This window comes from Hemitrygon akajei, chromosome 30 (assembly GCF_048418815.1).
Source record: "Hemitrygon akajei chromosome 30, sHemAka1.3, whole genome shotgun sequence".
Classification (NCBI taxonomy): Eukaryota; Metazoa; Chordata; class Chondrichthyes; order Myliobatiformes; family Dasyatidae; genus Hemitrygon; species Hemitrygon akajei.
This window is the reverse complement of record NC_133153.1, coordinates 39,452,563-39,524,651: the sequence shown is the minus strand read 5'-3', so window position 1 is coordinate 39,524,651 and position 72,089 is coordinate 39,452,563.

Sequence of the window (72,089 nt, the reverse complement as noted above, 5' to 3'; positions counted from 1 at the left end):
ATCGAGCCCCTGAGCCTCCGACCATCCCCTCCGGCACAGCCTCTCTGAGCGCCATCCTCTGCCGAGCGCACTACAACGTCCTGACGGAACGGGAAGTCGAATTGAAATGGGTGGCCACTGGGCAGTCCTGCCATTTCCAGCGGATAGAGTGAAGATGCTCAACAAAGTGGTTTCCCATTATGTGTGAGGTCTCACCGATGGAGTGGAGGCCACACTGGGAACACCAGATACATCAAAAGAGACTCGCAGGTGAAGTGTCGCCTCACCTAGAAGGACTGTTTGGGGCCCTGAATGGTGGTAGGGGAGGAGGGGCAGGGCAGGTTAACGTCTGAGGAGTGTTTGATGGTTCTGGGCCTGTACACGCTGGAGATTTGAAGAATGGGGTTGGGGGGGATATCACTGAAACGTATCGATTATTGTAAGGCCAAGTCGGAATGGAAATGGAGAGGATATTTTCCTACAGTGGGTGAATCCAGTGCACAAACTCAGAATACAAAAAAAAAAGTTCCTTAGTAATGAGGTGGAATTTATTTAGCCAGAGGGTGGTGAATCTGTGGAATTCTTTGCCACAGGCAGCTGTGGAGCCCAGGTCATGGAGTATATTTAAAGCAGAGGTTGATAGGTTCCTGATTAGTAAGGGGGTCAAATACTGGAGAATAGGGTTGGGAGGGAAAAGAAATCAGTCATGATTCTATTCTGTTCCCATGTCTCATGGTCTTGTGGTTTTATCAGAAAATGTCCCGATGAAGGGTTTCAACATGAAATGCTGACAGTTCACCTCCCTCCATAGATGCTGCCTGACCTCTTAAGCTCCTCCAGCGTTGTGTGTGTGATGCGTTTCACGTTGGTGTTCTGAGGAGTTGGCAGGCTGCCCGCACTGCCCACCCTTCTGTACTTGTTATGGTCACACATTCCTCAGCACAAGCTGAGAGGCGGGGCGATCCCATGACTCTGCACACTGGGTCGCCCACACCACATTCTTCCCTCGTACAGTTCACAGTACTCTGCAAAAGTCTTAGACACACATATAGGTGGATAGGCGCCTCAGGCTGTTGTATAGTACTGTATTTGCCAATGTGGACCGGAGAGCGAGTGTGTAAATCTGGTGGGAGTGAAGAATGTTGGGAATGGCGAGAGTGGTGTGCCGTGGGAGGGGTGTGGTATAACTGACAGAGAAGGTGTACCGGGGGTGGTGGTGTGGGTGCAGACACACCCAGCCCTGAGACACCAGGCAAGGTCATTTCATTCGAAGAATTGGTTTATTGATCATTGCAGAATGTCTCTCTGGTGCTTCCCACTTCTTCCGCTCTCCCTTCCCCTTTTCCCAACCATGATTTCCCTCTCCCTGCCCCCTTCCCACTCTCAGTCCACAATAGAGACCCAAATCAGAATCAGGTTTATCTTCACTCACATAAGTCTTAAAATTTGTTTTTTTTTGTGGCAACAGTACAATGCAATACATAAAATTTCTACAGTACTGTGCAAAAGTCTTAGGCTCCCTGGCTGTATATACATATGTGCCTAAGACTTTTTGCTCAGTACTGCACACAGAATACAACTCAGGTTTGTCCTCCCACAGGCAGCCACGAAGCAAAGAAACGCCTCACGTCTTGATAAGCTGGTAAGGAAGGCGGGCTCTGTCGTGGGCAAAGTACTGGAGAGTTTAACATCGGTAGCTGAACGAAGGGCGCTGAGTAGGCTATGGTCAATTATGGATAACTCTGAACATCCTCTACATAGCACCATCCAGAGACAGAGAAGCAGTTTCAGTGACAGGTTACTATCGATGCAATGCTCCTCAGACAGGATGAAGAGGTCAATACTCCCCAATGCCATTAGGCTTTACAATTCTACCTCCAGGACTTAAGAACTTTTTAAAGCTATTAATGCTTTTTGAGACAGTGATTTAGATGCATATCATATTTTTTTTACTGAGTTAAGTATTGTATGTAATTAGTTTTGCTACAGCAAGTGTATGGGACATTGGAAAAAAAGTTGAATTTCCCCATGGGGATGAATAAAGTATCTATCTATCTATCTATCTATCTATCTATCATCGAACCCATTCCTAGAAAAATATCAGACACCCAACACACAAAGAAAAGAACAAATTGCTCAAACGGCATTAAGCAAGTGAACACATAAAATATCAACAACGTACCAGGTGTCCAGGAGTATTCAGTTTAGTTCAGCTCAGAGACGCTAGCCAACGGCAGGCTGCAGAACCAGTCTTCGACAAAGCGCCCCAGTCCTCACCAATTGCCCCAATCAAACCACTCAAAAACTGTAAAAATAGAGGAACAGAATCCAGTAACACAGGTAACATTTTTTTTTGTGGCAGCAGTACAGTGCAATACATAAAATTACTACAGGACTGTGCACTCTCACTATATATATGCACTTTAGACTTTTACACAGTTCTGTAAAAGAGCAATGTGTCAGATGAATCTAGTTGTGCCAGTTTATAAAAGCCAGCACTAATGTTGATGGAATAAGCAGTAGTTACTAGGCAGCCACTCAAAGGACATTATCATGCCATAGTAATCATCAACTTTTGGGGTGGATGTTTCCTATTGTGGGATAGTCTGAATATTTCTCTGTCAAAGGGGCAATTGTTCTGACTATTATGCTGAAGAATTAGTTTTGTCTGAACTTGCAAAGCACATACTGTGAAAACAATCGGAGCTGTTGGAAGGGAGATGGTGGGAGTGCACAAAATGCCATAAGGAAGCCAAAGTCTTTTACTCCTCCCCATTAACAGTTGTGGCCTCAATGATGTTGAAGGAAGAACGAGGTATACAAAGTTATGAGGGATATAGACAGGGTAAATGCAAGCAGGCTTTTTCCACTGAGTTTGAGTGAGCCTAGAACTAGGGGTCATAGGTTAATGGTGAAAGGTGAAATGTTGAAGGGAAACCTGAGGAGGAACATCTTCACTCAGAGAGTGGTGAGAGTGTGGAACAAGCTGCCAGAGGAGGCGGTGGATGCCGGTTTGATTGCAAAATTTAAATGAAATACATGGATGGGAGGAGAATGGAGGGCCCTGACTCGGGTGCGGGTTGATGGGACGAGGCAGAATAACGGTTCAGAACTGACTAGATAGGCCAGTGCTGTAGTTTATGTGCTGTAGTTCACTATGACTCAATGATTCTAGTCTGCAGACCATAAGACTATAAAACATAGGAGACAGATTAAGCTATTCGGCCCATCAAATCTACTCTGCTATTCCATCATGGCTGATTTATTTTGCCTCTCAACCCCATTCTCCTGCCTTCTCCTGTAATCATTGACAGCCCTTACTAATCAAGAACCTATCAATTTCCACAGAGAACATTTATTTATGTATTTATACAGCGTAGAATAAGCCCCCTTCTAAAAAAATAAGAAAAAATATATATAAAAAAAGAATAAGCCCTTCTGGCCCTTTGAGCCACACCGCCCAGCAACCCTCGATTTAACCTTGGCCTAATCATGGGACAACTTACAATGACCAATCGGTACATCTTTGGATTGTGGGAGGAAACCAGAGCATTCAGAGGAAACCCACACGATCATGGGGAGAACGTTTAGTCTCCATACAGACAGTGGCGGGAATATACCCAATGACCTGGCCTCCACAGCAGTCCGTGGCAATGAATGACACCCTCTGGCAAAAGAAATTCCTTCTCAGCTTTGTTCTAAAGGGACGTTCTTGTTTCCTGAGGCTGCGCGCTCTCTTCTTGCACTCTGGGATGACCTGATGTTAGCAGGTCAGGTGTTTGTCGTGGGAAGGAGTGTCATGACTTGCCCCAACCATCCGCACAGGAAAAAGTGATTGAAGCAACAGGATCAGGGAAAGGAGAGCAGGAAAGGGAGTGAAGTTCTGATGCGGGGCTTCAACCTAAAATACTGACAACTCCTCCCCCCACCCACCACCTACAAATGCTGCTCGACCTACTGAGCTCCTGAAACAGACTGCATGTTGCTCCAGATTCCAGTGTCTGTAGTCCTAGAGAAATAGGCCCTTCAGCCCATCTAATCCATGATGAACTATTAACCTGCCTAGACCCATCAACCCTCACCCGGTCCAAGCCCTCCATACCCTTCTCATCCATGTACTTATCCAAACTTCTCTTAAATATTGCAATCGAACCTTTATTCACCACTTCGTTCCACACACACCACCCTCAAGTTCCCCTTAAACATTTCACCTTTCACCCTTAACCTATGACCTCTAGTTCCAGTCCCATCCAACTGCACTGGGGAAAAGCCTGTTTGCATTTACCCTATCTATACCCCTCATAATCTCTATCACATCTCCCCTCATTCTCCAATGCTGCCGTTTCTCATGTCTCCAGTGATCTTTGTTTTGTTTGTGCACTGCTGTGCAAAAGTCTTACGCACATATTTGTCAAAGTGGAGCAGAGCGCGAGTTTGTAAACCTGGTGGGAGCAAAGGATTTGGGAATGGCGGATGTAGAGCACCACAGGAAGGGTGTGGGACAAGAGGCAGAGAAGGAGTGTCAGGGGCAGGGGGTGACGTGGATGCAGACACATCCAGCCGTGGAACACCAGGCAAGGTCAGTTAATTCAAAACAATTGGTTTATTGATCATTACAGAATGTCCTTCCCGTGCTTCCTGCTCCCTCCCCTCTCCCTTCCCCTTGTCCCAACCATGATTCCCCTCTCCCTGCCTCCGTTCACAACACAGACCCATTATCAGAATCAGGCTTATCATCAAATGAACACCCCTTAGGCTTCCAGCTGCATATAGGTATTGCTTTTAACCAACATTTTGATGACAAACTCTGCCATCTTCATCAGGGATGATGACTGGGCAAGCTTAGTCCAGTGGTATTTATACCTGATGCACCATCAATAACTCTCGGAGACGGGAGGTAAACGATAGGCTTTTATTAGCAGCAAAAGGGAGCATGGCATCTCGGAGACTGAGGGAGGAGCAGTGCCTCCAATCACCTTTATACAGGGGTCTGCGGGAGGAGCCACAGGAGCAGTCAGCAGAGGGGCGTGCCCAGACAGGTATACATAGTTTACCACAATACCCCCGATATCCATCCCTACTGATTAGTTAGTCCTCATCCAATCAGTTTTCCACTGTCCCACCTTGTTTATAATCGAATTCCAATTCTTACTTACAGCAAGACCTTCATCATTGTTAAAATTCTTTTCCTTTAGTGTTATTTCAATGTCTTTCTTCACCAGGCGGTCCCAAAAGCCATTGGCGTGGCACAGTAGTTCTGTGCCATCAGAGTCAATCCGCTGATTTCTCCAGGTAATCCAAACGGATACACCTCCTGTGCTCTTTGATGTGGGTTTCCACTGTGTGTCCCATCTGGCCTGTATGCAGTATGCTACTCCATATTCAGAGGGAATGCCAGCCAATGGAGTCCCAGGTCATCTTCGACCTGCATCAGCTGTGATTTGAGCTTCCATACAGGTGTGAAGATGGGTCGTTTCCTTTTCAGTCCTGTTGAAGGAACTTAGCCCAAAGCATGATCTGATAATTCCTTCCTATAGATACTACCTGACTACTGAGTTTCTCCAGCATGTTGTGTATGACCTTTGGTACTGTGTTTTGCACCTTGGCCCAGGAGTAATACTGTTTCGTTTGACTGTAATCATGGGTATTCATGTATGGTTGAATAACAATTAAACTTGACCTTATACTTATGTTGGCATGCTCTGCCTGGGTTGTATACAGGACTGTGCAAAAGTCTTAGGCACATATGTAAAGCTAGGGAACCTAAAACCTTTGCATAGTACTGTAGTCATTTTATATATTGCACCTTACTGTTACGACAAAAGAATTTATGACATATGTGAGTGATAATAAACGTAAAGAGAACTTTTATAAACAAACAGACAGAGTGGCCATGGGATCGTCCTCATTGCCAACTACTGCTAATTCCTCCCTGGAGGACTTTGAGGGGAGGGCTCTGAGTTAATTGCCCTGATGCCCCAACATTTACACTTTTTCAGTGACATCTACACTTCATTCTGCATGGTTATTGGTTTACCTTATTCTGGCTCAATGCACTGTGTAATGATCTGATCTGTGTGAACAATACACAGGGCCAAACTTCTCACTGTATCCTGGTACATGTACCTCCAAGAGGACCACACCCTTACCGTAGGGTTTGGAGGCTTGCTTGCCTCAGTGATCCGGTGAACTATGTTGGCTGGAGTCAGGGTGTTATGCTTTGGTAGGGTCACTCATGCTAAACAAGTCAAAGGGTAGAGGCCAGACTAAGAGTGGTCCATCAATCCTCCAGGTTTGGGGTTTCCGCTCACGACTAACAACCCTGACTGGTCAAACAAAACTGTTACAGAAACAGGAATGAAGATTCTTTCTACATCTGAGTGCGACGGTATTCCTAAGACTCCACTTGGATTTACATGACTGGCAGCAGTGAAAACTGAGAGGAAGCTACTGAGGTGATGAAGGAAGCTGTGAACACTGCCAGAGATGGAGGACCTTCATTGCTGCTAAATGACAGAGGCGTAAAGGGCAGTAAGTTAACTTCAGGTGTATGACAATCATCATCCTCGTCATCAGGTGCCATGGCCAGTTTGAGCTTCGACTGCCATGGCCCACACACTCCTGTTTTGGGTCAAGTGGATCAATTCATTGGTATCCATTTCCAGTTCTCTGGCTGCTGTCTCCATCATCATTTGTCTTTGCCTTCCTCTTGCTTTCTTCCCTTCAATCTTTCCCAGAATTACTGTGCATTCTAACTCCTCTTTCCTAATCACATGTCCAATGAAGTTACGTTGCCTTTTCATGATCTTATACATTATTTCTCTTTTTGTGCTTGATCTGTTCATGACATCCTCATTAGATATTCGTTTCATCCATGATATCCTTTGCATCCTCCTCAAAAACCACATCTTTGCTGCTTCAATTCGTTTCCTCACGTTACTAGACGTGTGACAATAGTAAACCATAAAGTCCCTCCTTTCAACTATCTCAGACATTGTATGACTATCACCGTCAGGGGTTCCAAACCTGGGGTCCACCGACCCCTTGGTTAATGGGATATAATCGGTAGCCTTAGACAATTTAAGTTAACAAAATCAATACTGATTACGTAATGAGCAAGATACACAAAAAGCTGTAGGAACTCCTTAGGTCAGGCAACATAACGCCATTAGGTAAAGGAGCAGAATTGGCCCATCAAGTCTGCTCCACCATTACATCATTGGCTGATTTATTTTCCCTCTCAACCCCAATATCCGGTCATCTCCCCGTAATTTTTCACGTCCTGACTAATCAAGAACCTATCAACCTCCCCCTTAAATATACCCAATGACCTGGACTCCCCAGCTGCCAATGAATTCTCACTGATTCACCATTCTCCGGCTAAAGAAATTCTTCTTCATCTCCATTCTAAAGCAATGTCCCTCTTTCCCGAGGCTGTGCCCTATGGCCCTAGACTCATCCACTCTATCTAGGCCTTTCATAGATAGATATCTATGGAGACAAATAAACAGTCGACGGTCAGGACTGAAAGGTCTCGGCCTGAAACTTCTTGCTTCCTGATTGTGGTAACTTCTACTTTACAAAAAGACCACTTGACAACTTGATGGCCAAAAGAGCATCTTTATCTGGGACGGCAAATGATATTTACAATACAGGGGCTTCCCGGTACCTCGTGCGGCATGGGTGGAGGAACTATATACAATGCATACCGGGAGTAAAAAGAGCGGAAGTAAAGACCCCGCCAACCCCCGGTAGTATTAACTTACTTTTAATAATACTCACATTACAACACTGATGAAGGGTCTTGGCCCAATATGTCAACTGTTTAGTCCCCAGCATAGTTGCTGTCTGACCTGCTGAATTTCTCCAGCATTTTGTGCATGCGTTGCTCTGGTTTTCCAGCATCTGCAGAATCTCTTGTGTTTGTGATCACTGAAAGAATGGTTCACTGCCTAAACTACTGCTGAACAAAAGGCTTTGAGGTCGTTTATAAACTTATTCTAAACTCAAACCATTGTCTGTGTGGTAAGACCATAAAAATTCCAAAGGAAGTTGAAGAGGATCTGGCTGGGTTTGCGTGCACGGTGATTCAGTTCCACTGCACATCCTGGCTGCATGGTTGCACAAATACTGAACTCTGTGCTATGTTCTGAAGATAATTTTCCATCACTCCCAACCACAATCCAGATCTAACAGTGAGAGAAAAGAAAGTGGTTTTAACCTCCGAATCCCATGACCAATTATTAATGGAATAACTACACAGGACATATCGGAGAAAACCATTTAGTTCTATAAATTGGCAGCTGGACTGAAGATGGCGTGTGACACAAGAGACTGCAGATGCTGGAACGTGGGGCAACAAAGGAACTGTTGGAGGCACTCAACATTAAATGTATTATCGAAGTACGTATATGTCACCATGTAGAGCTCTGAGATTCGTTTTCTTGCAGGCAATCACAGTAGATCAAAGAAATACAATAGTGATAATGAAAAGCTACCCCCAGTCGTTGAGCACATTTTCTTAGAGTATTGTCACAGCACCATCCAGCACCGGTTGCCTCCGTGGCCCCGCACTCCCCGGTTGTCTCTGCAGGCTTGCAACCCCCCAGTGCTTCCACCTTCCCGTAACACCCAGCCTCCCCCCCCCCACACACAGGTTACCTCTACATCCCACCCGCAGATACCTGGGCAATTGGTCAACCTTCCACCACCTCTGAGGCTGAGTACTGTTTTAGACATCAATAAATATCCTAAAACCCTCAAAAATGTGTTGAAAAAGACTTCTCAAATCTGCTAAAATTATTAAAAGACAATTAAAGGCAACTTAAATCAATTAAATCACATCAAAAGTAAATTGCCACGTGTTTACCTTACTGTTGGCAGAAATTTCTTCCTTTTGAGATCAATGGGCTGGTTGGCTCTCTGCCATGTTATTAGTCTGGTGCTGTTTTCAAAGTAGAATGTTGCCCAGCAACAGCTTTTTAGGAGCTGGCAATTTCCAGAAACGTTTCAAGAATCGTCTCGATAAAGTCATGTGGAGGCTGATTACTGGCTGTAAGACATCTGTAGTCTGGCACTCCAATCTTCCTGCTGCGAAAGCCAAGACACCTGTGAATGTCTGAATCCGAGTTCAACTCCGTGAGCTGTCTAGAGGGGGACCGAAGGTGTCACAGGGCTGGTGATCAGCTGAACCGAGGCTTCCAGGCGTGTGTTCCGCCCCTTGGACTTATCAATACGATTCCACACAGGAGGCAGAAGAGGACAAATGGAACTAGGGTTAATATACTGGTTAAAGTTGAGAGATTGTTAACAAACATTGAATAGGGGGTGGTACAATGGGACAACTGGCTCAATTCTGATATCCAGTACTGTCTGTGTGGAGTTTGCATGTTCTCTTTTTGACCATGTGGATTTCCTCCGGTGCTCCGGTTTTCTCCACATCCCACTGACATGCAGTTTGATTGGTTAATAAGCAACAGTACGTTGCCCCCTGTATTGGATATTTCTACCCTGGTCCAAAGATCCTGACTATCTATGCAATATATTCCTCTCATAATATTATATACTTGTACCAGGCCTCCTGTCATCCTCAGAGAAAACAGCACTACTTTGTTGTATTACAGTACAGCTCAAAAGTCTTAGGCGCATGTAACAACATTGGTAAAGATGCTTTCAAAATATTGAAATGAAAAGGTTATAAATATCAAATAATTTATTATGAAAGCAGTAAACTGTAAAAACATAATCAGATCAATATTTGTTGTGACCACCCTTTGCCTTTAAAACTGTACCAATTCTCTTCGGTACACACTCATGCAGTTTTATTAAGAAAATCGGCTGGTAGGTTGTTCCAAGCATCTTGGAGAACTTGCCACAGTTCTTCTGCAGACTTTGGCTGTCCTGCTTGCCTCTGCCTCTCCAGATAATCCCAGACAGCCTCGATGATGTTGAGATCAGGACTCTGTAGAGGCCACACCATCTGAAATCAAATAAAAAAATAGCTTGCATAAGACTTTTACACAGCACTGCACGTACTTCCTTATAATCATCTATATGCACGTAGTTGTTCAGTGATTCTTCCAGTAACTATGATACAGCTGCTTCTGTATTTTTCTAGAAACTTCTTAGTTTTCTGCAGCAGGTGTCACACTACTTGAAACTGTCTATTTTATAGGATAATTGTTGTCAATGGAATTTTTGGTTATCTCTAGCCTGAGTATGAGATGGCCACAATTGTTTTTCCTTTGTCTTTTCTTTGTTCATGTAACATTTTAATGAGCTTAATGCCTCATTCTTGACTTTCAGAGAACCTCTGGATCACAAAGGGGCATCAGGGTTCAGAGTTCAATCCTGGCATCCTCTGTAGAGACTTTGTATATCCTCCCAGAGGAATGCAAGGGTTTCCTCCAGGTTAATTGGCCATTGTAAATTGCCCCATGATTTTGTGAGGTTAGATTTGTTGGTTACTGGCGGTGCAACTCGAATGACCTAGTTTGAGCAGTCGGTGATTATCACAAGTCCTGGTTATGCGACCACTGATGCCAGGCAGACAATCTCTGAAGAGTATTGATAATGGCTGGGGTCACCCGTCTTGTAAAGACACTGCCCAGAAGAAGACAATGGTAAACCCACTTCTGTAGAAAAATTTGCCAAGAACAATTATGTTCATGTCGCCTATGTCATGTGACAGGGCACATAATAATAAGGAGAGGTAAGTTTTTTACACAGAGAATTGTGGAACGCTCTGTTGGGGTGATGGGAGAGGATTGATAACACAAGAAACAATCCCTTATTGCTGATGAGGAAAACAGCCATTAAAATATTGTGCATATTAGGGAATATCACATAGTCTGCTAAACGGTTTGGCTCCAGGATTACTGGAAACAATGCCGGAGAAGATTTTGTCTGTTGTAAAATAAAATTAACAATTTGGAAAGTAGATTAAATTCTGAAGTTCTGTCAATCCATCAGCGGGATAAGTAGATCAATACAGCAACTCCAATGCAAGATACTAAAATAAAAGTGACAGTTACAACAATGTATGGACACAAGATGCTGGTGCTGGAAATCCAGAGTAACACACACAAAAACCGCTGCAGGAACTCAGCAGGACAGGCAGCATCCATGGAGAGGAATAAACAGTCGACATTTTGAGCGAGTCCCTTCATCAGGACAGGAAAGGAAATGGACAGAAACAGGAACAGGATGGTGGAGGGAGGGGAGGAGTACAAGCTGGCGGGTGATAGGTGAAGAGGAGGAGAGTTGAAGTGAGAAGCTGGGAGGTGATAGGTGGAAAATATGAAGGGCTGAAGGAATCTGATAGGAGAGGACAACGGGCCATGTGAGAAAGAGAAAGAGAAGGAGGACAGGAAACAGAGGGAGATGATTGGACAGTGAGGAGCAGGGAAGGGCTGAGAGGGAAACCAGAATGGGAATTTGAAAAAGAGAGAAGGGAGAAGGGGAGAATTATGGGAAGTTGGAGAAATTGATGTTCATGCCATCAGGTTGGAGACTAACCAAACGGAATGTGAGATGTTGCTCTTCCAACCTCACAGTGGCCTCGTCGTGGCAGTAGAGGAGGCCATGGACTGAGATGTAAGGATGGAAATGACAAGGCATTAATAACAACGCTCACATCAGAGTGCAAGATCCAGGCAATGCTACACGCAGCTCAAAACATATTCTTCAGTGAGGAAACAGAGTGCTTGGAACATATTGTGACTTCAATGATGTGAAGTAGATTCCTTGTGGACCTTCTAATCTAGTAGAGTGATAATTGCGGGGACCAAAGGAAAAGCCAAGCCCAAACAATCCAAGCTGGCGTCGGAGCATGCCAGGAATTTATTCACAGGCCGTTGGCCAACTGCTTTAGCAGACAGCTGAGAAATCTGCTCAGTTTTCTGGAACTGTTCAACCAGAGAAGAATGTCCTGGAGCTGGATCATCTCCATCGTTAGAACATAGAATATAGAACATACAGTATACGACCTTTGGCCCATGATGTTGTGCTGACCTTTTAACCTAAGCCAAGATCAATCTATGGCAGCGTAGCATTAGTGCAACTCTATTACAGCTTGAGGCATGGGAGTCTGGATTTCAATTCTGATGTCATCTGTAAGGAGTCTGTGTGTCCTCCCAGTGGAATGCGTGGGTGTTCTCCGGGTGCTCTGGTTTCCTCCCACAGTCTAAAGGTGTACCAGTTGGTTGGTAAATTGTCTCGTGATTAGACTGGGTCGATTTGGCGGTTGCGGGTGGCATGACTCGAAAGGCCAGAAGGGCCTATTCCATGCTGTATCTCAATAAATAAAATACAACAACTAAATGAAATCTAACCCTTCCCTCCTACATAACCCTCCATTTTTCAATCTTAGAGTTTCTTAAATGTCCCTAAGGTATCTGTCTTCACCGCTACCTCTGACTGGGCGTTCCACACACCCACCACTCTACGTGTAAAGATCTTACCTCTGATGTTCCTCCTGTACTTCCCTTCAGTCACCTTACAATTTTGCCCCTTTTTGTTAACCATTTCCACTCTGAGAAAAAGTCCCTGTCTACTCGATCTAATGCTTCTTATCGTCTTATAGAACTCTATCATCTTTCATACTCCTTTGCTTTAAAGAGAAAAACTTAGCTAGCTCTCCTTATCTTTTTTTTTACAAAACTATAAAAGTTTATTTACAACACATATACACAAGGTACAGACATTCAATATTTACAAGACAGTAGGTATAGTTATGATAATATGATTACTGCTGTCTATAAAAGAGTCAATACCCTGGGGGGGACCACCACTCCCAGAAGTCTCCCACTGTACCCATTGTGACCACGTGCTCCATCTCCAAGGACAGCTGGGCACGAATGTATCCTTGGAAAAGGGGAAGGCAGTTGGCGTGGGCAGTGCCCTCCACTTTCCACTGCCTAGACCCGTGAGTGACCATCTTGGCCAGGCCCAGGACCAAGCCCACCAGGAGGTCCTCCTCATGCCTGCCCGCTTCTGAACTGGGTGTCCGTATATGAGGAGCGCGGGACTACAGTGCAGCCGGAAACTCAGCAGCAGCCCCTCGAGAAACTCAAAGAGGGGCTGCAGCCTCGCACGTTCCGTGTACAAGACAGGCCCACCAGTGCAGGCAGCATCCTGCTAAAACACCTCTGTACTTCCTCCAAAGCTTCCACATCCGTCCTATAATGAGGCGACCAGAACAATATTCCAAGTGTGACCTAACCAGGGTTTTATAGAGCTGACGGCTCCTGAGTTCAATCCCTGTACTAACGAAGGCCAACACACCATACACCGTCTTCATCTGCTTGTCATTAGGAACCTTCTTAAGCATTAAGAACCTTCTGCAGAGACTCATTTTGAGTGCGGTTGCCTTCCATCACGCTGTGGCAGTGGGCTATTAACTGTGAGCCGTGAGTCATACTGTGGCATTCAGGAGCAATGGGTGGGAGGGGTGACTGAGCGGTGGCTGTGTCAGGCTGACTCAAAGATGAGTGATCTGCATATGGTTTAAAATGGCAACGTTTAACCCGAGGTGAGGTTACTCACCACAAGATCACGTCCGTTAGACACCAGCACTATGCTCTGATTACCCTGAAAAAGGCTTTGAGCCGCGTAGATATTGGCAGAATAACATCTCACTGCAGAGTCAGAGTTATGGGCATCTCTCCCACATTACTGTCAGCCTGTAGCACTGTGACTAAGCCTCTCACCCTTAAGGTTGTGGGTTCAAAACCCGCAAGGAATGCCAGTTTAGGTTTATATTCCAGCGTGTTTCTCTCACACGTCAAAACATTAAGCCAAGCTCCTTACACCGAGAGTGGTGGGTGTGTGAAACTTGCTGGCAGGAATGGTGGTAGAGGCTGATACTTTAGGGGCATTTAAGAAACTCTTAGATAGGCACATGAATGATAGAAAAATGGGGGGGGTAGTTATGTAGGAGGGGAGGGTTAGATTGATCTTAGAGAAGGTTAAAAGATTGGGCCGAAGGGCCTGTACTGTGCTGTAGTGTCCTGTGTTCCCTGCTCCCTATCTTATCAAGGAAAATACGTCTGTTGTCCTGCTCTGCAGTTGTTTTCATTCTTCCGGCTATTTGGGGACTTTGCTATGTAAGAGATTATTTGCTGCTTCTGATATGTTACCAGAGTTACAACATGTCTGAGGAATGGCAGTTAGACTGGCAGTTGGTGACTAGTGGTGTTCCGCAGGGATCGGTGTTGGGACCCCAACTCTTTACAATCTATATTAATGATTTGGAGAAAGGGACTAAGTGCAACGTATCGAAGTTTGCTGATGACACAAAGATGGGAGGGAGTGTAATGAGTGCGGAGGACATTGAAACCCTGCAGGGGGACATAGATAGGCTGAGTGATTGGGCAGACATTTGGCAGATGAAATATAATACTGACAAGTGTGAGGTCTTGCACTTTGGCAGGAAAAATAATAGAGCAAGTTATTATCTAAATGGAGAGAAACGGGAAAGTGCTTCTGTGCAAAGGGATCTGGGGGTCCTGGTGCAGGAAACACAAAAAGTTAGTATGCAAGTGCAGCAGGTGGTCAAGAAGGCCAATGGAATGCTGGCTTTTATTGCTAGGGGGATGGAGTATAAGAACAGGGAGGTCTTACTGCAGTTGTACCAGGTATTGGTGAGACCACACCTGGAGTACTGTGTGCAGTTCTGGTGTCCATATTTAAGAAAGGACATACTGGCTCTCGAGGCAGTGCAGAGAAGGTTCACTAGGTTAATTCCGGGGATGGGTGGGTTGATGTATGATGAGAGGTTGAGTAGATTGGGACTCTACTCATTGGAGTTCCGAAGAATGAGAGGCGATCTTATTGAAACATATAAGATTGTGAAGGGGCTTGATCGGGTGGATGCGGGGAGAATGTTCCCAATGATGGGTGAAACTAGGACTAGGGGGCATAATCTTAAAATAAGGGGATGCCATTCCAGGACTGAGATGCGGAGAAATTTCTTCACTCAGAGGGTAGTGGGGCTGTGGAATTTACTGCCCCAGAGAGCTGTGGAAGCTACTACACTCAATAAATTCAAAACGGAGATAGACATTTTCCTGGATAAAAATGGCATTAGGGGATACGGTGAGCGAACAGGTAAGTGGACATGAGGCTAGGTTTAGATCAGCCATGTGATCTCCTGGACCAGTTTTCGATAGCCTGGATGGGTCGGAGAGGAATTTTCCAGATTTTTTCTCCTCAATTGGCAACTCGGTTTTTTTCCCCCGGGTGATCACATGGGTTTGGGCGGGATGAATAATAAAATAAAATGGGCAGCATGGTGCCCTGTTGGTTGGCACTGTTGCCTTGTGGGATTCGGTGAAAACTAGAGTTAAGATTGGATCAGCCATGATCTTGTTGAATGGCGGAGCAGGCTTGAGGGGCCGATTGGCCTACTCCTGCTCCTATCTCTTATGTTCTTATGTTCTTATGTCAAAGTGACCAGTCCAAATGAGGAGAAACATCGACTGTCCATTTCCCTCCATCGATGCTCCCTGACCCGACAGGTCCCTCCAGCGTTTTGTGTGTTCCTCCCTCTATGCCTGTCATCCATGCATCTTTCAAAGCATCTATTCAGTATTGTTATTCTACTTTCTTCACCCTCTTCTTCTGGAAGCTCAATGGGGTGAAAAAGTTCCTGTTAAACCTCTCCCCTCTCACTTTAGCACAATGCCTTCTGGTTCTTAATTTCCCAACCCTGGGAAAAAAGACTGAGTTCATTTACCCTATCCGTGCCCCTTATGATTTTATATACCTCTCTATTTTACTCTCTCTTCACACTACTTATTTATTTACAGCACTGTAAAGTCTTCAGCACAAATATATATATCTAGGGTGTATGTATGGCCTGATGAAGGGTCTCGGCATGAAATGCTGACAGTTCACCTCCCTCCATAGATGCTGCCTGACCTCTTAAGCTCCTCCAGCGTTGTGTGTGTGATGCGTTTCACGTTGGTGTTCTGAGATCAATCCCTTACACCGGGAAGTCTGTGAGTTGGCAGGCTGCCCGCACTGCCCACCCTTCTGTGCTTGTTATGGTCACACATTCCTCAGCACAAGCTGAGAGGCGGGGCAATCCCATGACTCTGCACACTGGGTCGCCCACACCACATTCTTCCCTCGTACAGTTCACAGTACTCTGCAAAAGTCTTAGACACACATATACAAACCCCATTTCCAAAGAAGTTGGGATATTTTCCAAAATGCAATAAGAACAAAAATCTGTGATATGTTAATTCACGTGAACCCTTATTTAACTGACAAAAGTACAAAGAAAAGATTTTCAATAGTCTTACTGACCAACTTATTTGTATTTTGTAAATATGCACAAATTTAGAATTTGATGGCTGCAACACACTCAACAAAAGTTGCGACAGAGTTAAAATAAGATTGAAAAGTGCACAGAATATTCAAGTAACACCGGTTTGGAAGACTCCACATTAAGCAGGCTAATTGGTAGCAGGTGAGGTATCATGACTGGGTGTAAAAGTAGCGTCCATCAAAGGCTCAGTCTTTGCAAGCAAGGATGGGTCGTGGCTCACCCCTTTGTGCCAAAATTCGTGAGAGAATTGTTAGTCAGTTCAAAAGGAACATTTCCCATCACAAGATTGCAGAGAATTTAGGTCTTTCAACATCTACAGTACATAATATTGTGAAAAGATTCAGAGAATTCAGAGACATCTCAGTGAGTAAAGGGCAAGGTCAGAAACCACTGTTGAATGCGCGTGATCTTCGAGCCCTCAGGTGGCACTGCCTAAGAAACCGTCATGCTACTGTGACAATTATAGCCACCTGGGCTCGGGCGTACTTCGGAAAACCATTGTCACTTAACAATCCGTCGCTGCATCCAGAAATGCAACTTGAAACTGTATTACGCAAGGAGGAAGCTATACATCAACTCTATGCAGAAACGCCGGCGAGTTCTCTGGGCCCGAGCTCATCTCAGATGGACCGAAAGTCTGGAACCGTGTGCTGTGGTCAGATGAGTCCACATTTCAGCTAGTTTTTGGAAAAAACGGGCGTCGAGTTCTCCGTGCCAAAGATGAAAACGACCATCTTGATTGTTATCAGCGAAAGGTGCAAAAGCCAGCATCTGTGATGGTATGGGGGTGCATCAGTGCCCACGGCATGGGTGAGTTGCATGTATGTGAAGGTACCATTGACTCTGAGGCGGATATTAGGATTTTAGAGAGACATATGTTGCCATCAAGGCGACGTCTCTTCCCGGGTCGTCCATGCTTATTTCAGCAGGACAATGCCAGACCACATTCTGCACGGGCTACAACAGCGTGGCTTTGTAGACACAGAGTGCGTGTGCTTGACTGGCCTGCTGCCAGTCCAGATCTATCTCCTATTGAAAATGTATGGCGCATCATGAAGAGGAGAATCAGACAACGGAGACCACGGACTGTTGAGCAGCTGATGTCTTATATCAAACAAGAATGGACAAAATTTCCAGTTGCAAATCTACTACAATTAGTATCCTCAGTTCCAAAACAATTAAAAAGTGTTATTAAAAGGAAAGGTGATGTAACACAATGGTAAACATGCCTCTGTCCCAACTTTTGTTGAGTGTGTTGCAGCCATCAAATTCTAAATTTGTGTATATTTACAAAATACAATTAAGTTGGCCAGTAAAACTATTGAAAATGTTTTCTTTGTACTTTTGTCAGTTAAATAAAGGTTCACGTGAATTAACATATCACAGATTTTTGTTTTTATTGCATTTTGGAAAATATCCCAACTTTTCTGGAAATGGGGTTTGTAGATGGATAGGTGCCTCAGGCTTTTGTTTAGTACTGTATTAGTCAACGTGGAGCAGGGAGTGAGATTGTAAATCTGCCAGGTTCAAAGGATGTTGGGAAAGGCAAGGGTGGAGCGCTGTAGGGGTGGGTGGGGTGGAACAGGTCCCAGAGGTAGAGGGTGGCAGGGGGCAGACGCACCCAACCCTGAGGTATCAGGCAAGGTCATTTGAATCCAAACAATTGGTTTATTGATCAGTACAGAATGTCTCTCTGGTGCTTCCCTCTCCCTTCCCTCTCCCTTCCCCTTTTCTCAACCATGATTCCACTCTTCCTGCCCCCTTCCCACTCTCAGTCCACAGCAGAGACCCAGATCAGAATCAGGTTTATCATCACTCACATGTGTCATGAAATTAATTTTTTTTTCTGGCAGCAGAACAGCGCAATACATAAAATTACTACAGTATTGTGCAAAAGTTTTAGACACCCCAGCTATATATGTGCACCCAAGTACTATATATTCCTTATTGTAACTTAAAATAATTTTTTATGTATTTTACTGTACTGCTGCCCCAAAACAACACATTTCACAACATTTATCAGTGATAATGAACCTGATTCTGATCAATCTTCATTTTCCTGTTCTCTCTGATGACTAAAGTCCCAATCTGCTCAACCCCTCTCCATAACACAGTCACCTGAGTCCCGGCAACATCCCTGTGAACCTTTTCTGGACCCACTCCAACCTAATGGCATCATTCCTGTAGCTGCTGCTCCGCTAATCTGGTCTGGGTTCAGTTGTCACTGGTTTAGCAAATCTGCAAAGGTGTGTTGGTCTCATCCGGTGAACTCCTGAAATCCCACCCACAGAACACCCTGACAGACTTTGACAGGGGGCAAGGCAGGGAGGTGGAGCCTCACATCCCATTAAGGTCATCGAGACTTTCGCCATGCTTGGTCCATTGATTTTATTCACCGGCATTCCAAAGCGATTGAACAAGTGAGACACCAGCGTGTAACACAGCGGTAAGCGCGACGCAGTTACAGCTCGGGGCATGGGAGTTCAGAGTTCAACGCTGCCATTCTCTGCAAAGCGTCTCTGTACGTCCTCCCCGTGAACTACGTGGGTTTTCTCCGGATTCTCCAGTCTCTTTCCACAACTCAAAGACGTACCCATTGGCAGGTTATTTGGTCATTGTAAGTTATCCTGTGATTAGGTCAGGGTCACATCAGGGGTTCTCGGGGGTTACTGGGCAGAAGGGCTGGAAGGGCAGATCCCACACTATATCTCTAAATACCTAAATAACTAATTCCTCCTCATCTCTGTTCTAAAATAATGTAAGAGAATTAAATTTTTGACTGAGTTAAATTATTGCAGAACCTGTTCATAAATGTATGCCTCCCCCAGTTTATATTAAACCAGATAGCTCAGCTAACTTACTGCCAAACATTTTCTGCCCACTCTCCATCTATTTGATTGTATTTGTCACATGAATGGGTAACAAAAGAAATTTGTTTTGTTTCCTCTGAATAGGTTGTGAAATAAATCTTCTGTAGGAAGTAACAAATTAAGTGATTCCTTTTCAAAGCAAAAATGATGCAGAATCTGGAAATCTGGAATAAAAATCTGTGTGGTAAAGCCTGTTCCACAGATCCCAATTAAATCTTTCCCCTCTCACGTTAAACCTGTACCATCTCTTTAGAGATACACTGCTCAGCAACCCACCTAACACTTGTCTAATCACATGAGCAATTAATATACCTACTGGTACATCTTTGGACTGTGGGAGGAAACCGGAGCACCCGGAGGAAACCCACACACTTCACAGGGAGAACGTGAAAACTCCTCACAGGCAGCGCTGGAACTGAACTCCGAACTCCGGAATGCCACGAGCTGTAATAACATCACGCTAACCGCTACACTACCATGGCACCCTTATGTTTAGACTCCCAACCCACGGAAAAGTCCCAGCCTGTTCAGTCTCTCCTCAAGCCCTGCAGTCCTGGTAACATACTCGTGAATCTTTTCTGTACCATCTTTAGCTTACTCATATCCTTCCTACAGCAACCAGAATGGTATTCGATTTTCCAAGTGTATTTTAACCAATACTGTGTACAAAATTCCTATACACAATCCCTCAGACAATGAAGGCAAGGACACCATCTGCCTCCTTCAACACCCTGTTTACCTGTTGCCAGTTTCAAGGATCAAAGTTCAAAGTAAATTAATTACCGAAGTATGTGTATGTCATCATATACGACTCAGAGATTAATTTTCTTGCAGACATTCACAGAGAAATAGATTAATACAATAGAATCAATGAAAAGCTAACAAGGACTGGCAATTAACCGATGTGAAAGAGTGGAGAAACCGTGCAAATAAATTCATGCACGCTAGGTGTAGAGAGCTCGAAAGTGAGTCCTTAGCTTGTGGAATCAGTTCAGTGTTGAGGTGACTGAAGTTCTGGTTTAGCAGCCCGACGGATGAAGGGTAGTAAATGTTCCTGAACCTGGTGGTGTGAGCCTTAAGGCTCCTGTACCTCTTGCCCGGTGGCAGCTGCGAGAAGAGATCGTAGCCTGGATGGTCTCTCTTCGTAACGACAGGGAAAGACCAGTCTTGTTTACCTCAGCTGCTGCCCGGTGGGGGGGGGGGGGGGGGTGAGTTTCATTTCCTCCCTGGCCTTTGGCCAAAGAAATTTAATCTAATATTTTGTTGAATTTAACTTCACCATGGAATCTGAAGCCCAGCTGCAAAATGATGAAGGTTGGGCATGAGATTAGCAGCACCATCCCGTTAGGAACCCAGAGCTACAGAAACTGCAACAGAAGCTCATACTGTACCCAGAGAGGAAGTACCTTCAAAAATCGGCCACACCTGCGGACAACTGAAAGACTGGCACAGACAGATGACGCTGGTGAGCTACTGTCGGGGGCACGGGCCCCCGACAGGGTAATGAGCTTAGTTTAGTAAGTAAGTTTGTTGAGGTTATTAGATTGTCTGTTGGTTAGTTTGGCTTTGACTGTGGGCGCTGAAAGGCCTATTTCTGTGTTGTATGATTCTCTGATTTGGTGACTCTATGATCAGTCTGGTGTGGGAGCAAGCCAAGTGAAAGTCAAGTTTATTGTCATCTGCACAAGTCCATGGTGTGACAGGTGCAATAGAAAACTTAGTTGCAGCAGCATCACAGGCTCACAGCATCAGATACACACTATTCACAAGAAAACATAAATTAATCATAAATTATAAACACAACAGATTCTGCAGATGATGGAAATCTTGAGCAACATGCACAAAATGCTGGAGGAACTCAGCAGGTCAGGCGGCATTGATGGAGAGTAAGAAACTGTCAATGTATTGGGCTGACACCTTTCATCAAGACTCATGAATTTTTGGGCCAAGACCCTTCAGTTATGATGAACATCGATTGTTTATTCCTGTCCCTGCCTGAACTGCAGAGTTCCACTTACTTTTAGTGTTGGGGAAGTCCAGAACGAGGGGTCACAGTTTAAGGATAAAGGGGAAGCCTTTTAGGACCGAGATGAGGAAAAGCTTCTTCACACAGCGAGTGGTGAATCTGTGGAATTCTCTGCCACAAGAAACAGTTGAGGCCGGTTCATTGGCTATATTTAAGAGGAAGTTAGATATGGCCCTTGTGGCTAAAGGGATCGGGGGTATGGAGAGAAAGCAGGTACAGGGTTCTGAGTTGGATGATCAGCCATGATCATACTGAATGGCGGTGCAGGCTCGAAGGGCCGAACGGCCTACTCCTGCACCTATTTTCTATGTTTCTATGTTTCTATGTGCTGGTCCTTAAGTAAACAGTATTCAATTTGTTGACTTAAATAGTCTGCTTTACACACACTCTAAGGCAATCGAGTCACTTCGATGAGAAGTGGAAGGGCAGGTTCATAAGTATGCAGGTGACAGGAAGGTTGGTGACGTTGCATAGTCCTGATGAAGTCTCTTGGCCTGAAATATCAAACTCTTTAGTCATTTCCAAAGATGCTGCCTGACCTGCTGAATTCCTCCAACATTTTGTGTTTGTGTGTGTGTGTTGCTTAAACTAAATTACACACAATTATAGATAATGAACCCATTTAGAACAAAACAAAAATGCCCGTTGTATGGCAAAGTAGTCAGAGTGCTGCCATAAACACAAGAGATTCTGAAGATGCCAGGAATCCAGAGCAACACACACAAAATGCCATAAGAATTCAGCTGGTCAGGCAGCATCTATGGAGAGGAATCAATGTTGACATTTCAGGCTGAGACCCTTCGTCAGGACTCATTGCCTTATTGGGGTATTGATTAGGCTTGTGCTGGCTGATTGAAGAACCGAATGGTTGATTCTCGCCTTGTGTTATGTCTCCAGTCAGAGTGAATCAATTTCATGGAAGATTTGCCGCTTGTTGCTGAGTTTTTGGCAGCAATGGTATCAGCTCTTCCCTCCGCAAAGAACAGAAACACAAATTAAGGCTCCGCGTTATTCAGAGGAGGGGGGGGGGGGGATGGTGGGATCAGGGCCAGCCATGATCTTTCATCCATATCAAAGCAGACCTGAGAAGACTGCAGCTCCGATCGACTGACGAAGCTGTGCTGCCCACTGGCTCACAACGGGGGAGTTTCATATTAAGGAAGAACACACTGAGCTAAATTTCTCAGTGCTTTGAGTCGTTTGGTTTTCCTCACCCACCAAAACATTTCTGCCTCTTGGCCAACATTTCCACACTCAGTGTATTCAAGTACGGCTATGGGCTAGTAAAAATGTATGGCTTGTTTGATGGGATATGGCATTCCATCCCACATCCCATTTTCCAGGCTTGCGCCAGATGACAGAGGGAACGCCAGCCAATGAGATCAACTTCCTTGTCTCAGGCTGTTCCAGACCCTCTGTCACACCACAAAGCAGCCAAGTGAATGAACTGACCTAAAAACAAATCATCTTTATACAACATTGACTTCCGCTTTTCCTTCTGGTAATTTTTTTTCTCCTTTTTTTCCCCATTTCTCATCTACCTTCTCTCTTCTTCTATTCTCACTCTGGCCTCTTCCTTCTCCTCACCTGCCTATCACCTCCCCCTGGTTTGCTTCCCATTCTTCTATGGTCTACTCTCCCCTCCTGTCAGATTCCTTCTTCTCCAGCCCTTTACCTTTCCCACCCACCTGGCTTCACCTGTCCCCTTCCAGCTAGTCCTCCTTCCCTTCCCCCCACTTACTTATCCTGGCATCGACCTATCCCTTACTGGTCCTGAAGAAGGGTCTTGGCCTGAAACGTTGACTGCTTATTCATTTCCATAGATGCTGCCTGACCTGCTGAGTCCCTCCAGCATTTTGTGTGTTAGTTTGTACCAGTTAGTAGGTTGATCGGTCATTGCAAATTATCCTGTGATTGGGCTAGGGTTAAATCAGGGGTTGCTGGGCAATGCAGCTTGAAGGGATTTCTTCAGAACTCCTCTGCTTGTTGGAAACATTGGATCAGTCCAAACCCAACAGGGGTAACTAAGGCAGCCCTCGGGGGCTGGTACTGGGAGGGGCGTGGGCAGGGACTTTCAGATGGAGCAGGGCAGGAGCGTTTGCTGAGGGATTCCCCCCCACCCCCCCAGAAGCCTGTCCTCAGCGGTGAGTGGCGTTCGGACTCTGCTGGCTTCAGCGTAAGCGGTGAAACCTGCGCACATGCACATCTGGCGCACAGAAGCAGTGAATCACATGGGTGGCATGCTGGAGAGACGGCAGAGAAGGAGGATGGGAGACAGAGAGAGAGAGAGATCAGGAGGGAGGGACTAACCATGAGAGGTGGGTAGAAAGCGTGGTGCTGCTGGGAATGAAAAGAGAAAAGATTTCAGACATTACATTATTAGACTTAACGCCCATCTCCATCCCTCTGCCCTCCCAATTAAATAAAATATCGACCCTTTAAACAAAGATAAGCCAGACTCTTACAAAGCCACTGAGAAATCAAACTGTCTAATTTGATTCCTCTGTCTGCCGGAGAGGGGCTTCATCACTCAGTGCTGCAACATGAAAGGAGACACACAGCTCCCGAGTGTTTTATTCATCAGCCTGCTTCGCCCTCACCTCTGTACCTCCAGCTCCCTCACCCACCCCACTGTCCTCACAGACCTGTTGTTCTGCGTCCAGTGGCCACAAGATGGTCTGTGCAAGCTGAACTCGGGACTGCAACCAGTGGAAACCCTCCCCCCCCAAAGCACCCCCTACAATCACTCCTCAACTAGCAACCGTCTTCAGAGTAGAGACACCGCGTGCCCCCCCCACACCCACCCAAAGCACCCCCTACAGTCACTCCTCAACTAGCAACCGTCTTCAGAGTAGAGACACCGCGTGTCCCCCCACCACACCCACCCAAAGCACCCCCTACAGTCACTCCTCAACTAGCAACCGTCTTCAGAGTAGAGACACCGCGTGCCCCCCACCACACCCACCCAAAGCACCCCCTACAGTCACTCCTCAACTAGCAACCGTCTTCAGAGTAGAGACACCGCGTGTCCCCACCACACCCACCCAAAGCACCCCCTACAGTCACTCCTCAACTAGCAACCGTCTTCAGAGTAGAGACACCGCGTGCCCCCCACCACACCCACCTAAAGCACCCCCTACAGTCACTCCTCAACTAGCAACCGTCTTCAGAGTAGAGACACCGCGTGTCCCCCACCACACCCACCCAAAGCACCCCCTACAGTCACTCCTCAACTAGCAACCGTCTTCAGAGTAGGGACACCGCGTGTCCCCCCCACCACACCCACCCAAAGCACCCCCTACAGTCACTCCTCAACTAGCAACCGTCTTCAGAGTAGAGACACCGCGTACCCCCCACACCGACCCAAAGCACCCCCTACAGTCACTCCTCAACTAGCAACCGTCTTCAGAGTAGAGACACCGCGTGTCCCCCCACACCCACCCAAAGCACCCCCTACAATCACTCCTCAACTAGCAACCGTCTTCAGAGTAGAGACACCGCGTGTCCCCCCCACACCCACCCAAAGCACCCCCTACAGTCACTCCTCAACTAGCAACCGTCTTCAGAGTAGAGACACCGCGTGTCCCCCCCACCACACCCACCCAAAGCACCCCCTACAATCACTCCTCAACTAGCAACCGTCTTCAGAGTAGAGACACCGCGTGTCCCCCACCACACCCACCCAAAGCACCCCCTACAGTCACTCCTCAACTAGCAACCGTCTTCAGAGTAGAGACACCGCGTGTCCCCCCCACCACACCCACCCAAAGCACCCCCTACAGTCACTCCTCAACTAGCAACCGTCTTCAGAGTAGAGACACCGCGTGTCCCCCCCACCACACCCACCCAAAGCACCCCCTACAGTCACTCCTCAACTAGCAACCGTCTTCAGAGTAGAGACACCGCGTGTCCCCCACCACACCCACCCAAAGCACCCCCTACAGTCACTCCTCAACTAGCAACCGTCTTCAGAGTAGAGACACCGCGTGTCCCCCCCACCACACCCACCCAAAGCACCCCCTACAGTCACTCCTCAACTAGCAACCGTCTTCAGAGTAGAGACACCGCGTGTCCCCCACCACACCCACCCAAAGCACCCCCTACAGTCACTCCTCAACTAGCAACCGTCTTCAGAGTAGAGACACCGCGTGTCCCCCCCACCACACCCACCCAAAGCACCCCCTACAGTCACTCCTCAACTAGCAACCGTCTTCAGAGTAGAGACACCGCGTGTCCCCCACCACACCCACCCAAAGCACCCCCTACAGTCACTCCTCAACTAGCAACCGTCTTCAGAGTAGAGACACCGCGTGTCCCCCCCACCACACCCACCCAAAGCACCCCCTACAGTCACTCCTCAACTAGCAACCGTCTTCAGAGTAGAGACACCGCGTGTCCCCATCACACCCACCCAAAGCACCCCCTACAGTCACTCCTCAACTAGCAACCGTCTTCAGAGTAGAGACACCGCGTGTCCCCCACCACACCCACCCAAAGCACCCCCTACAGTCACTCCTCAACTAGCAACCGTCTTCAGAGTAGAGACACCGCGTGTCCCCCACCACACCCACCCAAAGCACCCCCTACAGTCACTCCTCAACTAGCAACCGTCTTCAGAGTAGAGACACCGCGTGTCCCCCCTACACCCACCCAAAGCACCCCCTACAGTCACTCCTCAACTAGCAACCGTCTTCAGAGTAGAGACACCGCGTGTCCCCCCCACACCCACCCAAAGCACCCCCTACAGTCACTCCTCAACTAGCAACCGTCTTCAGAGTAGAGACACCGCGTGTCCCCCCTACACCCACCCAAAGCACCCCCTACAGTCACTCCTCAACTAGCAACCGTCTTCAGAGTAGAGACACCGCGTGTCCCCCCTACACCCACCCAAAGCACCCCCTACAGTCACTCCTCAACTAGCAACCGTCTTCAGAGTAGAGACACCGCGTGTCCCCCCTACACCCACCCAAAGCACCCCCTACAGTCACTCCTCAACTAGCAACCGTCTTCAGAGTAGAGACACCGCGTGTCCCCCCTACACCCACCCAAAGCACCCCCTACAGTCACTCCTCAACTAGCAACCGTCTTCAGAGTAGAGACACCGCGTGTCCCCCCCACCACACCCAAAGCACCCCCTACAGTCACTCCTCAACTAGCAACCGTCTTCAGAGTAGAGACACCGCGTGTCCCCCCCACCACACCCACCCAAAGCACCCCCTACAGTCACTCCTCAACTAGCAACCGTCTTCAGAGTAGAGACACCGCGTGCCCCCCCACCACACCCACCCAAAGCACCCCCTACAGTCACTCCTCAACTAGCAACCGTCTTCAGAGTAGAGACACCGCGTGTCCCCCCCACACCCACCCAAAGCACCCCCTACAGTCACTCCTCAACTAGCAACCGTCTTCAGAGTAGAGACACCGCGTGTCCCCCCCACACCCACCCAAAGCACCCCCTACAGTCACTCCTCAACTAGCAACCGTCTTCAGAGTAGAGACACCGCGTGCCCCCCACCACACCCACCCAAAGCACCCCCTACAGTCACTCCTCAACTAGCAACCGTCTTCAGAGTAGAGACACCGCGTGCCCCCCACCACACCCACCCAAAGCACCCCCTACAGTCACTCCTCAACTAGCAACCGTCTTCAGAGTAGAGACACCGCGTGCCCCCCACCACACCCACCCAAAGCACCCCCTACAATCACTCCTCAACTAGCAACCGTCTTCAGAGTAGAGACACCGCGTGTCCCCCCCACACCCACCCAAAGCATCCCCTACAGTCACTCCTCAACTAGCAACCGTCTTCAGAGTAGAGACACCGCGTGCCCCCCCACACCCACCCAAAGCACCCCCTACAGTCACTCCTCAACTAGCAACCGTCTTCAGAGTAGAGACACCGCGTGTCCCCACCACACCCACCCAAAGCACCCCCTACAATCACTCCTCAACTAGCAACCGTCTTCAGAGTAGAGATACCGCGTGCCCCCCCACCACACCCACCCAAAGCACCCCCTACAGTCACTCCTCAACTAGCAACCGTCTTCAGAGTAGAGACACCGCGTGTCCCCCCACACCCACCCAAAGCACCCCCTACAGTCACTCCTCAACTAGCAACCGTCTTCAGAGTAGGGACACCGCGTGTCCCCCCCACCACACCCACCCAAAGCACCCCCTACAGTCACTCCTCAACTAGCAACCGTCTTCAGAGTAGAGACACCGCGTGTCCCCCCCCACCACACCCACCCAAAGCACCCCCTACAGTCACTCCTCAACTAGCAACCGTCTTCAGAGTAGGGACACCGCGTGTCCCCCCCACACCCACCCAAAGCACCCCCTACAGTCACTCCTCAACTAGCAACCGTCTTCAGAGTAGAGACACCGCGTGTCCCCCCCCACACCCACCCAAAGCACCCCCTACAGTCACTCCTCAACTAGCAACCGTCTTCAGAGTAGGGACACCGCGTGTCCCCCCCACCACACCCACCCAAAGCACCCCCTACAGTCACTCCTCAACTAGCAACCGTCTTCAGAGTAGAGACACCGCGTGTCCCCCCCACCACACCCACCCAAAGCACCCCCTACAGTCACTCCTCAACTAGCAACCGTCTTCAGAGTAGGGACACCGCGTGTCCCCCCCCACACCCACCCAAAGCACCCCCTACAGTCACTCCTCAACTAGCAACCGTCTTCAGAGTAGAGACACCGCGTGTCCCCCCCACCACACCCACCCAAAGCACCCCCTACAGTCACTCCTCAACTAGCAACCGTCTTCAGAGTAGAGACACCGCGTGTCCCCCCACACCCACCCAAAGCACCCCCTACAGTCACTCCTCAACTAGCAACCGTCTTCAGAGTAGAGACACCGCGTGTCCCCACCACACCCACCCAAAGCACCCCCTACAGTCACTCCTCAACTAGCAACCGTCTTCAGAGTAGAGACACCGCGTGCCCCCCCACCACACCCACCCAAAGCACCCCCTACAGTCACTCCTCAACTAGCAACCGTCTTCAGAGTAGAGACACCGCGTGTCCCCCCCACCACACCCACCCAAAGCACCCCCTACAGTCACTCCTCAACTAGCAACCGTCTTCAGAGTAGAGACACCGCGTGTCCCCCCCACACCCACCCAAAGCACCCCCTACAGTCACTCCTCAACTAGCAACCGTCTTCAGAGTAGAGACACCGCGTGTCCCCCCACACCCACCCAAAGCACCCCCTACAGTCACTCCTCAACTAGCAACCGTCTTCAGAGTAGAGACACCGCGTGTCCCCCCCACCACACCCACCCAAAGCACCCCCTACAGTCACTCCTCAACTAGCAACCGTCTTCAGAGTAGAGACACCGCGTGTCCCCCCCACACCCACCCAAAGCACCCCCTACAGTCACTCCTCAACTAGCAACCGTCTTCAGAGTAGAGACACCGCGTGTCCCCCCACACCCACCCAAAGCACCCCCTACAGTCACTCCTCAACTAGCAACCGTCTTCAGAGTAGAGACACCGCGTGTCCCCCCACACCCACCCAAAGCACCCCCTACAGTCACTCCTCAACTAGCAACCGTCTTCAGAGTAGAGACACCGCATGTCCCCCCACACCCACCCAAAGCACCCCCTACAGTCACTCCTCAACTAGCAACCGTCTTCAGAGTAGAGACACCGCGTGTCCCCACCACACCCACCCAAAACACCCCCTACAGTCACTCCTCAACTAGCAACCGTCTTCAGAGTAGAGACACCGCGTGCCCCCCCACCACACCCACCCAAAGCACCCCCTACAGTCACTCCTCAACTAGCAACCGTCTTCAGAGTAGAGACACCGCGTGTCCCCACCACACCCACCCAAAACACCCCCTACAGTCACTCCTCAACTAGCAACCGTCTTCAGAGTAGAGACACCGCGTGCCCCCCCCCCCCCGTCGGTGATGAGGGAGCAACGCACAGGGATATGAATCCATTCTCTAAACACCCAGAGAATACCATAGAACGCATTCTGTCTGCATCCATCACAGCTTTGTATGGCAACTGCTCCGTCTGTGAACATAAGAAACTGCAAGAGTTATGGACGCACTTCAGTCTCCCCTCCAAAGACTCTACACTTCTCACTGTCTCAGTAAATCAGCCAGTATAATCAAAGACCCCACCGACCCCGGACGTTCTCTCTTCTCCCCTGCTCCCATCGGGCAGAAGATACAAAAACCATTAAGCATGTACCACCAGGCTCAAGGACAGCTCCTACCCCACTGTTACCAAACTCTTCAATGGACCTTTTGTATGATAAGATGGACTCTTGGCCTCACAATCTACCTCGTTATGATCTCACATTCTATTTTGACCTGCACTGCACTTTCTGTGTAGCTGTTACACTTTATTCTGCATTGTGATTATTTTATCTTATTCTAACTTGATGCACTGTGGAATGATTTGATCTGTATGAACAGGATGCACGGCAAGCTTTTCTCTGTTGTCTCAGTACATATGACAATAATAAACCGATTCCACGACTGCAACGGCCTCTCGGGGGCCAGCCTGAGCGGTTCACCCTCAGTGCTGCTCCCCAACAGCGTGGCACTCCCGCTGTGCTACCTGAGAGAATAATAAACCGACACCTGTCAGCTCTGCCTCCTCCACTTGGTGGCTACTTGCTCAGCAGAGGGCTTTGAAGATGTGCCGATGTCAGGCAGAGGCACCTCAGTACTGCGAGGGACAACCATAACACGAGGCAACCCTGGCGGGTGACTCCCCACTCCGAAAGAGCCCCACCCTCACACTACCCTCCGTCATCATGTGGGTGTCTTTATGGAGGTGCCAACACACACAAAATGCAGGAGGAACTCAGCATCTCCATCACGGGCACTATCCTGCCCCCCATCGAGGACATCCTCAAAAGGCAGTGCCTCAGGAAGGTGGCATCTATCACAAAAAAACCCTCCCCACCTTGGACAGGCCCTCTTCTCATTGTTACCATCAGGGAGGAGGTCCAGGAGCCTGAAGATACACGTTCAACAATTTAGGAGCAGTTCCTTCCCCTCCGCCATTAGATTTCTCAATGGTCAATGAACCCATGAACACCATCTCACTAGTTGCATTGCTTGTTCATTTATCTATTCTCAAAAATTATTTTTTTATCTATCTATCTATCAATCTATCTACCAACCTAACTTCTCACTCCCAACTTGCCTTGATGGCACTTCACAGTCTGTATCCTCGTACACGTGAGAATAATAAACCAATTCCAACTCATTCACCGAAGTCCTGATTCTGCTACGTTTGGGTAGTATGACAATAAACTTCTGTTCTCTTCTGTTCTATAGAGTCACAGTGTAACACAGAACAGAAACAGATCCTTTGGGCCAGCTAGTCCATGCTCACCCCACTTGGTGCCAACCAAGCTAGTTCTGTTTACCTGCATTTGGCTCATTTCCCTCTAAACTCGTTCCATAGACTGGCCACCCTTGGTGTGAAGGAGTTGCCCCTCGGGTGCTTTCTAAATCTTTCCTGCAAGAAGCGGAGAAGCTTGAGTTATATGGAGAGGTTGGCCAAGTTAAGTCATTATTCCTTGGAACGTCAGAGAATGAGGGGTCAGCTTATGGAAGTGTTTAAAATTATGGAGAGGCCTAGATAAGATTGGAATGTTATTGTTAACATGAACATTTTAACATTAATATTTTTTTCTTTAAAATCTCCGCGAGGACCACAACCCTGTCATGGTTTGGAGGTTTGCATGCCTCAATGACCTGGAGAGCTATGTTGGCCGGAGTCAGGGCCTTGTTCTTTGACTCATGGTAGGGTCACCCATGCCAAACAGGTCAAAGGGTAGAGGTCAGACTACGAGCTGTCCACTGGTCTTCCAGGGTTGGAGGTTCAAGCTCAGGGCTAACAACCCTGACTGGTAAAACAAAATTGTTACAGCAATGAAGAACCTTTCTACATCTGAGTATTCCTGAGCCTTCACCCAGGACTTGCACGACTGACAGCAGTGAAAACCGAGAGAAGCTGTTGACACAATGGAGGAAGCTCTGGACACTGCCTGAGGTGGAAGACCTGCATTGCTGCCCTAAACACCAGCGGTGTTACAGGCAGTGAGAAGAAAAACATTTGATTTGTTTTCTGATGTATGGTTTTGAACTGAAACATGAATAATTCCTTCTCTGACTGGGTGAAGGAGATCAGAGAAATGGCTGTCCAGGAATGGACTTAAATTGGTAAAACTGTCGGATGTACTGAGATACAGTGAAGCACTTTGTTCAGCATGCATTGATACCGATCATTTCATCGCATCAAGTAGTGCAAGATAAATTAATAACAACGCAGAAAAAAGAGTAAAGTTAAAGAGAAAGTGCAGTGCAGACAGACAATATGATTCAAGGACATGTGAGGTCACGAGTCCGAATTATTGTACCGGGGGGCAGTATGATAACAGTGGGATAGAAGTTGCACTTGAGCCACGAGGTACATGCCTTCAGGCCTTTGTATCTGCTGCTGAACAGGAGGGAAGGAGAGAACATGCATCACAAAACATAAAATAATACAGTGCAGGCCTTTCAGCCCATAATGTTGTGCTAACCCTTTAACCTTCACCAAGATCAATATAGCCATTCCCTCCCACATTTCTGTCAACCAAGTGCCTATCTAAGAGACTCTTAAATGTTCCAACATCTCCAGCAGTGCATTCCATGCACATACCACTCTCTGTGTTAAGCATCTACCCCAATATTCCCCACCCATACTTTCCTCCAATCACCTTAAAGTTATGCACCCACTTATTAGCCATTTCTGCCCTGGAAAAAAGTCTCTGGCTCTCCACCCTACTTACACCTCTTATCATCTTGTACACCTTTATCAAGTCACCTCTCATCGCCCTTCATTCCAAGGAGAAAAGTCCTAGTTCGCTCAACCTATCCTCATAAGAAATGCTCTCTAGTCCCGGCAGCATCCTGGTAAATCTCCTCTGCTCTGTCTCTAAAGCTTCCTCATCCTTCCTATAGTAGTGACCAGAATTGAACACAATACTCCAAGCATGAGAAAGTCTGCAGATGCTGGAAATCCAGAGTAACGCACACAAAACGCTGGAGGAACTCAGGAGACCAGGAAGTATCTGTGGAAAAGGGTAAGCAGTCGACATTTCAGGCCAAGACCCTTCACCAGGACTGTTTGCTCTTTTCCACAAGACTCTGAGTATGGTCTAACCAGAGTTCTATAGAGCTGCGACATTACCTTGTGCCTATTGGAAAAAGTCCCTCTGACTAATGAAGTCCAACACACCATCTGCCTTCTTGACCACCCTTTCAAACTGCACTGCAACTTTGAGGCATCTATGGACGTGGACCCCAAGACCCCTCGGTTCCTCCACACTGTCATTAATCCTGAAGTCTGCCTTCAAATCTGAAGAGAAAAATGAGATCAAGAATGGATCCAGATGGAGCCAAGACCTTACAATTCGGCACAAGAGACAAGTGACCAGTTAATGGTAGCCATAAACACTGGGGCATCTCTCAAACATTACAAAGAACTTGTAGGATTACACGGAAACTTCTGCTGCTGAGGTTGTTCGACACATCTATGGCTGATCTGAATTTACATAATTAAAACAAATGTATTATGATGTTCTTTTAATCTATTGCTGAGGTCATTAGTTGACAGGTCACAGTGACAGTTGGGGTTGATGTGGTAGCGTAGTGGTTAGCATGATGCTATTACAGCCTGGGGCGTTGGGGTTCGGAGTTCAGATCCAGCACCGTCTGTATGCTCTCTCTGTGACCGCGAGTGCTGGTAATGACTGAACCCAGGTGTGGAGGAACTGCAGCTCCAATGCAGAGACAGAAAGAATGTAGAGACATGTTATGCACAGGAATTCCACAAGACCATCGGAGCGATACCATGAGACAAATCATTCTCCACAAACAAAGGACTCTGCACACAGCACATAGCGGGAGTCCACATGAAGTAATCATAGAATGCGGAAAACCCATGCCAGTCACAATTAACGACAAGACTAAACAGAAAGCACCAGGGGCTTAATTAATTACAATTAGTAAATACGGGTGCTTGAGAAACCTGGAAGCCCAACGCTCAAAGGCAGACCACAGTCCACGCCAGGGCTCGTGACAAAGGTTTTCCTCCAGGTTCTCCGGTTTTCTTCCACAGTCCAAACTAACAAACCATTTAGTAGGTTAATTGGTCATCGGTGGGTTGCTGGGTGGCACAGCTTGTTGGGCTGGACGAGCCTGTTCCACGTTTCATCTTTAAATCAAATAAATGAAATTGATAAAATAAACTATAATCAGGAGTTTGAAAACCTATTTAGTGAATGCCAATATCCAGTCTAGTTTTCAAAAGGTATAATTTTCTAAGGCTTTTGTTCCAAGTAAATAATGATTAACGTGTTCCAACTCATGAGGTCCTCTATTGGTCCAGTCAACCATGACTGTTGTGTCCTATCTGTCTGCGTGGCATGCAAGCTGGTATGTAAACCAGGGCAGCATGATATGGAGAGAAAGCTGTTGCCCACGTATTGGCAAATCAACTTACAAAGATGTTGGTTGGATAACAAATTTTGGAGTCAACTTGAAATGGCCGTGACATAACAGTTCAAAATTCAAAGTAAATTTATTGTCAAAGTACATTAATGCCACCAGATATTACCCTGAAATTAATTTTCTTGCAGGCATTCACAGTAGAACAAAAAGTACAATAGAGTCAATGAAAAACTACCAAACTACTACCAAACCTATTGTATCCTTACTTTACCTCAACTTCCCACAGGGATCGCACCCTCTGTGATTTCCTTGTTCATTCGTCCCTCCACACTAATCTCCCTCCTGGCACATATTGCTGCAAGTTACTTAAATGTTACACCTATCCATTCACCTCCTCCCTCACCTCCTTCCGGGTGAGGCAACACTTCACCTGTGAACCTGCTGGGGTCGTGTGTCCGGTGCTCCTGAAGCAGCCTCCTCTACTTTGGCAGGACGTGACCTAGATTGGGGTCAGCTTTGCTGAGCACCCTCGCTCCACCTGCAAAAAGCAGGACTTTCCAGCGGCCAACCCTTTAATTCCTATCCCCATTCCCATTCAGACGTGTTAGTCCATGGCCTCCTCTTCTGCCATGATAAGACCGCTCTCAGGTTGGAGGAGCAACACCTCATATTCTGTCTGAGTAGCCTCCAACCTGTTGGCATGAGTGTTAATTTCTCCAACTTCCAGTAATTTTTCTCCCTCCTCCTCAATTCCACACTATGGCTCCCCTCTTACCTCTTCTCTTCTCCTCACCTGCCTACCACCTTTCCTCAGAGGCCCTCCTCCTTCCTTTTCTCCCATGATCCACTCTCCTCTCATATCAGATTCCTTCTCCTCCAACCTTTCACATTTTCTGCCTATCATCTCCCAGCTTCTAATGTCACCCCTCCCCACCCACCTGGCTTCATCTATTACCTTCTAGCTTGTATGTCTTCTTCTCCCCCCATTTTATTATTCTGGCTTCCTTCCTTTCCAGTGTTGAGGGATCTCAGCTCAAAATGTTGACTATTTATTCATTTCCATAGATGCTGCCTGACCTGTTGCGTTTCTCCAGCATTTTGTATGTGTTGTTCTGGATTTCCAGCATCTGCAGAATCTCTTATGTTTGAAGTAAATACTGTGTTCCGATCTGGTCACCTCATTATAATAAAATCTGTATTAGAAAACAGCTGAAACACGGTATTGGATTTAAGGACCTTGTATTGTTTACACAGCAGGCTCATTATGTTCTGGGGGGAGGGTGGAGGAGAGTTAGATGCTGTTTGTTAGAATTGCCTTTTAATCTTTGCCATTAGATAAACTTTCCTTTCCAATTCAAGTGACAGTTCTTTCCATTTTAATGAAATTGCATGAGTGTTAAACATGAATCACCTCACAGTGTGGCAGTTTTAGAGTCTTTAATCTGCTGTAGTGCAATTACACTCTGTCGCGTTGGGTGCATTCCCTCAGCAACGATCTAGAACATTTTTATAGCGCCGTTAGTGAATCCAAGGACCTTCACAGGAGTGTGACAAATCAACCATTGAGACCAACCATATGAGAAGGGAAAGCGTGAACAAAATGCACTGCTTCAAAGTTCAAAGTTAGTTTACTAACAAAGTATGTACTGTATATGCCACCAGATACTTTGCCCTGATTCATTTCCTTGTGGGCATTCACAGTAGAACAAAACTACATTAGAATCAATAAAACATGACACACTGAGACTGACAATCAAAATACAAAAGAAAAAAACTGCGCAAATAGATAGTAATAATAATAATAGCTTGTTAAATATTGCTGAGAACACGAGTTGTAGAGACATTGAAAGTGAGCCTGTAGGTTGTGGAATCAGTTCAGAGTTGACATGAGTGAAGTTATCCACACTGACTGGTTCAGGAGTCTGATGTTTGGAGAGTAGTAACTGTTCCTGAACCTGGTGGTGTGAGGCTCCTGTATGGCAGCAGTGAGAAGAGAGCCTGGCCTGCATGGAGGAGGGGGTGTCTTTGATGATGGATGCAGCTTTCTTGTGGCAGTGCTCCCTGGAGATGAGCTCAATGGTGGGGAGGGCTTTCCCTGAGATGGACTGGGCTGCATCCAGAAGTCCAGGCTGGTGGGCCAGAGCCAAGTCTGCAACCCTTTGTGAGCTCACTGGGGAGATCGAAGCCTGGTGTCTGCGGGCCCGAGTCACAGTCCACTAAAGGCTGAAGGCCTGCCCTGGGGTTAGAGGGCTGTGTCTGCGTGTGGGTGGGTGGGGGAGGGACTGGGGCTTGTTTTCACTGTCGTTTTGCTTGTTTTTGTTTGTTGCTTCTGAGCTGTTCTGAACATTGTGGACGTGCTATGTTGTCACAGAATGTGTGGTGACACTTGTGGCTGCATCCTCCCTCAAGCCTCCGTATCTCTCCTGCTTTCATCTTTGCAAGTTTTAGTTCTGCAGTTTGGTGATTGACATTTAGGTGAGATTTGGCAACCAAAACTGAGATGTCTGAAATGACTAAGGGAACTAACAGGGGCAGTTCCAGGGTTACTGTAGAGGGCAAAAGGACAGATGAAACACTGGGCTGGAAGAGTGCATGAGGCCAGAACAAAGGTTTTCAGTTAGGGAATTGCAAAGATTTAACATACAACAGCTAAAATGTGTTTCATCCCGTGAAGAGAAAGAGATGGAGAGACAGAAAGTGAGAGTGAGTTAGAGAGAGACTGAAGTATAGAAAGAGGTAGGGAAAAAGGCACACTGATAGAGTCAAGTCAAGTTTACTGTCATTTAATTATATGTATGTATGCTGTCAAATGAAATGTTTCTCCAGATCAGGGTGTAAAGCACTGTAATATACATAACACACAATAACTTATGAAAATAAGGATAAAACCTACAGATGAATGATGTGTAAATACAGTAAAGTGCGTATATTAAATATTGCCAGGTACAGAACAGGTTAACTGCTGGCACTTCGAATGTGATGTGGCAGGGTGTTAGGAAGCCTAACGGCCAGAGGGAAGAAACTGTTTCCCATCCTGACCGTTCTTGTCTTTAAGCATCGGAGTCTCCTGCCTGATGGTAGAAAGTCAGAGAGGATGCTGGATGGACGGGCGGGACCCCACTGTAGCGTAGCGGGTATTGCAACACTATCACAGCTCAGGGCGATCCAGAGTTCGGAAAGGAATCACTGTACATCCTCCATGTGGAGTGCGTGGCTTTTCTCCAAGTGATCTGGTTTCCTCCCACAGTCCAAAGACTTGCCGAGTAGATTAATTGGCCATTGTAAATTGTCCTGTGATTAGCTTAGGGTTAATTGGGGTCGTGGGCTGCTGGGCCAGCATGGCTTGAAGGGCCTGAAGGGCCTATTCCACACTTATCTCTATATAAATAAATATCCCTTCTGCACCTAATAAAGTAGCTGTAGCTCATCAGTTTCAAAGTTCAACATGTTGTGCATGCAGAGATGCTCTTCTGCACACCACTGTTGTAATGTGTGATTATTTGAGTTACTGTCGCCTTCCTGTCAGCTTGAACCAGTCTGGCCATTCTCCTCTGACCTCTCTCATTAACAAGGCACTTTCACCCAGAGATCTGCCACGTACTGGATGTTTATTTTCACACCGTTCTCTGTAAACTCTAGAGACAGTTGTGTATGAAAATTCCAGGAAGATCAGCAGTTTCTGAGATACTCAAACCACCCTGTCTGGCACCAACTATCATTCCACAGTCAAAGTCACTTAGATCACATTTCTTCCCCATTCTGATGTTTGGTCTGAACAGCAACTGAAACTCTTGACCGTGTTTATTTCTCACTCGGGATCAATAAAGTACTTGTTATTATTATGTCTGCATGCTTTGATATATTGAGTTGCTGTAATATGATTAGCCAATTAGATATTTGCATTAACAAGCAGGTGTACAGGTGTACCAAATGAAGTGGCCACTGACTATATGTGTGTGTATATGTATAATAAATAAGTAATGCAAAAAGAGAGCTTGGGTTCATGGATCCTTTCGAAATCTGATGGCAGAGGGGAAGATGCTGTTCCTAGAAAACTGAGAAAGCAAAGAAAATAAGGAAAGAAAAAGAACAAAAGTGAGAAATAAACAAAAGGATAGAGAGAAGAAGAGAGTCTGAGGGAATTAAAACATGAGAATCAAAAGAAAAGAGAGAAGAAGGTGAATGCGAGGATTTGTGAGGAAGGTTGGTGTGATTGTATCAGCCATGCGGGAAACCTGGTGTTCAGGGGAAGTAAGTCCCACTGTGCCTGTTAACAAGTTGTACTGATTTGAAAACTCAGCCTATTACAAGGTGAAGGAAACTAAACTAACAGGGATGTCAACATCTTCCCTGGGGCTGGCAAAGAGTCTTCAGCAACTGAACAGCCTTGAAAGCGCAGGGCCCAGTGCAGAAGGCTGAGAAGTGGTTAATGAGTCAGCCGCAGTCTCCAATTCCCTGCAGTCTTTAGTAAATGTCCAGTGACTTAATGGATTCCACATTTCGTTTGGTCCATTTCCCACCCTCGGTGGGAGGGAGGAGAAATAAACACCATAAGAGGAGAGGTTGGAACAGAGATTCAGGAACAAGACTGCAAGATGCAGAGAACTTAAGAAATAAAAGTGATTTTTCTTTGGCATGGTCTGGCATAGCAACCAAACATTGCAATTCATTCTGTGCTTGGGTTTACTTGTTTTATTTGGGGCTGGTGTCATTCCCACTTCCTTTCATCACTTCCACCAAGGTGAACATGGCACTTGGACTACCAAAAGTCATCCAGCGTTGGGAATTGTCTTCAGTGTAGTGAGTCTGCAGCTGACAAAGGGGCCCTTTCACAGAGCTGTGTCACAGCATTCAAGCAATTGTTTAAACACTAAATTCTGATCAACTGCATCAAAAAAAACCTGCAGAGGCATGATCATCGATTTCTCTAACCACCAGTATTTTCTCCTCCTCCTCCTTCTCCCTTTATCCATTCTCCACTCTGACTCCCCTCTTACCCCTTTTCCACTTCTCACTTGCCCATCACTTCCCTCTGGTGCCCCTCCTCCTTCTCTTTCTCCAATGGTTCACTCTCCTCTCCTATCAGATTCCTTCTTCTTCAGCCCTTTACCTCTTCCACCAATCACCTTGCAGCTTCTTACCTCATCCCCTCTCCCACCTCCCCCTCGCCTGACTTCAACTATCACCTGTCATCTTGTAGACCTCCCCCTCCACACACCCCCCCCCCTTTTATTCTGTCTTCTTGACTTTTGCTGTCCCGTTCTGAAGAAGAGCCTCAGCCTCAAATGTCACTTCCGCTCCCTGGACGCTGCCTGACCTGCTGAGTTCCTCCAGCATTTTGTACGTGTGGCTTTGAACATCCAGGGTGGGTGGGCTCTTTGATTATGCTGGCCGTGTTCCCGAGGTAGCGAGGTGTAGACAGAGTCCATGGAGGGGAGGCTGGCTCCTGTGATGTGCTGAGCTGTGTCCACAGCTCTCCGCCATTTCTTGTGGTCTCAAGCAGAACAAGAAAATGAATCTCTGTGTGGTATATGGTGCCATATAGATACTTTGATAATAAATTTACTTCGAACTTTGAAATTTGTACCAAGCTGTTATAGAACCATAGAACACTACAGCACAGAAAACAGGCCCTTCGGCCCTTCTAGTCCGTACCAAAACTTTATTCCGCTAGTCCTATTGACTTGCACCCAGTCCATAACACTCCAGACCTCTCCCATCCATGTATCTATCCAATTTATTCTTAAAATGTAAGAGTGAGCCCGCATTTACCACATCAGATGGTAGCTCGTTCCACACTCCCACCACTCTCTGAGTGAAGAAGTTCCCCCTAAACCTTTCCCCTTTCACCCTAAAGCCATGTCCCCTCATATTTATCTCTCCTAATCTAAGTGGAAAGAGCCTACTCGCATTGACTCTGTCTATACCCCACATAATTTTGTAAACCTCTACCAAATCCTCCCCTCATTCTTCTACGCTCCAAGGAATAAAGTCCTAACCTGTTCAATCTTTCCCTGTAACTCAACTCCTAAAGACCCAGCAACATCCTAGTAAATCTTCTCTGCACTCATACAATCTTGCTGATATCCTTCCTATAGTTAGGTGACCAGAACTGCACACAATACTCCAAATTTGGCCTCACCAATGTCTTATACAACCTCACCATAACATCCCAACTCCTATCCTCTATACTTTGATTTATGAATGCCAGGATGCCAAAAGTTTTCTTTACAACCCTGTCTACTTGTGACATCACTTTCAGGGAATTATGTATCTGAACTCCCAGATCCCTTTGTTCCTTTGCACTCCTCAGTGCCCTGCCATTTACTGTGTATGTCCTACCTTGATTTGTCCTTCCAAAATGCAACACCTCACACTTGTCTGCATTAAATTCCATCTGCATCATGTATCCAGACTGAATGCTTTTTATGGTTCGTCAATACAAGTTGGTAAGGATATATGTGTTGATCATGATGCCACAGTAAAACAAATCTACCTGCCTGCATGTAGTCCATATTCCTCCATTCTCAGCACGTTAATATGCCTATCGAAATGCCTCTTAAACACCAGCACTGTGTCTACTTCCACCCGTCAGCCATCACGGTGCGGATAACTTCACTCACCTGACTCCACAAGTTACAGACTCCACAGCTCATGTTCTCAGTATTATCAATAACTTACTTATTTTTAATTATTTTTTGTACATCTTTGCTCAGTGTGTCATCTTCTGCACTTTGGTTGCTTGTCCATCTTTGTGTGTAGAGTCATAGAGTCATCGAAAAGTACAGCACAGTAACAGGCCCTTCGGCCCATCTTGTATGTGCTGAACCATTCATACTGTCTACTCCCAACTACCCGCATCTGGACCATAGCTCTCCATACCCCTACTATCCCTGTACCTATCCAAACTTCTCTTAAATGCTGAAATCGAACTTGCATGCACCACTTGCGCTGGCAGCTCATTCCACACTCTCACGACCCTCTGAGTGTCGAAGTTTCCCCTCATGTTCCCCTTAAACGTTTCACCTTTCACCCTTAACCCATGACCTCCAGCTGTAGTCCCACCCAACCTCAGGGTAAAAAGCCTGCTTGCTTTTATCCTATCTATATCCCTTGTTGTAGTATTTATTTATTTATCTTACTTAAAGATACAACACAGAACAGGCACTTGCCAGCTCTTCACAACCCAGCAACTCACCTATTTAACCCTAGCCTAATCACAGAACAATTTACAGTGACCAATTAACCTACCAACTGGTACGTCTTTGGACTGTGAGTGGAAACTGGAGCAGCCGGAGGAAACTCACATGGCCACAGGGAGAACGTACAGACTCCTCACAGAGGGCATCTGTGCACCGATGCCCCAAGCTGTAATAGCATCACATGAGCATCAGGGCTGATGGCTGGGTTCTGGAACAGTTCTGCACCTCAACCATCAGACTCTCAAACCAGTGGGAACAACTTCACCTGACTCATCACCAAAGTGTTCCCACAACCTAGGGACTCACCTCGAAGGACTCTACAGCTCACGTTCTCGATATTTATTACTTTGTTACCTATTAATATTATTTTGTTTTTCCTTTTGCCTTTGCACGATTTGTTGTCTTTTGCACACTGGCTGTCATAGTATGTAGCTTTTCTGTTATGAAGAGCACTGTGAATGCCCGCAGGAAAATGAATGTCAGGGTAATAGATGGCGAGATGTGCGTACTTCCATAATAAATTTACTTTGAACTTTGAACTATCCCCAGCAGCGGCTCCCTTTAACAATGTTCGGTTCTGCCCATACTGCGTGCTCCACTTGTGCCTGTCAACCTTTGCTGAAATATAAAGATACAAGGAAAGTTAATAGCAGAGAACCCTTGGTAAAGCGAATCAATAAGATTGTTAATGTGTGCCAGAGCTGAGTGCTTGTTCAGGAGTTCGTGAGAAACAGGAAAATAAATAAATCGAGGAGGAAAGTATAAAATGTAGCTATCATTTTACCCCAGCCACTCCACATTAGGAGATCAATGCCAACCAGTACTGTTGGCAGGCACAGAATTCATTTAAGACATTAACAAATTGAAGAAGCATTTAAATAAAAACTTGGCAGCTGTTTGACATCTTAGAAATTGAATCAGTTTATAAGGAACAAAAAGATTAAATATTTTATAAAACTGTGGAGAATCTGGGATAGAATTCTGGCCAGAAATCTTGCTGAAACAAAGTTCAGACCCAACAGAGGCCAGATGAAGAATGTTTGTTTGGAAGGGGTGGGTATGAATCACTGCCTTAACACAGTTATGTTACTGTTGGTGTCTGGACTATCCTGGACTCCCTCTCTCCCATTGTTCGTGTATATCTTATATTCCATCTAGGTAGCCTCCAGTCTGACAGCATGAAGACTGACTTCTCTAACTTTCTCCTCCCCCACCCCCTTCTCTATTGTTTCCATTCCTTAATCTGATTTCCCTTTTATCCTTTCCCTTCTCCTCATCTGCCTATCACCTCCCTCTGGTCCACTCTCCTCTCCTATCAGGCTCCTCTTCCTTACCTCTACCACCCACCCACCCAGCTTCCCGCTCACCTGATCTTATGCGCCACCTGCCAGTTTGTATTCCTCTACCCCCCCCCCCCCATCTTCTTATTCTGGTTCTTCCCTTTGCTTTTGAGTCCTGGTGAAGGGTCTCAGCCCGAAACGTCGACATTTTATTCCTCTCCGTAGATGCTGCCCAACTTGCTGAGTTCCTCCAGCATTTTGTGTAGGTTTCTGTACCTCCTGCCTGATGGAGATGCAAGAAGATGGCATGTCTGAGATGGTGGGGAGCTTTGATGATGGGTTTTGCCTTCTTGAGGCAGCATCTCCTATACATGAGTGAGATGCCAGTGATGTGTTGAGCTGAGTCCACTTGGAACGAGATATTACCCAAGTAATAGGTCCTCGGTCAGGCACCTCTCAAACAGTTTGCATATCTTTCTATTGTGGTCCAGTTAAAAACTCTCTGAGCAATTGTATCTGAATGAAAAGAGAGATCTCTAAATAAAGAACCTTCGGATCAGCCAATCACGTGGCAGCAACTCAATGCATAATAGCATGCTGATATGGTCATGAGGTTCAGTTGTTGTTCAGCAGACCGATCATCAGAGTGGGGAAGAAAGGTGATCTACGTGACTTAGTTGGTGTCAGATGGGGTGGTTTGAGTATCTCAAAAACTGCTGATCTCCTGGGATCTTCACGCATAGCATTCTCTAGAGTTTACAGATAATGGTGCAAAATCAAATTAAAAAATCCAGTGAGCCACACGTTACAACAGCGGTGTGCAGAAGATCATCTCTGAACACCCAACCCATCGAACCTTGAAGTGGACGGGCTACAGCAGCAGAAGATCATGAACATACACTCAGTGGCCACTTTATTAGGTACAGGAGATGCATGACAAAGTGGCCACTGAGAGTATTTTACTGCACCATGAGAGCAAGCGCTGCTGTCTTGGAGGAATGTTTGACTGTGACTGGCTGCAGAGCATGTGTTGAGTGTTAACTACCAGATAACTAAGAGCACTTCAACACTGGTGTAAGACCATATGATATAGGAGTGGAATTTGGCCATTCAGCCCATCAAGCGTGCTCCGCCGTTCCATCATGGCTGATTTATTATCCCTCTTAACCCCATGAGTCCTCCTTCTCCCTGTAACCTCTGACACCTTGACTAACCAAGAACCTATCAACCTCTGCTTTAAATCAATGACTTGGGCTCCCCAGCACCCGTGGCAATGAATTCCACAGATTTGCCTATCTCCCTGCAGGTTTTTGATAGACAGTCTATACCACACTGCCTCAGTAAAGTAGCCAACATAATCAAAGACCCGCCTACCCCAGGCGTTCTCTCTTTTCCCCCTTCCCGTCAAGCAGAAGACACAAAAATCTGAAAGCCCATACCACCAGGTTCAAAGGCAGCTTCCACCCTATCCAGACGCGTCATAGCTTTGCACGGCAACAAGTCTGCCTCAGACTGCAAGAAACTGCAGGGAATTGTGGACACAGCTCAGCCCATCATGGAAACCAGCCTCCCCTCTACGGACTCGGTCTATACCCCTCACTGCCTCAGGAAACCAGTCCACACAGTCAAAGACTCCACCCGCCCCAGAAGCTGCCCTTGAGCCTGGCGTTATGTGCTTTCACGCTTTTGTATTTCACCCCGCCCATTGGGCAGGAGGTATAAAGGCCTGAAAGCACCCCACCAGGCTTAGAGCAGCTTCTACCCCGCTGTTATATAAGCACTGAATGTTTGTCTGGTACAGATGGACTCCTGACCTCACAGTCGACCATGTTATGATCTTGCTCCTTATCATCTGCCTTCACTGTACTTTCTCTGTAGCTGACACACTTCATTCTGGATCCCGTCATTGTTTTACCTTGTTTTACCTAAGCACACTGTGATCCTGATGATCGGTATGCAAGACGAGCTTTTCTCTGTACCTCAGTACATGTGGGAACAGTAAACCAATACCAATCTTGGTTCGAATCAAAAGACTGCAGATGCTGTCAATGCTGGAACCACACAGCGTGTCAGGTAGCATTTATTCTGACAGAGGTCTTCAATCTAAAACATTAAATTCCACTTTATTCTTTCCCTGTAGAATCTCGTGGGTCACAAAACACCTGAGATGGGCATCTTGGCTGGCAGGGACCAGTTGGGCCTAAGGGCCTGTTTCCAACCTGTATGACTCTATGACTTGATGATTAATCTTGTTTGAACACCACAGGGCCCTTGAGGAGATAAAAAGAGCTACAGTCAGTGGCCACTTTATTAGGTACACCTGTACTCCTGCTCGTTAATGCAAATATCTAATCAGCCAATCATGTGGCAGCAACTCAATGCATAAAAGCATGCAGACACGGTTAAGAGGTTCAGTTGCTGTTCAGATCAAGCATCAGAATGGGGAAGAAATGTGATCTAAGTAACTTTAACTGCTGTCGGTGCCAGACGGGTGGTTTGAATACCTCAGAAACTGCTGATTCCCTGGGATTTTCATGCACAACAGTCTCTAGAGTTTACAGAGAACAGTGTGAAAACAAAAAAACATCCAGTGAGTGGCAGTTCTGTTGGTGAAAACTCCTTGTTAATGAGAGAGGTCAGAGGAGAATGGCCAGACTTATTCAAGCTGACAAGACAGGCGACAATAGCTCAAATTACCACGTGTTACAACAGTGATGTGCAGAAGAGCATCTCTGAATGCACAACACGTTGAACCTTGAGATGGATGGGCTGCAGCAGCAGAAGACGACAGACATACACTCACTGGCCACTTTATTAGGAATGGAAGGTACTTAATAAAATGGGTACTAAGTATATATTTTATTCTGACTGAGAAGTGCATCAACATTCCTTCATAATCATTGTGTTTAAATGCCGAAATTCCCTTTGAAACACCACAGTGGGTGCAGCCATACCAAAAGGACCACAGAGGGTTATAAAGATGATTCACCATCACAATGAGGATCGGCAATACATGCTGACTTTGCCAGTGGCACTCACGTCCGATTTTGCATATCATTCATACAGATGAAAAGTTCAAAACAGAAGTACATGGAGATAATGCAGAATCTAGCGTTACAGTTACAGAGAAAGTGCAGTGTAGGTGGACATGTAAGATCCAACAACCATGATGTAGGAGACTGAGAGATTAAGAGTTCAGCTTTATTGTACAAGAGATCTGTCTAGTCTCATAACAGTAGAATAGATAGAAGCTGTCCTTGATCCTGGTGTTTTCAAGCTTTTCTATCTTCTGACTGTTACATTTTGTAACTCCAAAACATAAAACTAATTGAAAAGTAAACAGGGGAGCCAAGAGATATGAGTCTTAGTTTGTTTTTACTTGAAGCAAGGCATGCATGTACATGATGTGGCAGCATGATGACGTATGCCATTTACATACTTTTATATATAATCAGCATTGCATAAACAACAAGGAATGCTTAATCAAACAATATATTTACAATATTACTGAAATAATTACACAACACTAATGATGGATGAGGGGAGAAGTGCAATTGAGAGGACATTTGATTACTTTGTTTATTTTGGAAAGTCAGTGGGAAGTGTAGATGATAGGTGTTTAAGTGGAAGGAGAATACAGAGACTCCTGTAGTGGTAACTGTATGAAACATTGGAGACCAGAATGCAGGTATGACATCTCATGGGGGAGGCAAATAAAAAGGAGCAGGAAGGTTAAGAAGGCTTGCTAAAATTCACCATTGTGTTAGTGTAAATGCATGTAAGATTAGTTGGAGTTTGGTTTCGGATCAGCCAATGGGTGACATGGTAGTGTAGTTAGAACAAAGGTTAGAACAACACTTAGGAGAACTATGGCGCCTAACGGCGACACCGTTGCTTGCATCTTTGGAAACAGTTCTATCTTTAATATCTCTAATTTTCCCTTTCAGGGTTCTTTTGAAGACCCTGACCTGGAGTTACACGCTGACTTCGGTTCTTTGCGGGAATGGGACCCGCTCTCGGGGTCTCACGACTGGTTGCTATTCAATATGCCAAAGTCGCAGCCTAGAAGACTAATGTGCCTTCAGAGTTCTGGGATTTCTTGGCTCTGGAGGTGGGTGGACTTGAAGTCAGTGCCGCTGCAAGAAATTGGTGTGTCATGGGAGATGGAAGATTGAAAACAGTGAGCTGGCTGCTGGGTGTGTGCCCAGAGACCTGAGTTCTTTGGGCACAGAGATTGGAAGAAGCGATGCAACAGACTTTTAACACCATAAATTGGCAAGTTGTTTGTTATGTCTCCCCTCTCACTGTGAAACAGGGACACCTCATTAGGGAGAGAGAGAGCCTGTGGTATGTCGAATATCGGGTGAACGAGTAGCATTTGGGGTACTGCAAGTCTGTGTCTTTATTGATGCTTTGCTACACGCTTGAGTGCTTGATGGGGGGCACCAATGTTTTTTTGCTGGTGGGGGTGGGGTCATTGCTTTGCTGCTGCTTACACATGGGAGGGGAGCTGGGGGGGCTTTGGGGGTTCTAACATTTAACTGTTATTCATTCTTCAGGGCACTCCTCTGCTTTTGTGGATATTTGTGAAGAAAAAGAATTTCAGGATGTACGTGGTATACACTTCTCTGAGATTAAACCTTTGAACAGTTTACAATACCGGGCTTCAATTCCCACTGTAAGGAGTTTGTATGTTCAAAGATGTACTGGTTGGCATTGTACATCGTACATTGTAAATTTTCGCCTGATTAGGCTATGGTTAACTTTGGGATTGCTGGTTGGCTTAGCTCAAAGGGCAAAAAGAGCCACACTGCTTCTCAATAAATGAAATAAATAAGAAGGCCCAGCATGTGTTTGGGGTCAATTCAGGAACAGCTTCTTCCCCTCTGCCATCAGATTTCTGAGCACTCCATGAAAACTATCTCAATATTGATTTAAAACACACAAAATGCTGGTGGAACGCAGCAGGCCAGGCAGCATCTATAGGGAGAAGTACTGTTAACGTTTCGGACCAAGACCCTTCGTCAGGACTAACTGAAAGGAAAGATAGTAAGAGATTTGAAAGTAGGAGGGGGAGGGGAAAATGCGAAATGATAAGAGAAGACCGGAGGAGGGGGGGTGAAGCTGAGAGCCGGAAAGGTGATTGGCAAAAGGGATACAGAGCTGGAGAAGGGAAAGGATCATGGGACGGGAGGCCTCAGGAGAAAGAAAGGATGTGGGGGGTGGGGGAGCACCAGAGGGAGATGGAGAACAGGCAGAGTGATGGGCAGAGAGAGAGAAAAAAAAGAGGAGGGGGGAATAAAACCAAATATATCAGGGATGGGGTAAGAAGGGGAGGAGGGGCATTAACGGAAGTTAGAGAAGTCAATGTTCATGCCATCAGGTTGGAGGCTACCCAGCCAGTATATAAGGTGTTGTTCCTCCAACCTGAGTGTGGCTTCATCTTGACAGTAGAGGAGGCCATGGATAGACATATCAGAATGGGAATGGGACGTGGAATTAAAATGTGTGGCCACTGGGAGATCCTGCTTTCTCTGGCCACACCGGGAGCACTGGACGCAGTATACCACACCAGCCGACTCACAGGTGAAGTGACCACACCAGCCGACTCAGTATTTCAGTATTGATTTCTTCATTTTTAAAATGTTTTTATTTGTAACTCACAGTAATTTTTATGCCTTGCATTGTACCGATGCCACAAAACAACAAATTTTATGACATACATCAGTGTTAAGGGCAACAAAGGCTAAGTTCAAATTTCAAAGTAAATTTATTATGCAAGTATAAATATCATATTCAGAATTGTGCTTCATCTTCTTGCAGGCAGCCACAAAACAAAGAAACACAACAGAGTCCTCAAAAAACCCCACACAGCAAAGACTAACAAATATACATAATGCGAGAAAAAAAGCAAATTGTGCAAACAATCGTTAAAAACAAATAATACACAGGACATAAACCACAGAGTCCCTGAAAGTGAGCCCACAGCCACAGCGCCAGTTCGGTGGTGAGGTGTGTGAAGATGATCCAGGAGCCCAATGGCTGTAGGCCGCAGCCAGGGAGCCAGTTCGGCCCTGAGGTGTGTGAAGATGATCCAGGAGCCCAATGGCTGTAGGCCACAGCCAGGGAGCCAGTTCGGCCCTGAGGTGGATTAAGTCGATCCAGGAGCCCAATGGCTGCAGGCCACAGCCAGTTCGGCTCTGAGGCGAGTGATGGTGGTCCTGAGGTCCGACGACTGCAGGGCAACAGCTGCTCCAGAACCTGGCGGCATGGGACCCAAGACTATAATCCTTCAGGTTACAGGGAGAAGGCAAGCAAGTTAAATAAATCAGCCATGATCAAATGGTGGAGCAGAGTGAAAGGGCCGGACGGCCTAATTCTGCTCCTATGCCTTATGGCCTTAAAATAAACTATTTGGATTCTTAATGTTTACAGTTTCCATATTTCTGTCACACCAGTGACATCACTAACACAGATAACATGCTCTTTATAGGAGTTACAGCTGTGAAAATTGATTGCCACGTTTCCTGCCAACAACAGTGACCCTCTTCAGATATCTCCTCTTTGATTGGCATCTGCTCCTGGACACCCCAAGGTTGTGAGAGCTGCTACAGGAAGGCAAGTCTCGATTTTTCTTGGTGGATTAATCTCAAGCTGCAAGAAATATGCTCAGCCTACAAGAGCCTGGTAATACTCCGTGGTAATGAATTCTCCTGGGATGCTTAAAAAGTGATTTTCCCTGTCAGTGTCTCTTAAAAACCAGTACGCTGCAAAGAATCCGTCCCACTAACCGTTATGGTAGCGTAGCAGTGAGCATTACACTTTACAGAGCCACCGATCGGTGCTGAATTCCCGCCACTGTTTGTAAGGTATGTTCTCCCCGTGAGAATCGGGATTTCCTCCGGGTGCTCTGGTTTCCTCCCACATTCTAAAGACGTACCGGCTAGGGTTCATGAGTTATGGGCGTGGCAACACTTATGGGCTGCTCCCAGCACATCGCAAATGGTGACACAACAGGCGCACAAATAAATCCTTTTCCTCGCTGACTTATTTATTTCTAATCCTCAGTTGTTACTAACTCACCGATTGCTGATGGCTGGGAGGGGATGTATTGCCGAGTGGGATTGATGTCCTCAGCTGCGGGGTCGGGGAGTCTACAGACCCATCTAAGTCAACCGTGCGGCCGTCCCTCAATACTGCATCCACCGCAGTCAGACACATCAGGGGTTCCCAAATTGTTTGTGCCGTAGACCAAGGGGTCCGCGTGGGCCAGCATGAGAGCATCCTTCATGGAAGTGAACACATGGAAAGCGTCTGGCCCAGAGTTGGTAGCTGGCCAAGTACTGAAGACCTGTGCTGTTCACTGAGATCTTTAACCTCTCACTTCTGCAGTCTGAGCTACTCACCTGCTTCAAGAAGGCTTCAATCACACCAGGATGTGGTGAGCTGCCTCAGTGACTATTGTCCAGTAGCAGTTACTGCCACTGTGATGAAGGATCTTCAGAGTTTGGTGATGAAGCATACCAACTCCAGCCTGAGGAGCGATTTGGATCTGCTCCAGTTTGCCTCCCATCACAACGGGTCAACAGCAGATACCGGTTCATTGGTTCTTCACTCAACCCTGGAACATCTGGACAGTAAAGCTGCACACATCAGGATGCTTTTCATTGACCACAGCTCTGCATTCAACTCTATCATCCCCTCACAACTCGGCTCCAAGACCTGGACAACATTATCTCCTTGTGTAACTGGATCCTTGATTTCCTCAATTGCAGACCCTAGTCAGCTGGATTGGCAAAAACATCTCCTCCACAATCACCATCAGCACAGATGCACTACAAGGCTGTGTGCTTAGACCCCTACTCTACTCCGAGACTAAGCACAGGTTCAAAGCCATACTTAAGTTTGCTGACTACGCCACTGTCATTGACTGAATCAAAAGTGATGATAAATCAGCATATAGGACGGAGATTGAAAACTGGTTGAGGGACACCGCAACAACAACCTGTAACTCAATGTCCGGAAGAGCAAGCAGCTGATTACTGACTACAGGAAATTTGAAGAAGTTGGAAGTCCATGAGTTAGTCTTCATTGGAGGATCAGAGGTGGAGAAGATCAACAACTTCATATTCCTCAGCGCTAAAATTTCATAGAATCTGTTCTGGGCCAAGCATATAAGTTCCATTACAAAGAAAGTACAGCAGTGCCTTTACTTTCTTAGAAGTTTGCAAAGCTTTGCATGTCATCTAAAGCTTTGACAAATTCTGTAGATGTGTGGTGGAGTGTATACTGATTTGTTGCATCCCCACCTGATATGGAAACACCAATGACCTTGAACAGAAAAGCCTAGAAAAATTAGCGGATACAGCCCAGTTCATCACGGAGCAAGCCCTCCCTACCATTGAGTACATCTACAAGGAGTGGTGTCACAGGAAAGCGGTCACTGATGATGATCAATGACCCCCCACCAGCCAGGACATGCTCTCCTCTCACTGCTATCATCAGGCGGAAGGTACAGGAGCCTCAGGACTCACACCACCAGGTTCAGGAACAGTTATTATCCATCAACCATCAGGCTCCTGAACCAGTGGGGATAACCTCATTCAACTCAATTCACTGCAACACTGAACTGTTTCCACAACCTTTGGACTCACTTTCAAGGACTCTTCATCTCGTGTTCTCGATATTTATTTCTCATTTAATTACTTACTTTTTTAGTTTCCACAGTTTGTTGTGTTTTGCACATGGGTTGTTGTCTTGTGGGTGGTTTATCATTGATCATTGTTTATCGCAAGAAAACTAATCTGGGTTGGATATGATGACATTGGTATATGTACTGTACTTTGATAATAAATTTACTTTGAACTTTTAAGGCCTCTAGAACCATGTTCTCAATATTATTTATTTATGATTGTATTTGCACAGTTTGTACATTGGTTGTTTGTCAGTCTCTGTGTGCAAATTTGCACTGATTCTATTGCATTTCGTTGTTCTACTGTGGATGTCCACAAAAAAGACAATAAATCTCAAGAGCAAACACGAGGAAATCAGCAGATGCTGGAAATTCAAACAACACACACAACATGCTGGTGGGACGCAGCAGGCTAGGCAGCATCTATAGGGAGAAGCGCTGTCGACGTTTCGGGCCGAGACCCTTCGTCAGGACTAACCGAAAGGAAAGATAGTAAGAGGTTGTTTATGGTGACATTTATGTACTTAGATAATAAATTTGCTTCGACCTTTGAACCTTGAATGGATGTAGGAAGAGCCTTTACCTTGGCCAAAGTGGTACTAGAGTGTGAGGTCACAGTCTCAGGGTACAGGGGTGATATTAAGACATCTAGGACCGAGATAGGAAAACACAGAAGCTGTTGAATTCTCCACAACCTAACACAGTGAAGGCCAAGTCACTGAAAATATTTTAGACACACTTCAATACACGAGGCATCAAAGCACTGCATGAACAGGGACATGGTATTGAGATGAATGATCAGTCATGGAACTGCCTGAAGGGTCTTTATGTATTTCTCCAGCTCTGCTGTTCTATACGGATCTACAGTCATAAAGTCGCAGAGTTATACAGTTAGGCCACAGGCCCTTTGGCCCAATTCATCCATGCTGACCAAAATGCCCATTTAAGCTCGTCCCATTTACCCATGTTGGACCATATCCCTTTAAAACAGTGACTCCCCTCCTTTGTTATGCCATGGATCAATGCCATTAAGCAAGGGGTCCATGGCCCCCAGAATGGGAACCCCTGTTCTGAAGGTTCCTATCATCCAAGTGTCTTTTAAATGTTGTTTCCAAGGATCAAGGTTCAACCTTATTTGCCATATGCATTTACGTGCATTAGGAATTTGGTGTGGCGTGTTGGTCAGGGTGCAACATGTAACAAAAAGCAACATTCAACAATTATAAGAATAAAGAATTAAATAAAAGATAAAGTTAGAAGTTGAAGTATGGATATGGAATAAAATGTGCACAAATACATAAATACCAGCCTGTATTTACAAGGTAAACAGCATTATAAAAGGTGGTTTAAAGTGTTTACCGTGCAATGACTGAGGTATTAGATAGAGAGTGACTAACAAGAATGATTAACTGTCACGGGGAATTAACTTTTGAGATGGTGTGAAGTTTTTATTTGACTCGCCCTGTGACACAGTTTACAGGGTGGACAGTGTCCTCAATGATCTTTCCTACCCGTTTCTTTGTCCTGGACACACACAAATCCTGCAGTGATGGTAGACTGCAGCCAATGACTTTTTCTGCTGACCTGACAGCTCACTACTGTTTTTGTATGTCGTGAGAGGATGTTGCACCAAACCAGACAGTAATGGCTGATGTGAGGTGCCTTCCCTGGCCACGTGTTCCAAATACACACCTCTGCATGAAGAAGTTGCCCCTCGGGACTCTTATCTTCTCCCCTCTCACATTTCAGTCTCATGCCAACATCAGAGGTGCTCTCCTACAGAGAGGAGGTACAAGAATCTGAAGACACACACTCAATATTTCAGGAACAACTTCTTCTCCTGCTCCATCAGATTTCTGAATGGACAATGGACGCATGACCACAACCTCAGAATTTTTTTTCCTCCCTTTTTGCACTACTTATTCAATATAATTTTATTTTTTATATATACTTATTGTAATTTACAGTTTTTATCATTATGTATTGTAATGTAGTGCTGCTGCAAAACAACAAATTTTGTGAGAAGTACCAGTGATATAAAACCTGATTCAGAAAGTCATCAGTCTCACTCAAGACATGATAAAGACTGAATGAGTCCCAAGAATACTGATTGTTAATGCAAGCTGGTGCCTCAACACATTACCTTCAGGGCATACTGAGGAGGTAAAAAATTATGTTAAAAATAAAGTTCAAAGGGGGAAAATGAAGTGGCTATTGCTGAAAACATCAAAGCAACAAGTGTCCTGATGAGGGAATGAGGCCCAAGACATTGACTGTTCATTCCCCTCCATGGACGCTGCCTGACCTGTCGAGTTCCTCCAGCTCTTTGTGTGTGTGTGTGTGTGTGTGTGTGTGTGTTACTTCTAGTGTCTGCCGAATCTCTTGTGTAAAGGAACAAGTGAGCCTGTGTAACACTCTCAAAAGACCTGAAATGTAGACTGTACCCTTTTCCACGGAGCGTTTTGTGTGTGTTGCTCAGATTTCCAGCATCTGCACATTTTCTCTTGTTTGTGGTGAACCTGAGTGTCCTTATTAATTTAAGCCGTACGACATGCTTTGTAAATATCTGTTTTACATGGACTGGAGTAGCTCCACAATCTCGTCAATGACAATGATGTTCTATTCTATTCTAAGCTATGGTAGATACAGTCTGTTATATCCCTACCAACAGTGTAAGCTGAGCTCTGCATTTTCAAAGGAAAACTATTTTAAGAATACACCATAGACCCAATTTAATTAAACACCAAAGTTTGTCACACCTACTGCAGCTCCAGTGATGATCACTTTCTGTTTGGGCACATTTCTTGAAGACTATGTTGTGTAATTAGCCGCATTGCATCAACAACACATTCAATCCTTCTGTTCCACTGTTTAATTATTCAGTGGGGTATTGCTCTGGCTGTAACCCCAATTAATTTGGTTTTCATTAACCCGGCTCAGTTTCACAGATCATTTGTACTAACCTTCTCACCGAGACCATTAGCATTAACTCTTTAACTACATACGCACTGGGCTTCTCTTAGTTGTCCATTCACAAGACCAAGCCAACCTGTATTTGTACTGGTATCTCACCTGTGGCTCCAAGTAGCTGTTCGCATGTGACAGTGGACACACCCCGGTACATTGCTTCGACAGGTAAAAATCTTTATGTTGCGTCTCCATCTAAATGTGCCATGTGCAATCATAGTAATTTATAATAATTTATAATAAATAGAACAGTCAATGTAATATAGAATACACTCATATCAGTGTGAGTTCATCAGTCTGATGGCCTGGTGGAAGAAGCTGTCCCAGAAATTGTTGGTCCTGGCTTTTATGCTGCAGTTTTGCTTCCCGGATGGTAGCAGCTGGAACAAATTGTGGTTGCGATGACTTGGGTCCCCCCAGTGATCCTACGGGCCCTTTTTACATACCTGTCCTTGTAAATGTCCTCAACCATGGGAAGTTCACAACTACAGATGCGCTGGGCTGCCCGCACCACTCTCTGCAGAGTCCTGTGATTAATAGAAGTACAGTTCCCATACCAGGCAGTGATGCAGCCAGTCAGGATGCTCTCAAATGTGCCCCTGTAGAAAGTTCTTCGGATTTGGGGGCCCATACCAAACTTCCTCAACCATCTGAGGTGAAAGAGGTGCCGTTGTGCCTTTTTCACCACACAGCTGGTGTGTACAGACCACGTGAGGTACTCGGTGATGTGGATGCCGAGGAACTTGAAGCTGTTCACCCTCTCAACCTCAGATCCATTGATGTCAATGGGGGTTAGCCCATCTCCATTCCTCTTGTAATCCACAACAGGCTCCTTTCACTTGCGACATTGAAGGAGAGGTTGTTTTCTTGACTCCACTGTGTCAGAGAGATGACTTCTTCCCTGTGGGCCACCTTGTTATTGTTGTAGAGTCTTTAAAATGAGTTTGTACTCTTTTCACTCCCCCCACCTTATTATTCTGGCAGCTTCCCCCTTCCTCTCAAGTCTTTTTTCTACAGATGTACCATGGAGCATTCTAACTGGCTGAATCACCATCTGGTATGGGGGTGTTGGGGGGGGGGGGGTGTGGTACTGCCCAGGATGGAAATAAACTGCAGGAAGTTATAAACTCAGTCAGCTCGATCATGGGCACCAGCCTTCTTGACACCTTCAAGGAGCGATGCCTCAGAAAGGCAGCGACCCCCGTCACCCAGATCGTGCCCTCTTCTCATTGCTACCATCAGGAAGGAGGTACAGGAGCCTGAAGGTACACAGTTCAGGAATAGCTTCTTCCCTCTGTCATCTGATTTCCGAATGGACATTGAACCCATGAAAACTACCTCACCACATTTTTGCACTGCTTATTTAATTTAACTTCTTAGTGTAATTTAGTTTTTATTATTATGTATTGCAACGTAGTGCTGTTGCAAAACAACAAATTTCACAACATATGCCAGTGATATTAAACCTGATTCTGATGAAGGGTCTCAGCCCGAAAGGTCGACTCTTTATTCCCCCTCCATAGATGCTGCCTGACCTGCATTTTGTGTGTGCGTGTTGCTCAAGATCTCTTGTACACCCTTTGAATGGCAGAAGCTTGCTAGAACAATGTGCTTATTTGAACGGCAGCCCAACCAAGCACTTGAACAAAGGGGAGCTTCTGGTGCTGCTCGGAGTCCTGCTAATGTACTTTGCCTGGTATGCATGAGCAAGTGAGAACTCTAGAGTGTCTGGTTACATATTTGTTTGCACTGCTAGCCACTTATTTATGTATCTTGAATAATCTTGTTTTTCACATTGACAGTGCATTGACCAAATGGACAAAGATCGTCACCGTACATTCACCACCTTACACTATTTGGACTATACTGGACTTTTGGGTGTATCTTATGGATTTTGGGTTGCTGATCATGAAAACCACATGCAGCTGGCTGACAACATGAAAAGCATGGTGAAAGGTTTCACCGGGACATTGCGGTCATGGAGAAACTGTATCAGGGCAACTGGAATCCATCAATACTGGCTGATTATTGTTGGACACTTAAGCAAGAAGCCTCAGAAACTGAGCACAAGCGAAAATCAACAAAACATTTTTAGCTTAGTTGAATTATTGCAAAGCATCAGCACTGTTATGCAATTAAATGCATTATGTTCAATAAAACAAAGTCAAGAAAATCTGCAAATGCTGGATCTTCCATCTTCAGTCCCAATGAAGGGTCTCGGCCCAAAACGTTGACTGTTTACTCTTTTCCACAAATGCTGCTTGTCCTGCTGAGTTCCTCCAGCATTTTGTGTGTGTTGCTTCATAGTCAATCAAAGTTAATTTCTTGTTTCTCCAAATCGCTGTGTGATACAAGTAGTCTGAAATTATATTTGTATTCAGTTTCAAGTGGTCTATCATAGGGAAAATAAATTCTGAGGAAACAATGCATTCAAAAGAATTTGCTGTCTGGTGTTATCCTTAACATGGTAAATTCTGTAGATGCTCTTCCTCCATTACTTTGCATGTGTTTCTTTGGATTATCTTTGCCTTTCAGGGGGGAGAAAGGCCTAAAAAGGTGAATGTGCCTATATTTTTGGAAGAAGGCACAGCTGGAGAGATTAAAGAAGTGTTCTTATAAATGATGAGGTCCAATAAAAGATGGATAGCCTCAGGGCTGCTGCTCTGAGCTTTGCTTAGTAATAAAGGAATGAGCGTAGAAGGTAAACAACAGCAGCTATTTATCTTTCCGGTTAGGTTGCTGCTTTTAATTTATCTTCTCACCCTTGTGTATGCTTCATGCTGTCACAATCCCCTTAAGGAATGTAGAGGTCTAAACCTTAGAACAAAAATTGTAGATGAAGCTGGAGATTTGGGCATTAACGGCATCAGCCAAGCAAAATTTCTGAGGGTATTTTAGCTCATGCTCCCTCACCGTGGAGAAGAGCAGCTCCCCGGTGAAGATCTGAGTCCGGCTGACTAGCATGGCCGTCCTACGGTGGATCCAAAAAGGCTGCATACATCTAGGTCGGGGTTCCCACCCGGGGGTCCACGGGCCCAGGTAGCGGGTCCATGCCGTAAAAAAAAGGTTTGGGAGCCGCTGATCTAGGTTAGCACAGGTCAGGTGGCATCTATGGAAGGGAGTAAAGAGCCGACGTTTTGGGTCAGTCCTGAGAGTGGTGAATCTTTGGAATACTCTCCCTGGTCGAACAGTGGAGGCTGAATCATGAAAGATATTCAGGGGTGAGGGGAGCAGAATTCTGTTCTGCTGAAGAAACAGAGGTTGTGGGGAACAGGCAGGAAAGCAGAGGCAACTAACTCTTTGACTGTCAGGAGTGGTTACAGGTAGATACCTAGAACACAGAACACTACAGGCCCTTTGGCCCACAATATGGTGTTGGCCAACTTTATAATCTACTCTAAGATCAACCTAACCCATCCTTCCTTAATAGGCCTAAATTTTTCTACCATCCATGTGCCTATCTCTGGGTTTCTTAAATGTCCCCAAAATTCAAAGTATATTTATTATCAAGGTATGTATGCAGTATACAACATTGAGATTTTATCTTCTTGCAGGCAACAACAAAACGAAGAAACACAATAGTACCCATTTAATGAAAACACACAGTAAAGGCACTCAAGCATCCAATGTGCACAAAAGAACAAATCGTGCACACAGTAAAAAGTAAACAAATGATACAGAGAACATGAACGGTAGAGTCACCGAAAGTGAGACCAACGCTGAGAGGTAACGGGCTGGAAGAAGGAGGAATGTGATAGGTGAGGAGAAGAGAAAGGGTGAGGGAAGCCAGAATGAGGAATGGAGATGAGAGGAGCGGGAGGATGAAAGAATTACTGGAACTTCGACAAATCGTGTTCATGCTGTCAGGTTGGAAGCTACCGAAATGGAATATCTCTTGTGTTTATAATTTAAATCTTCTTCTCGCAATGGGGAGAAAGAAAATGAGATTAGTGTAGAATTAGTGTGGATAGGTCCTTGATGGTAACCTGGAGTCAGTGGGTTAAAGGCCTGTCTCCGTGCTGTGTGATACTGTGACCAATTAACAACACACACACACACACACACACACATCCCCAATGATTAATTGCTGTTAGGTGGTGCCTGTCCCTCTCTGTCCCTCTCCACACACCCTGCCTGGTTCCAATTTGAAAGTTATGGCTCAGTGTCCTTTACAGAAGAAACAGATTTTCCTCATTTCTTCACCTGATCCATTTAACACTTTCAGCGCCTGTGCTGTGCTGTGCAGGTGCAGTGCCCTGGTGCCTGCTTTTGCCCTGATAGACCAAGCAGACAAATGAGAACCTATTGCAGAAAATGCCTGAGAATTTCTATATCACAAGAGATTCTGCAGATGCTGGAAATCCAGAGCAATACACACAAGTGCTGGAGGAACTCAGCAGGTCTATGGATGTGATTAAACAGTCGAAGATTTGGGCTGAGGTCCGTCATCATTCCGATGAAGGGTCTCAGCCCAAAACATCGACTGTTTATTCACCTATATGTGTTGCTTAGAATTTCTGTCCTCTCTTTCATTCTAGTTGTACTTTGCTATGTTCTATTTTACCTTCCCTGTCCATTCTCCCAATGGAAAATGGCTGAGAATCAGAATCACATATATTGTCACTGATACACCCTCAGTGGCCACTTTACACCTGTACACCTGCTCATTATCTAATCAGCCAATCGTGTGGCAGCAACTTGATGCATAAAAGCATGCAGACCTGGCCAAGAGGCTCAGTTGTCGTTCAGACCAGGCATCAGAATGGGGAAGAAATGTGATCTAAGTGACTTTGGCTGAGGAATGACTGATGGTGCCAGATGGGGTGGTTTGAGTATCTTAGAAACTGCTGATCTCCTGGGATTTTCATGCACAACAGTCTCTAGAGTTTACAGAGAGTGATAGGAGAAAAAAAAACATCCAGTGAGCAGCAATTCTGTGGGCAAAAGCATCTTGCTAAGAGGTCAGAGGAGAATGGCCAGACTGGCTCAAGCTGACAGGCAGGTGACAGTAATTCAAATAACCTCAGGTTACAGCAGTGGTGTGCAGAAGAGCATCTCTGAATGCACCACACATTGAACCTTGCAGTGAACGGGCTACAGCAGCAGAAGACCATGAACATACACTCAGTGGCCACTTTATTAAGTACAGGAATACCACGAAAGAATGTTGTTTTGCAGCAGAGTACGATGCAAGACGTAAAAAGCTACTACCAAAAATTACAACAAGAAATATATTAAAAATAAGTACAAAATAACTTTGGTTTTCAGAGCTTTTTAGAATTTTGGATAAGGGATTGAGGACCTGTAGTGCAAAGAGAAAGCAAACAGTGAGGTTGTGTTCATGGTCCACTCAGAAATTTGATGGTGAAGGGGTAGATGCTATTCATAAAACACTGTGTTTGTGGCGTCAGCTTCCAATTCCCTGATGTTAACAATAAGAAGAGGGCATGTCCTGGATGGCGAGGGCACTTCATCATGGATCATGCCTACCTGAGGCACGGCTTTTTGAAGATGCCCTTGATGGTGGAAGGCTTGTGGCCATGAAAGAGCTGGCCAAATTTATAACCTCCAGCAGCTTTTTCCAGTCCTGTAACTGGCCCCTCCATACCGGAGGGTGCAGCCAGTCAGAAAGCTCTCCACAGTACATCTATAGCAATTTTCTAGCGTCTTTACCATATCTCCTCAAACTCCTCACGAAACATAGCTGCTAGTGTGCCTTCTTTGTAATTGCATCAATACGCTGGGCTCAGGACAAATCCACAGAGGTATTGGCATGGAGGCGCTTGAAGCTGCCCATTCTTTCCATTGCTGATCCCTCAGTGAGGATTGCTATGCATTCTCCTCACTTCCCCTTCCTGAAGCCCACAAACGGTTCCTCGGATATACTGACGTTGATGCAACACGAATCAACCAGCTGATCTATCTCACTCCTGTATGCTTCCTCATCACCATTTAAGATTCTGACAACAACAGATGAGTCATTGGCAAATTCACAGATTGTGTTTGAGATTTATAGATGGTCTCCTGCCATCGCCCACTGCTCCCGGCTCAAAGGTTGTCCTAGTCAGCAGGCTCCACTCCACGGACAATCCAAGTGTCTGAACCATCGCTCTAAATTGTAACTTCAAGTCCAAGTCTTAGGCATTCCACTGTTTTATTCCCTTAACACATTCATCACACAACGTACACTTCCCCTACAAAATTCTCTTCAATTTCACTTTAAGTAGTTGTAGTGTGGACACAGCTCAGTACATCTTGGTAATCTGTTTCCCCTCCATGGACTCTGTCTGTACTTCTCACTGCCTCAGTAAAGCAGCCAGCCTAATCAAAGATCCCGGACATTCTCTCTTCTCCCCTCTTCCATCGGGTAGAAGTTACAAGAGCCTGAAAGATCCTACCACCAGGCTCAAGGACAGCTTCTATCCCACTGTTATCAAACTCTTCAATGGACATCTTGTACGATAAGAAGTTCAAAGGACATTAATTATTAAGGTATATATACATTATACACCCTTGAGATTTGTCCCCTTTTAGGCGACCATAAAACAAAGAAACCCCAAAAGAGCCCATTAAAAGAAGATCAAGATCCAAAGCCAGGCATTGCTGCAGCTGGAGGAGGCCACCGAGTCCATTGAGGGGAGTTCACTGCAGAGTTGGGTAAACATTGAGGAGCAGTGTTGACCCAGCCCTCGTCTCTGGTCCCGACAGCCTGACCTTTTCAATCTGGCCCGGCGTCCAAGCATCAGATGGTTTCTCGCTCTCAAACCGCTCTGGGGCCTGGGCACCGCCGCCACAATGTGGCGCATACCCAACTTTCCAATTCGGCCTGGCACTTAAATCGATCAGACGTTGGGTCTTTCCTAGCTCTCGGGGTTGCCACGACTCTACTTCGACCCCACCTCTGCCTCCACTTGTCTCGAATCTGCCTCACCTCCACTCAAATCACCTTGCTTCTGCTCGCCTGGGCAACATCTTAAACCGGACTCTCTACCTCACTCTCTACCTCGTTATGACCTGGCACTTTATCGCTGCACTGCACCTTTGGAGTAGTGTTTATTCTGAATTGGTATTGCTTCACCTGATTCTACCTCAGTGCACTGTGTAATGATTTGATCTGTATGAACAGTAAGCAAGACGTGCTCTTCACTGTTTCTCAGAAATAAAGCAGAACCAATACTGACTGACAGCTTGCATTTATGTCACCCCTTGAATGTTGCAGAAACCTCTGCCGGCACTGAATATCTCTCAAAGATCAAAGTAAATTTATAATCAAAGTAGATATTCAGTGTACGCTACCATATACTACCTTGAGATTCATTTTCGTGCAGTCCTTTGCAGGAAAAAAAGTACAATAGAATTTTATGAAAAACTATACATAAACAGACAAAGACTGACAAACAACCTACGTGCATAAGAAGACAAATTGTACAAATAAAAATAATACTGAGAACATGATTCATAAAGAGTCCTTGGGAACTGAATCTGTGGATTGTAAGATCGGTTCAGAGTAGTGGTGAATGCTGCCAACATTACCAGATGAAAGGATTTAATAATTCAGATTGCTCCATCCCCAGGAGAAGATCTGGTTTTTAGCTAAAATCGATAACGGAATGGTTGCAGCTCAAGAGGAAGCCATTCAGCCTGTCCCACCTGTTCTGGATCTCCATTCCATCCTTCCTCTCCCTCCTCTTTTCCTCACAGCCCTGCATTTTTTGTTTCCAAGTGTTTACCCAAATCCCTGTGGGAAGTTCCCGCTGAATCTGCTAGGCACTGCATTCCAGATCACAACTTCCTTCTCGTCAGCCCCACTGGGTCTGTTGTGATCATCTCAAGTACAGTGTAGAAACAGGCCCGTGGTCTGCGAGTCTGAAAGAGTTAGGGAAAATTAACAAGGATGCTTCTGGGACTTGAGGACCTGAATTATAGAGAAAATATGAATAGGTTAGGACTTTATTCCCTGGAATGTAGGAAAGGATGGGAGATTTGATAGAGATTCAAGATTGTTTAATGTCATTCCCAGTGCACAAGTGTAAAAGAGAACAAAATAATTGTTACTCCAGATCTGATTCAACACAAAAAAATACAATAAGATAAAGAACACAATAATAAAAAGAGCAATAATTATTTAAGACAGAGGTTAATAGATCCTTGATTGTTCCAGACAGGAAGGGATATGGGGAGAAGGCAGGATATTGAAGCTGAGAAGAAAAATAGATAAGTCATGCTGAAAAGGGGGAGCAGACTTGATGGGCCAAATGGCCTAATTCTGCTCCTATATCTTACAGTCTTATGGTCTAAATATGGTCTTGTATACATAGATTGTTTGTACGACCATAAGTTGACACTAGGCAGTGGAGTGTCTGTACATAATGTAACTCAGACAGGAAATGATGAAGTAGCGGTGGCTGGGGGTGTGGTGGGGTTGCTCAGTGGGTGGAGGTGCTGATCAGTCTTACTGTTTGAGTCTGGAGGTCCTGGCGTGGATGCTTCGTAGCCTCTTCCCCGATGGGAGTGGGACAAAGAGTCCATGAGCAGGGTCTGTGGGATCCTTCACGATGTTCCTGGCCCTTTTCCGGCACCTTTCTGTATATATGACCTTTGATGGTGGGTAGGCTTCGGTGAGCTTTCTTGACTGTGTAGAATGTGTTCTGGGACCATGAGAGGTGTATTGTCCCAGGAATTTGAAATTGCTCGCAGTTTCCGCTGCCGTGCCACCAATATAAAAAGGAGCGTGAGTGGTGTGAGTTCTCCTGAAGTCAATAATCATCTCCTTTGTCTTGTTGGCATCAAGGAAGAGGTTACTTTCCTGGCACCAACATTATGAGGCGTATAGATAGGGCAAATGCAAACAAGCTTTTTACACTGATGTTGGGTGAGACTTCCAACAAGATCATAGGTTAAGGGTGAAAGGTGAAATTTTTAAGACCATAAGACACAGGAACAGAATTAGGCCACCTGGTCCATCGAGCCTGCTCTGCCATTTTATCATGGCTTATTTATTATCCCTCCCAAACCATTCTCCTGCATTCTCCCTGCAACCTTTGATGCCTTAACCTAGAACCTATCAACCTCTACTTGAAATACACTCAACGACCTGACCTCTACAGCAATCCGTGGCAATGAATTCCACAGGTACACCACCCTTTGTCTAATGAATCCCTTTTCTTCCCTCCATTCTGAGACCGTTCCCTCTGGTTCTAGACTCTCCCTCTACCAGAAATATCCTCTCTACATGCACTCTGTCTGGGCCTTTCAATATTAAATAGATTTCAATGAGGTCCCTCTTTATTCTTTGAAAACTCCAGCGAGTACAGGCCCATGCCATCAAGCACGTCACATGCATTAACCCTTTCATTCCCATGAATCTTTTCTGGACCGTCTCCAATGTGAGTAAATCTTTTCTTAGATAAAGGGCCCAAAACTGTTCACAATACTCCAAGTATGGTCTGACTAATGCTTATAAAGCCTCAGTATTATGTCCTTGCTCTTCCTTTGCATTTGCCTTCCTTACCACTGACTCAACCTGTAAGTTCACCTTTCGGGAATCCTGCACAAAGACTCCCAAGTTGCTTTGCACCTCTGAGATTTGCGCTTTCTCCCCATTTAGGAGATAGTCTGTGCCTTTATTCCTTTGACCATACACTTCCCTACACTATGTTCCATCTGCCACTTCTTTGTCCATTCTCCAAACCTGTCCAGGTCTTTCTGGAGGCTGCCCTGTTTCCTTAGCATCTTTCCTGTAATACCATGGGCTCGTATCTTAAGCAGCCTCATGTGTGGCACCTTGTCAAAAGCCTTCTGAAAATCCATGTAAACAACATCCACTAACTCCCACTCATCTATCCTGCCTGTTATTTCCTCAAAAACTTCCAACAGATTTGTCAGGCGAGATGTTCCCTTAAGGAAACCATGCTGACTTTGGCCTACTTTATCATATGCCTCCAAATACCCCGAAACCCCATCCTTAATAATGGACTCCAACATCTTCCCGACCACTGAAGTCAGGCTAAGTGGCACATGATTTCCTTTCTTCTGCCTCCCTCCCTTCTTAAGAAATAGTGTGATGTTTGTAATTTTCCAGTCTTTTGGAAACATTTCGAAAGCTAGTGATTCTTGACAGATGCCTCCACACTTTGTTCAGAGTGGAGTGATTGTGGAACGAGTTGCCAGCGGAAGTGGTTGCTGTGGTTTTGATTGCAGCATTTAAGGGAAGTTTGGATAAGTACATGGGTGGGAGGAGTATGAAGGGTTACAGGCAGAGTAACAGTTCAACCCAGACTGAATGGCCTGTTTCAGTGTTGGAGTGCTCTATGACTCTATCAGGTTCAAAGTTCAAAGTACATTTATTATCAAAGTATGTATAAATTATACAACCTTGAGATTTGTCTGTTCACAGGCAGCCACAAAACAAGAAACCCGAATGAACCCAGTTTAAAAGAAAACACACAATATGCCCAAGGTGTATAAGCTGATGAGAATCATTGAACATGTGGATAGTCAGAGGCTTTTTCCCAGGGCCGAAATGGCTAGCACGAGTGGGCACAGTTTTAAGGTGCTTGGAAGTAGGTACGGAGGAGATGTCGGGGTAAGTTTTTTACGCAGAGAGTGGTGAGTACGTGGAATGAGCTGCCAGTGATGGTGGTGAAGGTGGATATGATAGGGTCTGTTAAGAGACTTTTGGACTGGTACATGGAGCTGAGTAAAATAGAGGGCTATGGGTAACCCTAGGTAATTTCTAAGATAAGGACATGTTTGGCACAACTTTGTGGGCTGAAGGGCCTGTAAAGTGTTGTAGGTTTTCTATATTCTATGCAGAGAAAGAGAGAAAAAAAAACACAAATCATGCAAACAATAGAAGCAAGATTCCTGTCCTTCAGAGGATTGACTTTAAAATATTACTACTGGTTTATAAAGCACTGAATGGTCTAGGCCCAAAATACATCTCCGATCTTCTGCTGTATTATGAACCTTCCTGAGCTCTCAGGTCATCTGGGGCCGGTCTACTTACCATCCCCAGGGGCAAAACTAAACATGGTGCAGCAACATTTAGTTACTATTCTCCCCATACCTGGAATAACCTCCAGAGGATCTGAAGTCTGCCCCAACTTTAAGCTCTATTAAATCAAGGCTTAAAACTTTCCTTTTCACTGTAGCCTTTATTTAGAATCTCCCGCACTGTAACTTCTATTTATCATATCTACTTCTTACATATTGTCTGAAAATTGATGTTTGACTTTTATATGTTGTTCTATGTAAATCATCTTGGATCCCCTTGTGTTTGAAAAGTGCTATACAAACAAACTCGCTTGCTTGATTCCTTGCTTACTCCAACTCTATTCCTGACACTATCGCCAGCGACTCCAACATTGCATCGCACTAGCACGGCTCATCCCTTGAGTCCACTTTGCCTTCGCTCGCCTCTTCGTTGTTTGCTGCGTTAGTTTACCACAATTTACCTCAGATAAGGTGAGATGCTGAAGATGTCCTATAGGTCAGTGAGATGCTGAAGATGTTCTATAGGTCAGTTGTGGAGAGCGCCCTCTTCTTTGTGGTGGCCTGTTGGGGAGGCAGCATTAAGAAGAGGGACGCCTCACGTCTTAATAAGCTGGTAAGGAAGGCGGGCTCTGTCGTGGGCAAAGTACTGGAGAGTATAACATCGGTAGCAGAGCGAAGGGCGCTGAGTAGACTACGGTCAATTATGGAAAACCCTGAACATCCTCTACATAGCACCATCCAGAGACAGAGAAGCAGTTTCAGCGACAGGTTGCTATCGATGCAATGCTCCTCAGATAGGATGAAGAGATCAATACTCCCCAACGCCATTCGGCTTTACAATTCAACCGCCAGGAGTAAGATATGTTAAAGTGCCGGGGTTAGGACTCAATGTATTTAAGTAAACTACTTAAGAACTTTTTAAAAGCTATTATTAATGCTTTTTGAGAGGGTGATTTTAGATGCATATCATATTTTTACTGAGTTAAGTATTGTATGTAATTAGTTTTGCTACAATAAGTGTATGGGACATTGGAAAAAATGTTGAATTTCCCCATGGGGATGTATAAAGTATCTATCTATCTATCTAATTAATAATGACTTCAGTTGTGCCTTTTGAACTGCCAGTAAGTTGTTGCCTGATTTCAATAGTACCATCTCAAACCAGAAATCCTTCCAACGTTGTAGTGCTCACCGAGCTCGGCAATTAGCTTGCGGGCCAGTCGAGGTGATACCTTCAGTGCGTAGGTGTTGTGTTTCTCTCTGGGAGTGCCTGTGTTCTTTAGGCCCCCGTTCACTTGCCTCACTGAGATAAATGCGAGCACTCCCAGAGAGAGAAGCACCAACAACTGTGCACTGAGGATATCACCTCGACTGGTGATGAAACGTCCGCAAGCTACCAAAATTCACCACTGTCCATGACTGCGTCATGGCTGCAATGATTTAAGGTCTGATACACTGATTCCTGTTCAGACAGGTAACGCCTCCCGTCCCACTGCTCGGCTAAGTTCTCGGCTGACTTACACAGGCAGAACAGAACAAACACTGGCTCAGGTGAGAGGATCACTTGGTAATCCAGTTTATCACTTCATAAGAACAAGAAAATGAATATATAAACCAGCTGAACAAACAGCGCAGGCAAATAAAACTTCAATTTGATAAAAGAAAGCAAGGTTAAACACTGTGAAATAAATGCAGGTAGAACAATATTTGGTGTGGTCCATTTATCAACTGTTGCTGATTATGAACATTATACTGGCAGAGTAGCCTACCTGTCAACGACCAGCACAGACCAAGGGTGTGCTGGGGGGCAGTCCGTACGTGTCACCATCGTGGCATTCCCATGACTTATTAAGTTGGCAACTACATTAATGCGGCAGTTAGCGTGACGCTATTACATCGCCAACCACCCAGGCTCAGTTCCCGATGCTGCCTGTGAGGAGTTTGCAAGTTCTCCCCGTGACTGTGTGGGCTTCCTCTGGGTCCTGCGGCTTTACAGTCTGGAAAGGACCCTGCGTTTAAACGCAGCTCTTGAGGGACATGACCATGCCCACGTGCTCCTGGGGAAGGAGCGTGCAGTATTCATGGGCACAGTCGGGGGACTTCCAGCCCACAGGGGCTCAAATGTGTTGATCAGGCAGCACGGTGGCCTAGTGCTTCGTGTAATGCTGTTGCAGCATCTGTGAGGAGCTTGTGCATTCCCCCCATGACCACCTGGATTTCCCCCAGCATCACGAGGGCATGCTATGGGAGTTTGGGTGTGTTTATTGGTGCCGGAAGCACGCAGGCTGCCCCTCCGTGTATCTTTGGACGATGTTGGTCTTTGCACATTTACACTCTATGTTTTGATGTGCACATGGCAAATGAAGCTAATTTTCAAAGAAAAAATCTTTCTGGTAAATGTAGGTGGAAGTAGAGATGGGCCATTCAGCCCTTTGCTGCTGTCCTGCCCCTCAATAAGGTTCTTCTGGACCTTTTGCATCATTGCCACTCTACTGCACTGCCCTCGTCTCCAGCAACGCAGACATGTGGAGATATAAGAAACTGCAGAAGCTGGAACCTGGAGCAACAACGAGTCCGCTGGGGGAGGTGGGGTGGTGCTCATCGGATCGAGCAGCATCTTAAGGGGTGTAAGGAACTGTCGATGCTTCAGTCGAAGCTCTGCGTCAGAGGTTGATAGCATCTCCCATTCCACCTGAGTGATGGCCAACCTGATGGTATGCCCCTTTCCTCCGTCCTCCTGGTGTGCCTGTTTCCCCCGTCACTCTCTCCAGCCCCGACTTTGGAGTTCGACCAGTGTGCAAGAGGCAAGAAACTGTGCAAAGACGAAAAGAAAGGAATGATGATAATTAATGAATAAACAATAAATATCGTGAGCATGAGATGAAGGGTCCTTAAAGGTGAGCCCATGGGAGCAATTCAATGATGGGGCAAGCGAGGTTATCCCCTCTGGTTCAGGAGCCTGATGGTTGAGGGGTAATAACTGTTCCTGAACTTGGTTCTGAAGTTTCTGTACCTCCTTTCAGATGCCAGAGAGCATGAGCAAGTGGTGGGGGTCCCTGATGTTGGATGCTGCCTTCCTGTGACACACTCCGTGTAGATGTGTTCAATGGTGGGAGTTCCGGCTTTACCCATGTTGGACGGTGCTGTATCCGTTACTGTTTATAAGATTTTCCATTCAAGGGCATTGGTGTTTCCGTACCAGGCTGTGATGCAACCAGTCAATATACTCTCCACCACGCATCTATAGAAGTTTGTCAAAGTTTTAGATGCCATGCCATACCTTCACTTATGCCCCTTTCCCATTATTCACAGAACACTAAAGCACAGAAGCAGGCCTTCCAGCCCATCCAGTCTGTGTCAAGCTATTTTGCTGCCTAGTCCCATCAAGCTGCACCCGGACCATAGCCCTCCATACCCCTCCCATCCATGTACATTTAAAATCCTCTTAAATGTTGAACCACTTCCTCCACGTGCGCTGGCAGCTTGTTCCACACTCTCACCACCCACTGAGTGAAGGAGATCCCCATCAGGTCCCCCTTTCACCCTTAACCCATGACCTCTAGTTCTAGTCTTGCCCAACTTGAGGGGGGAAAGCCAGTTTGCATTTACCTTTTCTGTACTCCTCATAATTCCTGTCTTCCCTGATCACGTCCCCTCCCTTATTCCATGGATTTACCTTGCTCTCCAGTCAAATTCCAACCGCTGCAGCTGTTTGTTCCCTTGACCTATCACATTACTATTTCTGCTCTCCCCTCCTTCACCTGCCTATCACCCCTCCTCACCTGGATCAACCTATCACAAGCCAGCTCTTGCTCCATCTTGTCCCTCCCCATTCTCTTTCAGTCCAGATGAAGGGTCTCAACATGAAACATTGGCTGCCCACTTCCCCCCACAGATGCTGCCTGACCTGCTGAGTTCCTCCAGCATTTTGCGTGCTCCAACCGCTGCAGTCTCGTGTGTCCCCTGATGATTGCTCGATGCTTTGAATAAACTTTCTTTGTCACCGTCTGGTATGGGGGGGGGGAGAGGGGGGGTTCCACTGCTTAGGATCAGAAAAAAATTGTAGAAAGTTGTAAGCTCAGCCAATTCCATCATGAGCTCTGGCCTCCCCAGCATCCAGGACACCCCTAAGGACTCCCATCACCCAGGACATCCCTCTTCTCATTGCCCCCATCCAGGAAGAGGTACAAGAACCTAAATGCACACACTCAAAACTTGAGAAAGTTTCTTCCCCTCCACCATTAGATTTCTGAATGGATAATAAACCCATGAACACTGCCTCAGTAATTGGTCTTTTTTCCCTCTCTTTTTGCACGACTTATTTATTTTTATATATACTTCGTATTGCAATTTAGAGTTTCTATTACTATATGTTGCATTGTACTGTTGCTGCGAAACAACAAATTTCACAACATATGCCGATGATATTAAACCCTGATTCTGATTCAGTGCTCTTGGATAGCGAATCCCACAATGCACTGAGTTAAAAGATTTCTCCTCAAACAACACAACCAGTGAAATTTCTCCTCATCTCAGTCCTGAATCTCTAACCTCGGCTCCGAGTCTGAGACGTATAGTTCCAATTACTCCCCGTCAGTGGTACCACATCGAATGTGGTAAGGATTTTTCATTCAGTAAGATCCCTTGATATTTGGTTATTCAGATTAAAGATTTGCTTTAATTGTCGTACTACATTGAAATACTGAACAATACAGTGAAATGTGTCGTTTGTGTCAATGGCCAACATGGTCTGATGATGTGCTGGGGGCAGCCCCCAAGTGCCACCACAATTTCGGCACCAACATAGCATTCCCACGACCTACTAAACCTCATCCATGTGGGAGGAAACTGGAGCATCCAGAGGAAACCCATGCAATCACAGGGAGAATGTACAAACTCCTTATAGACAGCGGCGAGAATTGAACCTAGAGCAATGATCACTGATGCTGTAAAGCCCCGCGTTAACCGCTATGCCACCCACTCTTAGGATATGAGTGTCACTGGCAAGGGCAACTTCTGTCGCTCAATCCTAACTGCCCAGGAGAAGGAGGTGATCAGATACCTTCTTCGACCTGCATACTTTTCCACAAGAGTTCCATGATTTTGACCCATTAGGAGTCTTAAGGGAATCCATTAGAACTCCCAAGACCCCTTACACTTCTGAATTCTGAAGTCTCTTCCCATTCAGAAAGTTGTCTACAACTCTATTCTTTCTAAAGGTGCATAATGCCGCATTTTCCTATGCTGTATTCCATTTGCCACTTCTTTGCCCAGGCTCCCAACCTGTCCAAGTCCCACAGCAGAATCCCTATTCCTCCACCTATCTTTGTATCTTCTACAAGCTTGGCAATAAAGCCTTGAGTTAGTTCCTTGATCTGATTCTTTAATGTATAAAATGAAAAATTGTGGTCCCAACACTGACCACTATGGAACTCCACTAGTCATCAGCAGCTATCGTGAAAAGGACCCCTTTATCTCCACTCTCTGACTTCTGCTGGTCAGCCAGTACTCTATCTACGCTAATACGTTGCCTCTAACACCATGGGCTCTTGTCTTGTTTAGCAGCTTTGTGTGCAGCACCTTGTCGAGACCTTCTGGTGGGTGATGAAGGACATCTGGAGTTTAGGCCTCCACTCTACACTTGAAGGCCAGCGAGGTGGATGGGTGATGAAGGACATCTGTAGATGTTGGGCTGTCCCAGATCGGTGGGCCCTGGCGTCTGTTTGTGCAGAAGACACGAGTAGGTACAAGAGCCAGCCAGCCAGTGTGGCCAGCGTTCCAGCCTGGACTTTGGGGTCCGTTCGTCGGCTAGTCCAGCATTGATACCAAAGATCAGACATCCAGAAGTCAAAGCCTGGAGACCGGAGGCCCATCCTGAAGTTGGAGGACTGTCCATATGTGTGTGTGGGTGGGAGGGCAGGAAGGGGCTTGTTTTGATGTTGTTGTTTTGTTGCTTTCTGTGTTGTTCTGCCGAGCATTATGGGCAGGCTATTTTGGTACATGAATGTGTGGCGACCCCCAGCGTTTGGTTGTTAACGCAAACAGCACATTGCACTGTGTGTTTCGATGTACATGTGAGAATTAAATCTGAATCAGAATTTGAAGCATATAACGCTCACTGACCCTCCCTTGCCTAACTTGATTGCTATGTCCTCAAAGAATTCTAACAGATTTGTCACACAACATATCTCTTTAAACAACTACGTGCTGACCTCACCCTGTTTTGTCATGTACTTCCAAGTTCTCTGAATTCCACATTTAATAATGGATTACGCAACAAGGTTCAGAAGACAAAGGTCATTCAACTTTCAAGCTCCAAACCCAACTTTTCCTAAAATGGTTCCAGGATTTCTGCTGAGACTCCTAAAGCATTTTCATTAGCTGATTATATCTCGGGCTCTGATTTTCTAGATACTGGGCCTGAATTTGTGTGAGCCTTGCTAAATATTTTAGACTTTCACGCAAGGGACTATTTAGCAGCCTGGGACCAAAGCGAAATTCAAGCTCTGCTCTTTACCAAAGATCGTAAGGAAATTATGAGGCAAACATCAGATAGCACAGCTCACTGAAACAATTGGCTTTCCCTGGATCCAAGTGAACTCACACCATTTGGACTTCTGCCATTCCCCTCCCTTTGCCTTTAGAAGTTTAATCAGCGTTGATTAGGGGAATGGTCCTCTTGATGTTGGGTTGGGTCTGGAGACATCTGCAATACATTGCAAGTAACCAGCACAAAGCTGAAAATGGTGGCGTTGTCAGGACAACATTGTGGGAATTTGCATAAGAGGTAACAATTACCCAACAATTCTTGCCCAGCTCCGTACTAATATCATGAAGCGATATTCAGCTCTGCGTCCCTCTCCTCTGGAGATTGGGGTTGTGAGGGATATCAAAATCAACCATGATGGAATAGTGGAACAGACTCATTTGGTGAAATGGCCGAATTCTGCTCCCCTGTCTTATGAAATTTTGTCCAAATCCCTGTGAGAACGGTACCCAACACAATTCTCATCTAAATCCTCTCCCTCCTTCTACAGATGTACTATTGAAAATATCCTGACTGTTTGCATCATGATATGGTATGACAACTTGAATGTGCAGGGATACAAGAAGTGGCAGGGAGTAGAGGGTCAACCTAATACTTCATGGGCACGTCCCTCCCCATCATCAGCATTATCTATAGAAGGTACTGCTTCAGGAAGGCAACGTCCATCATCAAAGATCCCCACCATCTAGGCCACTGGGCAGAGAATACAGAAACCCTGAAG